Raw genomic sequence first — 70947 nt, forward strand, 5'->3', positions numbered from 1 at the left:
TCGAGATCAAGACGGGTCTTATTACAATGGTGCAGGCCAGCCCTTTCTGTGGCAAGGCCAATGAGGATGCCAGCGCTCATCTCCAGCAGTTCCTGGAGCTCTGCAGTACTTTTGTTATCAAGGGTGTATCGCAAGATGCAATTCGGCTCCGTCTATTTCCATTCTCTCTCCTGGGTAGAGCGAAGCAATGGTTTTATGCTAACAAGGACGCTGTGGATACTTGGGACAAATGTGCCAAGGCGTTCCTCTCGAAGTTCTTCCCGACGGGCAAAACCAATGCTCTTCGTGGTCGGATTTCGAACTTCCAACAGGCATCAAATGAGTCAATTCCTGAAGCTTGGCAGAGACTTCAGGAGTACATTCTGGCATGTCCGCACCACGGAATGGACAATTGGCTCATTCTACAGAACTTCTACAATGGGTTGACACAGTCATCCCGTGATCATGTGGATGTCGCTGCGGGTGGAGCTTTCTTCTCGCTGACCATTGAAAAAGCTACATTATTGATCGAGATGATGGTTTCCAACCAAGGTTAGAGCGATGATCGCCTCCAACCACGCCAGCGAGGTATGCACTCTGTCAAGAAGGCCGAATGCTCGCTATGAAGATTGATCTCCTCCTCAAGAAATTTGAGGATTATTCCCAAGATAAGGCTCAAATGCAAACACTCCAAGCCTTGGAAACTCGCATGACGTGCGAGGTCTGCAGGAATATTGGACATTCGGACAACAATTGCCCAGAAACCCAAGAGGAAGCTCTATTCTTCAATGGCAACAACGGGTTTCATCCACACGGAGGTCAGGGGTGGAATCAACCACGCCCAAACTACCAAGGAGGTAATGGAAATTCAAATTCTTTCAATCCTAACCAGCCTACCCTGAGAGATCTTGTCTACGGCCAAGTGAAGATCAATGAGTCCCTTCAGAAGAAGTTGGCCGCTATAGACAAATCTATGGAGACCATCCATGCCAAGATGGACAGATTCTCCACGGCTATGAAGAACCAGCTGAGTTTCAATAAGGCACTAGAAACTCAATTGGCACAACTAGCTGCTGCTACACCTACTGCTAAATTAGGGAAGATTCCGGGGCAACCCGAATCAACTCTAGAGAGCGTAAATGTCATCAATGTTATGTGGAAAGAGCCACTTAGCAGGACACCTCTCAGCTATGCAGAGAAGCTCACATTCCCAAGAAGAGGTGCATGGGGCGAGTTAGCAGCTACAATAAGAGAAGATCCCAGAACCCCAGTGATCAGCTGCTCAATCTTTGATTATAAATTTGATCATGCCCTTTGTGACCATGGAGCCAGCGTCAACATCATGCCCAAGGTAACTTTCGAGAAGCTAGGCTATCCATCAATTTCCCCTACCACTATGTGTGTTCAGCTGGCGGACTCCACGATAAGATATCCATAAGGAGTCGTGGAAAGGTTAATGGTAAAAGTCAAGAATACCTACATATTAGTGGACTTCGTAGTCCTTGATATGGAAGGAGATCTTGGAATCCCGCTCATACTTGGGCGACCATTCCTCAAGAATACAAATGCCAGAATTGATGTAGGGACAGGAAGAATCAGCCTCCGTATCATGGAAAAGACCATGAAGTTCAAATTCCAAAACAAGAGGGAGGTATTCCTGATTCATGAGGATGGTGAGAAACAAGGGCTATGGGTAGAGCCCGGTTGGGATGATTAAGACTATCACCCCCTTCCAACCCAGCTTGGGAGGATTGGGAAATTCATACTCCACCCACCGAGCCAGTGGAAGACGACCAGAAGATCCCTGACTTCACCACCAATACAGTACGGGAAGATCTGGAAATCGTCTATCCAACATCCGAGGATCCTGTTCCTGTGCCAACTACGCCATCAAAGAAGACCAAAAAGGTATGGCGTAAGAAGAACAAGACGTCCTCGACCGCTACTGCTTCTCCAGGTACGGACGAAACGACCTCAACCTGATCAAGTATGGAGAAAGGTCCTACTTTTCGGACCTGTTGGCGCTCCTTAAGTACCCATTTTATCCCTTGTTTATCCTTGATAATGGCATGAATTCAATATCAAAATCACTAACCGTCGTAACCCCGGCCTAATTATTGGTCATTTTCACACTTGCACATATATTTTGGAGGAACTTCGTTTTTGCAGGTTTTTGGCCTATTTTGAAGCATGAAATAACGAGGCCCGTGATCGAGCGCTAACACGAAGAAAGATGAAGGCCAAAGCCCAAAGGGATGACCAAAGCCTATGTTGATTCGAAGCCCATTCATGCACATCCATCCTCCAAAAGCCCAAAGGACCAAGCCCACGAAGATGAGATCAAGATACTTCGGGATTAAGCAAAGCAAATGAAGATTTAAGGAAGGATTCCCTATCCAATCCTTTCCTCGAAGATATCTCCAAGATAACAACGTCCAAAGGGGTGCAATCGTGAAGGACAGAAACTCTAGAAGATACGAGGAGTCTACACGCCAAAAATGAGACCGAGGCGAGCCCGAAAAGGGGTAGGCCGGCCTGCCTAGGCCCATGGGGCCGGCCGGCCCAGCCCTTTTCTGAGGCGGTTTGCCTTCCCCTTCGACCGGTGGCTTCCTCGGCTTATAAATAGCTCGCACCTTATTCAACTCGAAGCATCCATCCAACCAGAACTTGATGAAAACCTAGGGCCAAGACCGGAGGGAGACGACGGCCGCCGCAAGTCTTCGAAGTTGTTTAGGAGATGGCTTAGGTCATCCCTAGCCACCATGGCCTCCCTGCGTGGTTGTGTCATGGAGGAGTTCATGAGCTAGTTGGAGTCGTCAATGGTGTATACGCGGTGGTGGCGATCCAAATGAATCTATTATGTGAGTAATGTCTTCATGTCATCCGATCTATTTAGCGATTATGTCTCTCCTCTTTCGATTTCGTTCTTGCTTTGGGTGCGCTTATTCCTAGATCTATTCTCGAGATAGATTGCATGGGGTGTTATTGTAGCTATGGTGGCTAGGAGTTCATACCGGATCTACCCAAAGGGGGTTCGACTTGCTTCAGGGTATCCCGTTGAAAAGGGGGGCATCGTGACAGGCCGTCTCCACAGAGTAGGTTGGGTATCGAGGGATCGGATTGGAGGTTTTGATTTAAAGAGGCTTTGGATGAGATGCATGTTGAGCTTACTCGTTTAGCTAGAACTACAACTAGAATGCGTGTGATAGGTTTAGTCATGCCTTCGGTCATGCTTTATCCTTACCGATGTTCATGGATGAGATCAACCTTCGTACATCACTCATATTTATCAAAGGTTCACCTTTTATATGCAATTAATGCTTCATGTTAGGATAGATCCGTTAGATTAGATGGAAAACCCTAGTAAGTTCATTGTCGATCCACGGATTGATAAACCTTGGGGGAATACTCTAAGGGAAAAGCTACCACGAACCGTGCGCTTGCGGTATACAAATCGGGGGCGTTAGTGAACATCAACAAGCTTTTCTGGCGCCATTGCCGGGGAATCGGCAACTCGAACCCTAGGGCGATCTATCTAGTTTTTTTGGACTAACCCTAATTTTTATTATTGCATATACCCTTGTTTTCTTGTTTGTGTCCTTGAAAGCAGGTGGAAAAAGCTAGACACCAAACTTGGATTTCGAGAAGTCCATAATCCACTTCGAAAAATTTCAACAATCGGCAACAAGATGATCGAGGAGCCTCGACATGGAACATCGACAACATCCACATCGACATGACGGCAACAACATCAAGATTCACTCTTTAGTGGTAGGTGCTAACTTTTGTTAGTGGCCCAGCATCCGCTATCGAGTCCCCACTCCCTAAAGAAAAATATGATAAATAAGGTATGCCGCCGTGTCAATTAATTTTAAAGACTAATGTTTTTGGGAAGAATTGTTTGTTCAAGCAATAGGTATGAAGCATGCCCGCGAAGAAAATCGTGCGATCATCATCATCTATGAAGTGTTACTGATGTGATGAGTTTTTCGTCCAAGATCAGAGAAGTACCATGAGCAAATAATAGATTATTTTGAAGCTCCATCAAGTCTTCTTTCCAACGGATCAAGAACCATCAGCTTTGGAGATCGGTGTGAAAAGTTATGGTAAAATCTTTCAACGCTACGCGTTCTGAAATCCCTCTGGACAGATTGCAGCGCCGTAATAAAACGAGCATAACTTCTTCATCCGGAATCCGTTTGGGATCAATGACCACTCGTTGAAAAGGTAATTTCATAAGGCTTTCCATAGAGTAGAATTTTGGTACATGTTCTGTGTAGGATGATCAAGGAATTCAATGAAGAAGAGGCAGCAACAAACAATGGAGAAAGTGATGACGATGTCGCAAGATGTTTGGAGAACCTTGTGCACAAAAGTTGATGATTTGAAGTTGACCAACGCTAGAGGAAACAATATTAGAGGATCCATGATGCCACCCATCTTCTCCATGGGATGCTCGAGAAGCTTCTAGTCGAGTGCAATCAAAGAAAGAGACTGCTTTGATCATCGACACAAAGCATGGGAGCCTCCTTCGATCCCGACACCTTAGGCAAAGCAAGAACCATGGAGATAGACCATTGGAGCCATGCTACTCGCTGGTGAATCAATGGTGACGACCTTGAAGCCAAGGACGCACGACAAGACGCTCCAAAGACCACATGATTGAGATCATTGACATCTTCGGATGAACTCACAAGAAGATACTGTTCTCATCAATATTCTGCTCAACCTCAGAAGCAAATAGCAGCATATTTTTGGATATTCAAAAGATCCACGAAGTTCCCGTCCCAATGAATCAAGAACCAAGTCAATCGGAGATTCCTACAAGCGGGTATGACCAAAACATTGAAGGTTGTGCACTCTGAAAATTTCTGGACAGCGCGCCGCGCCAAAAGTGAAACGGGCATAACTCTCTCGTTTGGACTCCGTTTAAAGCGAATGACCACTCGTTGGAAAGGTAATTTCATAAACTTTTCAATAGAGCTATATTTTGGTATATGTTATGTTGAGTATACAGGAGAGATTCCACAAAGAAGAGGCAGGAGCAACGCGATGAGAACAAGATAGAAAAGATGACGATGACAACAATGAAGAGGAGCTTGGGCGATGCTTTCATCAAGCGTACATGATAAAATTCAGAAGCTTGGAGTAGAGGAAGAACCCCAATGACATTGGCAAATGAAGACACAAGTGGTCAACTTTCGACAAACGAAGATGTTGCAAACAAACCACGACGGGTTACAAGAGCGCAACAATCAACACATGGAGATGTGAGAAGCAAACCACGAAGAGTGCATCAAGATGACATCTCGCACAAAGCACCACAACTCCATTGTGTATGAAAAAGATCCGAGGCTAAGGTATAAACTGAATTCTCAAGCTTCTATTGGTTTTGTTGATAATCTTTAAAAATCTCATGCTCGAACCGATAGTCGGAATGAAAGTTTAAATTCTATGCCTTGTTCTTTTCATGATGATAGGCTAGAGTTTCTTGAGAATATTGATTTCATGCTTAAAGAACCTCTGCCTAATAATGAGCGCCGCGCTATGCAAGAAACACTTGCCGCATTTAATTACACCATGCCTTGTTGATGAAATTTAATTTAGGATGTGATTATGTTGCATATGTTTATAAATAATTGCAAATCTCGATCTTGCTTTGCGCTTGGTCAAGCTCATGACCCTAAAAGAGCACATGTCGGGAGAAGCCCCGAATTTCACTAACCATGCAGGACATGAAACTCAAATGATGAGGAGGGAAATTGTGCCCAAAATTTTGAACACCATCATCAACATCTTCAAGTTTCAAGAACGGACGTCGCTAAGCCTCATCAATTTTATGCACAAGTCCAAAGATTTACAATGCAAGAAAGTTGAATATTCAGGATCTCCATCAAGACCTCGGTTCAACCCATCCATGATCGATACAATTGAAGACACACGAGAGGAGCTATGTCTCAAACATCGGAGATGCACGTGCTGAAATCAGCACGGGGCAGATTGCAGTGACGGGGAAAAAGGGGCATAACTCCCTCAATTGGAATGCATTTTGGGCAAATGAAGACTTGTTGGAAAGAAGATTTTGTGCACCTTGCATTGGAGGAGAAGTTTGTCGCAATTCCCAATCTGGACAGAGAAGAAAATCCGTGAAAAGAAAGGTAGCGACGAAGGACAACAAAGAAGGAGGTGACCATGATGTGAGAGACGATTGGGCAAGTTTTCCATTAAACGTGATTGATCATGTCCAACATGGAAAGTGGAATAATAGCTGCATGGAACACCTTCACCTCTTGCATGAAGGACCATGGCTTCGCATCAATGAGAAGGTATGTAAGAAAATCGAGCTCTATGACTCTAAATGAAGCGCTTTGCGGGAGGCAACCCGATCTTTTATTTTATATATATTAATATGACCGTCTACATTGCACTCTTTAATCGGAATATCAAGTAACATTGTTACCATTGCTCTAATAAAAACCACAACTTCATGTTGTTCATTCTAAATGTTATTGAGGGAGCACTTCGTTATTTGATCTTGGGAAACTTGTAGACCTTTTTGTGTGCCTATTAGTGTTTAGAGTCTTTTTCTTTGTGTCCCTTTTAGAGAGATTTATGAAGCATTGTTCCACCCTTTGATTCTAAACTTGTGGCTAGTTAACTTAGGCTAACTTTTTGTTTTGTTTTAGACCACCTCATCATGTCATATCATTTTGTTCACCCACCCCGTGTTGCATTGCATACCATGTTGTTCGTCTCACCCTTGCATTGCATTGCATGTTGCATTTTAAAAAAAACATTTTCTAAAAACATTGACTAGCCTCGCTTTTGAGATCCTAAAACTCTTAGGAAAACCACTCATAGAGCAATCCTAAAACCATAGGGTATGTTTTTCATTCAAAAAAATCTAACTTTTGTTTCTCTCTAGTTTTTTTGAAACCACCTTAGATAGAATTTTATACCCAACACTCTCTCTCTTCAAAATTTTTGTTTTAAGCCAAAAATATAGGAAACCCATAAACCTACTTCTAAAACCTTGTTAGCTCGGTTGCTTGATCCTTTTTCGATAAATAACCTTTTCATTGACAAAAGCCTCACTTCTTATGAAGTGCCGCGAAGGCTTTTTGTCACTCTTAGCAATTGTTTTTGAATAAGCTAGTTGCGGAACAACATCGAAAGGTCCTTTCAACCCTGTTAACACTTGTTTTTGCTAACTTTGCATTTGCACTTTGCGTCCATTCCATTGTTCATGCACTCATTTTGCTAGCTTGGTCTCAACTTTATTGATGAAAGCTTTCATATCCATGTTAATGCTTCACATGAGCATTTTCCTTTTTGCAATCTTGTATAAACATGGAGTTTAGACATGATTGAAGACCATCATCATTTAGTTACCAAGATATGAGGTTGCATTTGGTTGGTTTATAAGCTTTGCAATGCGTTTTATTTTTTCTTGTGCTATGAAGGCCTATTGATCTTGGGATAGACATGGTGTTTTGACCTTGGTTAAATAAGTCCTTTTGGCTATTGAGAAGTTCGGCAACCTAGTTGTAAACATGGTGTTTAGAACTAGGTGTAAACATTGTCTTTGTTTATATACCTTCCTCTCATTTGCATTTACACTAGCACACACGTACACTCACTAGTTTCGCTAAGCTAGCTTTGCCACAATTTGAGATTTTAGGAATGGTAGGTTTGTTGGCATTTGTTTCTACTCCCGACCGTCACCCCGGGGGTAGTGTGTGTTTAAAATGTTTTGCAGGCATGAAGAAGCGCTCCCATGAGTTCAAGACCAAAAGAATTTCAATCAAGATCGCCAACATCGTCGAAACCCGAGAAGGACGCAGCTGTTTTCATCAATTTGAGAACATGTTCAGAGCTGTACAAGAAGCAAAAAGTTGACATTCAGAAGATCCATCAAATTCTCATTCCAACGCATTCAAGATCAATGAATTTGAAGACCCGTACAAGGAGACATTGGACGTTGCGCGTTCTGAAATTCGTCGTGACAGATTGCAGCGCTGGGATAAAATGGACATAACTCTCTTGTTCGGAATCAGTTTTGGGCGAATAAGGACTCGTTGGAAAGGAAAATTCGTGCACTTCGCAATGGAGCAATGTTTTAGTACAGGTTCTGTTCTGGAAATTGAAAGAAAAATTCGTGAAGATGCGGCAGCAATGAGACAACAAGGAATTGAAGGTGGCGACGATGACGTGAAGCAATGATTGGGACCATGACTTAGTACAAGAAGAAGTTGAAGGAAATTGAGGCAACAAAGGTGAAGACACATTGAAGATGATATTCATACACATGAGGGAAGGACTTCAAGAATTTCAAGATGGTCCATCTTCTCCTTCCACGCCTAGCATCATGCTAAGCATGGGGGAGGATTTCGTGGACAAGGAAGAAAGATCTCATGGAGTAAGATAATCACGGTTGCCACAAGATGCTCATGATTCTTCTTCCATGCTTAGCACAATGCTTAAGTATGGGGGAGGCCACGCTACACTTCATTACGAGCATCGAGAAGGACGGTAATTCTTCCTCAACTTTCTCTTTTTCTAAATGCTTGTACATATATGCCTTCAACCATAGATGCAACCTTTGTATATATCTCTCAACCTATCACATGGCTTCTAGGAGGACAACCTAGTTTTGTTTTTGTTTTCAATAAGTGTAGGATCACCATCACTTTGTGCTCACCACATTGATACATTTTGGCAATGCCTTATGCTTATGGAAAAATGATGAAAGTTGCTGCTTTGTTTTACCTACGCTATGTTGTATATGACTTGACCATTTGCTCTCAATTAAATGGAATTAAAACGATTAAATACCGGCTCTTTTATTTGTGGAAGTTAAATGACTAAATTCTAAACCCACATATTCTATGTTGCTCTTTGATTTAAGTCTACCGATGACCTTACACCTTGTGTTGTTTTATTTGAAAACTTAATTCCTATGCTATTTAAATTTGTGAATCTCTTGCAAAGTTCTACCTACCAAAGCCTATACACACATATTCTTTCATGATGAAACCTTTAGATTGCAAACATATATTTTGATGAGTTGGATTAAAATTGATTTCTTTGGTATGAGACTAAGAAGCTGGTCATTCCGTTCTTTTTGTGTAACCTTCTTTTTGCTAGCCTATTTATCCATGCATTGTGAGTTTCTACTTCGGGAATTTTGCAAACCTCGCTGGATATCCACCCTAAACCAAAAATATCTTTTTGTGATTACCTCCTTGACCACAACCCAATTTGAGTATGGATTATCATTTCGATGGAATCAAAAGAATCAAGGGCACCATATAAAGAAAAGTTTTGGGAGACAAGGCTCTCCGGAGATTCAAGCGGTTCTACGAAGAAGAAGGTGAATTTGAGATACTTACCCTAGCTAGTTGGTTCTCCCACTATTCATACTCGAGGACGAGCATTCGTTTAAGCATGGGGGGATGGCTGGGTAAGCATTCTATGTTATCAAAAGTTCTAAGGAGCAAAAAGAAAGAAAAAAAAGAAAAATGAAAAAAAGGGGAGAAAAGAAAAGAAAAAAAAAGAGAAGAATAAAATGCTCCTTAGTTCTTTTTGGTTTCATTAATTTTCCAAGTTACTTTGAAGAATTATTCCATACTCAAATCTTCCAACCATGTGCAATCCGATAACGAGAACTTCATTTGTGTCTCGGGATCATCCATTTGCCACTTGCACATGTCCACCTATCCAAATGTGTGTGTTTCATCTTTCTTCCTCTCCAACATTACTTTCCAATGGCCTTTTTGACTAGTCTCAGTAAATCCAATAGATCTCTCTCTTAGTTTGACAATATTTCAGATATAATGTTTTGCTAGGATTGTTTTTACCTACCAAGCTCCACATAATCCTTCCACTTTTACATATGAGTAGAATAGGTTGAAGACAATCTAATGTAGGCTTGAGCGACTTGATGAGATGAGTAGTTCCATGATCTTTTGCAAGAGAACCTCACTTATGTTTGATATGCATTCTTTTGAAAAATCTACACGATGAAACAAGGTAAAGGTTTGAAGTTCGCTTAAGTTTGAGAGCATTGCATTTATCTATTATTGTGGCTTGTTCTTTGATTGCTAGTCTATCTTCCATAATGAAAAAGTAGCCGGTCAAAACATGAACTTAAATGCTAAATACTTGAGAGAGCAATATGTCTTGTTATGTATGACTAAGTGCAGAGAGGACATTGAGGGGCAACGTTGATTTCTTTATAAGCAAAGCTCCTGGACTTACTCGAGGACGAGCAAGGTTTAAGCATGGGGGGAATGTTGGCGCTCCTTAAGTACCCATTTTATCCCTTGTTTATCCTTGATAATGGCATGAATTCAATATCAAAATCACTAACCGTCCTAACCCCGGCCTAATTATTGGTCATTTTCACACTTGCACATATATTTTGGAGGAACTTCGTTTTTGCAGGTTTTTGGCCTATTTTGAAGCATGAAATGACGAGGCCTGTGATCGAGCGCTAACACGAAGAAAGACGAAGGCCAAAGCCCAAAGGGAGGACCAAAGCCTATGTTGATTTGAAGCCCATTCATGCACATCCATCCTCCAAAAGAGCCCAAAGGACCAAGCCCACGAAGATGAGATCAAGATACTTCAGGATTAAGCAAAGCAAATGAAGATTTAAGGAAGGATTCCCTATCCTATCCTTTCCTCGAAGATATCTCCAAGATAACAACGTCCAAAGGGGTGCAATCGTGAAGGACAGAAACTCTAGAAGATGCGAGGAGTCTACACGCCAAAAATGAGACCGAGGCGAGCCCGAAAAGGGGTAGGCCGGCCGGCCTAGGCCCATGGGGCCGGCCGGCCCAGCCCTTTTCTGAGGTGGTTTGCCTTCCCCTTCGACCGGTGGCTTCCTCGGCTTATAAATAGCTCGCACCTTATTCAACTCGAAGCATCCAACCAACCAGAACTCGACGAAAACCTAGGGCCAAGACCGGAGGGAGACGACGGCCGCCGCAAGTCTTCAAAGTTGTTTAGGAGATGGCTTAGGCCATCCCTAGCCACCATGGCCTCCCTGCGTGGTTGTGTCATGGAGGAGTTCATGAGCTAGTTGGAGTCGTCAATGGTGTATACGCGGTGGTGGTGATCCAAATGAATCTATTATGTGAGTAATGTCTTCATGCCATTCGATCTATTTAGCAATCATGTCTCTCCTCTTTCGATTTCGTTCTTACTTTGGGTGCGCTTATTCCTAGATCTATTCTCGAGATAGATTGCATGGGGTGTCCTTGTAGCTATGGTGGCTAGGAGTTCATACCGGATCTACCCAAAGGGGGTTCGACTTGCTTCAGGGTATCCCGTTGAAAAGGGGGGCATCGTGACAGGCCGTCTCCACAGAGTAGGTTGGGTATCGAGGGATTGGATTGAAGGTTTTGATTTAAAGAGGCTTTGGATGAGATGCATGTTGAGCTTACTCGTTTAGCTAGAACTACAACTAGAATGCGTGTGATAGGTTTAGTCATGCCTTCGGTCATGCTTTATCCTTACCGATGTTCATGGATGAGATCAACCTTCGTACATCACTCATATCTATCAAAGGTTCACCTTTTATATGCAATTAATGCTTCATGTTAGGATAGATCCGTTAGATTAGATGGAAAACCCTAGTAAGTTCATTGTCGATCCACGGATTGATAAACCTTGGGGGAATACTCTAAGGGAAAAGCTACCACGAACCGTGCGCTTGCGGTATACAAATCGGGGGCGTTAGTGAACGTCAACAGGACCCTAAACCAAGAGCTAGCTTGGGGGAGGTTCCCTCCCCTAATTCAACTGTATCCCTTTACTTGCTTTCAATAAAATTTGATAAAAGACTTCCAAAAACAAAATAAAAATGTACTGTTTTATTTCCATTTTTTATCATGCGCGGTAAGAATATTTTAACTCCTTATGATAAGTTGAAAGGATGAGTTTTGCTTTGCTCTATCATGTCTGTTGTGCCTAGTTTGAAAATGAGAGTTCTCTTGAGTTTAAATCTGTTGGTTATGCAAATATCTTGCCAATGAACCTGAAAGTTCTATGGGTTGCGTATGCTTGATCCGAGTCTGAGTTGTTGTGAGTATAAATATGGTAAATAAGGTTGTGCAAGTTTGTTCTAGTGATGCTTAAAGTCTGGAGTTGTTTTCAAAAATTTAAAAAGGCAAGTTTTCCAGTGATATGCAATGTCCTACCAGAGCCATATGTCATATTCCACGAAAAACCTTACACATATGCTGCTTGATGTTCTATTGAGTTTTGTCAAATTTTGTGACCCTAGTGAGATGCTTTTCATGCTTTCTCGATCATAAGCACGTACACGGGTCCATTTGCTACATTCCAACACTAGGAATTAGCACCACCATCCATCCATTCCACATTAATAAATGCTCCATGTCTTGGTGATCTCTCTCGTAGAACATCCCTAAAATAAAATAAAGTCAGATTATGGTTGCCCCAAAAAAGAGAAAAGATGGCATGCCAAAGAAGCATGACCCAAAAAAAAAGAGGGAGAAAAAAGGGTAACCATGTCTCAAAAAAAAAGAGATAGGGATGACTCAAGAGAGAAAGCCATTACCTCAAGGAGTAAGCCACATCTATCCATCCATCCATCCATCCACTCATACACTTGCACCTTTGATCGAGATTACATGACTTGTTTCTTCATGGATCATCTCTTTGACTTTACAACATATAGAATACAAGTGTGCCCGTTCTTATCCTACCTTGAGCTCCACAAAGGCTTGTAGTAGTAGAAAAGATCAAAGGCAGTTACTGCCCTAGTAAGGAAATACAAGTTGATTGCCTCGAGAGAGTATCCTGGGAACTTTGCCATATTTTCAAAAATCTTTCAAAAAGTATCTCCAGATGGAATGCGGATCTATGAGCAAGTAAGTACTACTTTATACACCATTCTGACTCTCAACAGCCCAAGACGATGAGACAGCTAAAAAGCCCCATGAAGGAGTAAGGTAATTGTGCAAAGGTATGGTAGCCAACTTATTTAAGCTTATAGATGAATCTCTTTGCTTCAGACTATGACATGACAGGTAAGGTACAAGTCAAAGTGATTTTCTGATCAACAACCTGATTTGTCCTACTTTGCTCGGGATGAGCAAAGGACAGCTTGGGGGATCTTGTTGACGCTCACTGACGATCATTTTCAGGCATCAACTTGATCAGAAAATCATAAGAGTTTGCATTTCTTACACGAATTCTTATTCAATAAAGTTCCTAAACCACATTTTACCTTCTAGAAAATGCAAGTTGTGTTTTGAAGCTAATATGCAGGTTGCAAGCACATTTTGGCCTGACATAAAATCACATAAATTATCGGAGCACCGATTCAGGTTCAGATGGACCAAAAGTGATGCAAGAACCCAATTCAGATAAGCCAAGACAGGCCATGACCAACATGGACCAGACAAGGAGGCCCAAGACAGCCTGCTCGAAGAAGATGGGGGCAGTTGGCGCCACTGGCAGGCCGACAGACCTACAGGTCGGCCGACCTGGCCCGTGTGCCCCACCGCCTTAGCCAAGCCACGTGTCATCTCCTGGTTGGTCCCTTAGGTCGGTTTGGAGAGTCTCACCCCATGGCTCTCCGCTATAAATACAAAGGGGGGTAGAGATTAGAACACACACACACACATCTCACACCTCTCCTCTCTTGCTCATCTTGCATAGTCTTTAGGCTTAGTGGAATTTAGGAGAAGTCTAGGAGTCATCGAGTCGCCGGAGTTGCTCGAGAGTTCAGGCATGGGTTCATCTCTAGCTCTCTCTTGCAATATTTGGTCGTTTGTAATAGAAATAGACTATGGTTACCGATATCTGCTCGAAGTATGTTCTGAGTTATCAGATATATGCTTCTTGTCATTGTTGCGTTATTATTCAATGCTTGCATTGCATGATCGCCCTGTGCTAGAGATAGTTAGTCTTTTGTTCTTAGAACTCTATCAACTGCTCCAGTATTCGTATGATTGCTCTAGTGTGATGTCTGTCCATCCGGAGGGTGGGGGCTCCGTGTGGGATGCTAGAGTATCCCTTACTAGTGCAGACATGGTGTCTAGATTAGCTGAGAGTTGCTAGATGTCAACTATGCCCACGGTTTGTAGAGGTAGCCGGCAGGTGGTGACAGCCCTATCCGAGCCCGAGTAATCCTCCACGTTCGGTATGGGGGGTAGGAGATACATAAAGTCGCCGGGGTGTACAGGCTCCTCCCGTTGCTTCGATAGTGATCTCCCTGTTGTGTAGTTTAATCTCTGACGAGCTAACTAATGAGAAAGTATAGATATAGCTAGCCTAGCACAGTTGACTTGAGCTCTAACTTCTGCCTTGCTCCCGGCCTAGAGCATCTTTTATCTTTCTTTTATTTATTTATCCAAGAGGGTAGTTTGTGTGTGTGTGTGTGTCACACTTCCTCCTACCATGTTATTATCTTACCCCTGTTTATGCATGAGAATATCCAATCTAGATAATGTTTATCAACTACTCTGTATCTCTTCACTCACCGCCTTCCCTGCGGAAATATAAATGGCACCCCGGTATACTCCCGGATAAAATGCTATAGCGGTATTCCGTACGCTTGCGGATTTATTCGTGGTTCATGGAATACCTGCCACCCCAATTGGCGCCTGCGGGCATTATCACTGTTTCCCGGTGGTGATGTTGGTAGGCGCCAACACAGAGCCTGGGTTCTTTCTCTCCCGAGTATTTGGTTAGGGTGGCAGGCTGCCAAAAGTGTGGGGGAAAATGGAGCAACGCGGATTTCCCGGTTAAACACACGGGAGCCCGGAGGCTCTGGTGATGGGCTCCTATCCTCCTTGCTGTCGTAGCGACCGCCACATCGAGGGTGGTAGCCGTGAACGGCACCGTCCTTCTTCTTCTGGTCCAGGATGTTACGGGCGTCGCCGTCGTGGGCGTTGTCGCACGTGTCCCGGCGATGATCCTTTGTAGGAGTCAGCTTGACACGGTCGTGCACCATGGGCGCCTTTGCCCCGCTCGCCGCTGGAGTGTGCACTGAGGCCTCGCGGTCTTGCTGTGCAGCCCCACCAGCCTTCACCGAGCGCATACGAGACACAAAACTTTCAGCCTGCTGTACCGCAGCATCCTCAAGGAGGGTTTGTGCTTCCTTGCGCAGGTTGCAACCCTCAGGCGTAGAGGGCTCGGGCATAGCGCGGATTAGAATGGCCGCAGTGGTGATCTTTTAGCTGTCCCTGTTCAAGGCCGGGGGCCTTTCTTTGCCACCATCCTCCATGATCCGCTCCCAGGCAATGCGTCCTACCTCCCGAGCTCCCATACCATGGCCGGTACATCCCTGCTCGAGTGCAATGCATAGCTTCTGCGTTTGCCGGTGCTCCTCCTCGAGCTTAGCCTCAAGTTCTTGGAGTTGCATCAGTTGTGCTTGTTGTAGTCATGTGTTTGCCGGGGCGGACGGTCCAGGCGCCGCAGTCGCTCCTGCCGCGACTGCTGCGGCATGTGTCGCTTCTGCCGTGTCGTCGTCATCGTCGGGTCCCCCTAGCTCAGCGACGAAGCATTCTCGAGTTGGGTCATAGTCCCCCTCGCCGGAGTCGTCGGAACAGGTGAGGCAATAGTCTGTCGTAACCTGAAACGACAGAAAGGCTCCAAGGTCACGGATCCCGGAGTAGTCCCACCCCGGGGTCACACGATTGTGCACGGGGGCGGATTCCTCATTCGAGGAGTTGGGGTATGAGCTGTCAGGTGTTGACGCGATGAGGTTGCAAATCGAGAGCAAATGATGCCCGGGCAAGTCCTAGTACGCGCTCATGTTGGTGCTGATAGATGACGTGTAGGTCATGGCAGAAGCTCGCATCCCGTAAGAGTAGAGCGGTGGCCTAGACGCGTCCCCCTCTGTCAGCGTCGCGGTTGCCTTTGGTGCTGAAGAGGTGGCGTCCTCCACCTTGGCGCCAGGTTGTGACACGCTAGCTTCGACCCATGTGGGAGAGCTAAGGAGATCCTCCCTGCGACGTTCCATACGTGCTTGTCGCGCGCGCTGGCCCGAGCGCTGGAGCGTCGGGGTTGGTTCTGGGAGGGAGGAGCTCTAGGTCGTAATCGTTGCCGGTTGCCCTAAACTCGAGACTCCCGAACCAGATCACCATGCCTGCCGAGTGCAGGCGCAACTCGTCCATCATCTAGATATCCGACGGGAACGGAGGATGGTTGTCACACAGCCTGCTACCTGGCGCGCCCTCGTGGTCTAGCACCAACCAGTAATGATGTTGCATGCACTAGTCCCTAGATGGTTGATGCAAAAAGAAACACAATGACACCGGATTTATCCTGGTTCCAGCCGATGAGGCCATACGTCCAGCAGGGAGGGAAGCACTATATTATCTTGCACCAGGGTGCTTGTAGTAGGGGGTACAAACTTGAGCGAGAGAGGGAGAGAAGCTCCCAAGTCTCTAGACGTACTAGAGCTGATTGAGGCAAGTGCCAATATGAGGAGAAGTGAGTGAGTGTGTCCGTCTGAGCCTGTCCTGCTCGTATGCTCCTCCCTCCTTTTATAGACTCAAGGAGGGACGGGTTACATGCGCGGGATATCACTGAAGTCGTCCCATCCTCCCCGGATCGGGGGAGAACAATCGATGGTTCCTATTGCCGAGCACTGTGGGGCATGGCGCCGGGTGTGGTCGTCGTCCTTGGGAGCCCCTTGACCGTGCTCGAGATGTGTCCTTGTCCTGTGGCACCAGTCGACGGCGTGGTAGTGGCTGTAGGGCGTACTGTGCTCCGCGTTTGATAAGGCGGGGCGCCGATGGTGCTACCGATAGCGGCCTCGTCCCAGTCAATGGCCATACTACTTTCGAGGGTCGTTACCCGTGCACACCAAGGGTCCTGCAGAGGAAAGAGTACAAAGATTAGTAGTATAGTGGAGGTGCAGTGTCAGGCATGTCCGCAGAGCGCGCCATGGGTCCGCACAGGGGTCGCGCGGTGTCAGACACGTCCGCACAGTGCGTCGCAGGTCCACTTAGTGCCGGGAATAGTGGCACAGTGACCAGAGCAGGCAGATGGGCCTCCGGTCATGTCTGCTGTGCGACGTGGCTGCTGACGCCGTCTGGCTCCCACTCCATCCCGCGGAGTGGTTAGCAATAAATGCGCCCGTCCCATCAAGTGGTTGGGTCACAACTCCAGTTCATCGAGGGAGATTTCGAACGAGGCAGAGTTCCCCCTGCGCCGAGGCCCCGCGGAGGGCTCGGCCGAGGGGGCCTCGAGCGAGGCGGAGTTCTCCTACACTCCGAGGGTGACCCCTCACCCTCGAGGGAGGCGGAGACGTGGCGCGCCGCCTGAGGCCTCGGTGCGGAGACCTCAAGCGAGTCGAAGGTTGCTCTGCGGCGGGTGAGGCCACGGAAGAGCTGTACTGTGGCGTTGGGCCGTGGGCCGAGTGTGCATTTGGGCTTTTTACACCTGGAGAGGATTTTAGGATCCAAGCATAGATGATGGCACTGCTCCAGGGGAAGATTTGGCCCGAGTGCTTGATTGCATTTGCGTGTTTGAGAGCGTTTTAGTCCCTAGGTTAGGGTGCCCCTAATTATGGTACCCGACATGTCCCTTAGTCTTATCTCACGCCCAAAAAAGGAGGCTGCAACGCATGCGCAAGCAGGAGTCAATGGAGCAACAAGAACAGGTCGAGCCGAAGAGATCGATAAAGAAACTATGGCGGTCAAATCAAGTTGTTTCGTCATCAGTTTGAAGTAAAGCATGTCATGGCCGATAACTTTTATCGCCCTTAGCACAAATATATGGCCGATGTAGTGTTGATCATCGCCCTTAGACAATTTTGGTCCAGTAGAATATTTTTTAGCACGCAAGCTTTGCCAAAGAATAGGAGGGCATATGTTGACAATTAGAATTGTTAGCAATCTGAAGAGATCGGTCTGACTGGATCTCTAAGGCGGTCTGACCAGTAGAGGCGTCTATAGCCGGTCTGGCACGACCGACCGGTCTGACTGGTCCACCTAGGAGTCCGAGTGCAATTATAGATTTTTATAGATTTAGATTTGTAAAAAGATTTCATGCGGGGCAAGACCTCCCCATCCTATAAATATAAAGAGCCACGACCGAGTGAGGGCATCCAATCAATAAAAAAAAATATATCAATACATTACTTTATATTACATTTTGTATTCTCCAACCTATAGTTTTTTCACCTTATCTGCTGTTCTTCTTTCGTCTCCGCGACGTCTGAAGATATTCTAGGTGTCCTGCCGACCCTAGAACACCCATGCGTGCGCCTGCCCTGACGGGGTCCCTCCAGGACGAGCATTCCTGCCCTAACGGGGTCCTTCCAGGACGAGCGTTCGTCAGATTCGCTAGTTTATTCCGGCGAACCGGTCTTCCCGGTTACCCTAGCCGGTCTGTACAGGAGGTGATGCATTGAGTTTCTCCTCGCCGCAGGGGCTAGTGCGACCATTTGTTGGCCTGGATTGTGCGCCAACACTGCTCCAGTAGAATATGGAGTTAATTCTTTTTTTATCTTCGCCTCGTACTCCGTGTAGAACAAAAACAAATCGAATTGCTGATCCACGAAGTTGAGAGTTAATCTTGGTGGCGGCACGATGATGAGGTCATTACAGATAGCCATCAAACTTGGTGATATTGAACCACACGGCATGTCGGCGTGCTATCTCCCGCGCGATGGCCATCACAAACGACGCACGTTGCATCCAGCGGCGCTTGATCGGAGAGGATTCACTCCGTGACAAATAGGAAGTCTTCATATTCTCGGACGACACGCATAGCACCAAGCAGCGCTCGACAGAGGAGATCGATGCCATGCAGATTTAGAAAGAGAAAAGAAAAAAATTGTGAATCGTCAGCGAGATTGATCTAGTAACAATACTTGGAGCGACTCGCTCAGTTGATGATTATTGCCATCGAGTTTTTCTGATGATCGTCAGCGAAATCTCCTTCCTGCCGCGCCAGCTGTCGGTATTTAACCGCCAAGTTCTCTGTGGGATACCCCGAGGAGATTGATTGTAGGAAGAGATACGCCGAGATTAGAACGCGATCGTGCAATGAAACAAAAATTTAGACAGGTTCGGGTCGTCAGAGCGTAATACCCTATGTCCTGTGTAGTGGTTTGTATTGCCTTAGATGAGGATGTATGTTTTGGAGGGGTTCCTACCTGCCTTTATATAGTCTAGGGGACAATGTTAGATGAAAAGTCTTAGCCGAGTAGTTGAGTCATACTCCATCATGATCGGGTAGCTTTCTTATACATCAACTAGTTCTACTTCTGTACGAGTAGTTACAAGAGAGATAAAATATATTCTATGTGCTATCCTTTATTCTAGAATATTTCATACCTTGTGAGCAGTTCCACTGTCCCGGGACTGACAGGTATGCGTAGCAATCTGAAAGAATATACAAAATAAATAAAACTTGATTTTGGAGAAATGAATAAAACTTTTTGGTACTGGTTGAAAAGACCAATCGATACCAAAGAGGTTGCTCCCTTACATCAACTAGATGCAAGAAGCTTTCTTTGATTTGGGGAAACGAAAAGAGAGAGCATGAATGTGGTTCTTTGCCAAAACTCGATGCCGTTTTGCTTGGCTATAGAGAAGCCGTTTTGCATGGATATGATTTTTCAGAATAGTTGTGCTTTAATTTCCAATTGTGTGCCCGTAACAACTCACGGGTTATCATCCATTTATCTCGCAAAAATCTATATCCGATCTCGAGTGAGTCGATAACATCTCAGCTGAACCAAACAGAAAAGTAAGAGCAACTCCAGCATGACTTCTATTTGGTGACTAAACTCACATTTTAGTTATTTTGTTCAAATTTTCATCTCTAGCAAGGCCTCTACATGGGTGACTAAAATAAAGGAGTGACTAAATTTGCTCTCCCACCCTTTCAATTTGATCACCCTCTACTTAGGCTATTAAAAGTAGGGCCCACCATCTTTTTCTTTTTCTCTTCTTTTTTCTCTCTCTCTACTCGCACTGCACAGAGATCGGTGATGAGCCGGCCGAGCCCACCGCCGCCATGGCCTCGCGCCCTCCGCCGCTCAGCCCCGCGCCCGCCGCAGCCGCTCGGCCGCCGCCACGGCAGCCCCACCCTGCACCTGCCACTCCCACTACTAATTTGGAGCTTCTCGAATCTGCTGTCGACATCGTGGACGAGCTCCTCCGGTCTGCCGCGCCAAAGGAGCGTCGGGCGCTGCCGCCACCGCCGTCCTAGGCCCTGTCCCCGCGCGCACGCCGCGGCCCCGCGCCTCCCGCCACTAGCTTGGGCCCGCCTCCGCCGCGCGCATGCCACCGCCCGCACCTGCTGCCGCCACCTCGGGCCAGCCCCTGCGCGCAAGCCACTGCCCACCCTGCCGCTAGTGCTTGCATGCCGGCGCCCACCCCGCTAGCCGGCAGCGAAATGTGGTGGTCGATTTGGTGAAGAAGATGCTCGGTCGATGGGTAGAAGAAGCTGTTTGGTGAAAAGATACTCAGGTCAATGACAAGTAGGGCCCACGTGCTAGGAAAAATATAGAAGTCTATTTAGTCGGTGGATGACTAAACTTGGAAAGTAGGTGACTAAAATGAGTTTTAATCACTCAAATTTAGTCACTTCACTGGAATTGCTCTAATGCTATCTGTACTGGGAACCCATTAGGGAGGGGAAAAAAGCCAAACCAAATACATCTAAAAAATAAAGCAACTTCTAGTAGCACTTGGCTGATTTGGATCCTTGGAGTGGTACTTAAAAAACCAGAAGTTGTGTAATGGTGTAGATCTAATCGATCCATGCATAAATAGTAAAACACATGCAAATTTACCCGCATAATATGTTTAAAAATTGGTAATGACTTAACAATGGCCGGCCGTGCGGAAGCGCTCTCGTACGGCACCCACGTGGCCCTCACACACCGCACGCGCCCGTGAGTGGTCCACCAATGCCCAACCTTATCTCTTTCCTGCCCTTGTCCTCCTCCCCGCACCGCGGCAGCACACGAACGGCCACCGCCACCCATTCTTCCCCACCGCCCACGAGCCCGGGACGCCGCACCCATGACCGCGTCCTGCGCCGCCGCGTACCGCGTGTGCTCCCGCTTCGCGAGCCGGCACTGGAGCCCCGACGATGACCCGCACGCCCTTCCTCAGCACCATGGCCGCATAACGCGCGTGCTGCCGCTCCGCTTGCTTTATTGGAGCCCCGATGGCGACCTCCGCACACCACTCTTCAGCCTCGTACCGCGCCACGACGCCATCGAGCTGCCTCACGGTCTCCGCCAATAGCACCCAGACTCAAGGTACGCATGGGATGGGGGATGCAGGGGCAGCTCGGCGCGGTGGGCGGGTGCTCCTCCAGGTAGCTGGATTCATGGAGGCGGGCGATGTTTCCATAGCGTTCAGGGCAAATCTCCACGATGCCCCGTAAGGCCATAACCATTCATTTCAATGCCATCCATTTCTCATTTTCATGTTCTTCCCCCCTTTCTCTATCTAGGGTTAGCCTCTCCCTCCTCTATCTCGCTGGTTCCCTCATCGATTCATCATTGTTGCCCTCAGATCTGGCAATTTCATGCAGTGGAAACTATAGATCGGGGATGGTGATGTAAGGGGCAAGCTCGGAGGTGAATCATTGCGCTGTTGTTTCCATGGATTTCATTGATTGTTTTCTCTTCTCATTGCGAAGCGAACTGATTTTGGGCGAATTTTTTCTGGTCAATTTTAAGGTGCTGATGCGGGTGAATTCAATTGTTGGAGGTGGAGCTGATGCACACAAAGGTGAGAAATCGTTTGTATAGGAGTCCTTGGTTTTTTCATTTGGAAATGATTTGATTTTGGGTGCTCATTTTCCTGGGCTGTATTTGTAGAGGGAGAAGCCCAAATTGAGTAGGACGGAGGAGGAGGAGCTCCGCACATAATGGTGAGTCTTGATTCGAGCGTGGTGTGACTGCTAATCGAATGGTACTAACGCAGTGCGGCTGCTTCTATGAATTGTAGAAATTAAAGGTGTGCTGATGATGGTGCAAATTAAAGGTGTGCTGATGATGGTGCGGCTGCAGTAGGCGAGCCGGAGAGGGCGCTAGACAAGTCTGATGCCTTGGCTCCGATTCCAAGGTCAGCATTCCCCTTTGAATAGGGATCACTTGATTTACTAGATAAGAATTGTGCTTGTTTTTTCAACCTGTTTCTGGGAGTTGGATGAAATTATTGCAGGTTGTGGACTTGGGAATTCAAGTATGTATTAAGTTGTTGGACTAGATACAGTAGCCTTAAGGACTGAACTCTATAGAGCTAATGGAGGATACAGTGTGTGTGTACACGTGCATTTGCTCATAAGTTCGATCACTCGCAAAATGAATCCGTGCTAATTCTTTTGGGGAGTACCATATACTGAACTCGGTAGGAGCAAACAAGGAAAGCCAATTTAGTGGGTGTGGACTCTCCTCAATTCCACAGTAAAAATGGGGCGGATTAGCCTCCTCTCCCTCTTTTCACTATGCTCCCTCTATGTCCTAATCGAAGCCTCCCTCCATTATATTTGCTGATGCTTTTAGGTTTTGTTGATTTTTTTTGTTAGTGCGTTGATCAGTGAGCGGCGGGAGAAGGTCCCCTGCACATTGGCATCCTGTGCATGGTGCGCCGAAACGCGAGCAGGTTAAGATGAGCTTTCTCTCCATCTTCTCTGCCCGCGGCACATCCAAAATTGTGCTCACCTGTGTGTCCAATCAAGGTTTTGATTTGGGGATTTTTGTGTGGTGTTTGCTTTTTGGAGATGGTCATGGAGTAGAATACTCGTGTGCTCATCCTCGGTTTGATTTTTTGTAGTCATCAGCAGAGTATGCGCTTGGATCATTTTGAGTAAACATTGCTGTTCCTAATCGCTGGTGAGCTACCCTCATTGCTGGGATCATTTTTGAAATATGTTCCACACTTCATTCTAAGCAACTTTTCTATTTGACACAAACATTAATATGATCATAAATAAGTAATAATATTCTATTAATTAGGCAAACTACCATTTATGTGTTGGCTAGTTTATGGGCATTTCTGATGTGTTTGTTTGCTCCTATTTGATATGTTTACATATCAATTTGTGTAGATTACGCAATATGCTTCACAAACCTTTATCTCAGTTTTGGCTCAACAAATCAGCAGCTTAGCGTTTCCGCTTGAATTGTCTTTTTAGGCCGGCATCATTGATCCATCCTATCTAAGTGCCTGAGTGCCTGAGTGCAATACAAAAGATTTGCATCTTGATCATCTATAGGAAATCATGATCAAATTCTTGCTTTTTGCTTTTTTTTCTATTTTTTCGAACTGCATAACAACAAATCTGATTTTTTTTAGACAACAGTAACATATATGCATCAAAGCAATATAAGTCATTTTAATAGGCAATAATGTGTTCTAAATAGGCATATAAGTGTTTCTTAGTCAGGCAATTATGAATTTTCTTTTCTTCTAGATTTTTTGCTTAACCAACATCAAAGCAATATAAGTCAATTTAACGGGCAATAATGTGTTCCAAAATTGTGCATATCAGTGTTTCTTGGTCAGCCAATTACGCATTTTCTTTCCTTCCAGATTTCTTGCTTAACCAGCATCAAAGCAATATAAGTCATTTTAAGAGGCAATAATGTGTTTCTAAACCGGCAGATCAATATTTCTTGGTCAGGCAATTATGCATTTTTGTTTCTTCCAAATTTCTTGCTTAATCAGCATCGAAATCGCTAATCAATGTTTTTTACAATTTAATCAGGTCTACAACAGTACATGGGGATGGAGGGCAACAAGCTGTATCTACCAAATCAGTTCAGAAACATCAACGCACAGTTTAGTTTTGTCTGTCAAAAACAACTTTTTCAGCATCACAAAACAGATGTGTGTCCTGGAGAGATGTGATTATCCTGGGAGCATATGCTTCTTTTGTAGTTGCTTCGTTGTAATTGATTGATTATATATTTTTACCAAAAAAAGGAAAGATATATGTACATAATTTGTCTTTTTCCTTGGAGCAGTCTCTGTTGTTGTAGTTGCTTCGTTGTAATTGATTGATTATATATTTTTACCAAAAAAGAAAAGATATTTGTACATAATTTGTCTTTTTTCAAAAAAAAGAAAGGGTCGTACGGCCGGCTTAATTTACGGCCGGACGTACGTTAGCCAGGTCCTTAAAAATTTACCTACTTAAAACAAAACTAACATTTCCTTCCGCTACAAGTTTCATACCTACACGAGCCCTTACCTCCTTGGTGCATTCAGCCGGCCCCACTTTCCAGTCACAGATAAAGATAGGCTCGGTATAACACCGTGCAACAGCCACCCACCCCCTCACCACGCCGCCGCTCAATTTCAAAACTCGACCGTTGCTTCTCCATCTCCCCTCCTCACCCACCCCCCGCGCCGCTCCCAACTGGCTGCCCCATCGCCACGCCGGAGAGGGAGAGGGATGGCGGCGAGAGACGCGACGGACAGCCCCAGATCCGCGCCGCGTCGCCCCGGGGCGGCAGCAGCGGCAGCGGCAGCGGCGCCCAAGGACGGCTCCGGGCTGCTCAGCCCACGCTTCCGGTCGGCCGCCGCGATGGCAGGGTGGGACGAGGAATCCGTCCTCCTCGCGGCGCTCGTCGTCGAGGACACCCCCGTCCGCGAGTCCCGCCGCAAGAGGCGGGCCTCCACCTCCTCCTCCGCCGGCGGCAGCGCCGGATCCAGCACCAGGTGCGTACTCATCCATTACATGGCGTAGTTCCCCTCTCCTTGAGCCCATCCGACTGGCGCGTTCTTGTAGGAAGAGGAGGTCCCGTAGGCAGTCTCCGAGCAGGATCCCGGCCGTTGTTCTCGCGCTCGACGACGACGACGACGACAAGCCGAGCGCTGCGGCAGGTATGTTCCTTAGATTGATTTAATTTAGTTTCTTCGGCAAATTCGTGGCATATATTCTTTTGGCCTTCTCGATCTGGCGTTGATTCGGGAGTCTCTAGATGGCAAGTCGAAAGTGAAGGATGCAAAGGAAGAAGAAGTGAAGGCTGTCGTTGTGGGTGAGAAGGAGGCGTCCGGATCTGGTGAGAAGGCAGCGGCGACCGGCGACCTGCCGTGTATGGATCGGCTCCGGGAGGAGCTCTCTTGTGCGGTAAGGGCGGTTCTCTGGTTGAGGTTCGATCGCCCGACCTGTAATTGCATGCTTTATGGACTTGGAGAATAATTTGGGAGGTGCATTTTGTGCAGATTTGCCTGGAGATCTGCTTCGAGCCCAGCACCACGCCTTGTGGCCACAGGTAATTTGAAACTGTGCTTTCGGAAAAGTGGCTGCTTGAATTCTTAAAACATGTATACAAAAGAGGACGAAGCAACCTTGTTTAGTTCATTTTGTTTGCTGCTTGCATTTGGGAAGGAATCTACAATAGAAAGATTATGGAAAGTGCAGTTCCACGAATTATCAGGAAACTTTGTAAATCTGTGCAGATTAATGTAGGATGAGTCTCCCTTCAAAAAAAATGTAGGATGAGTCTATTAATTACATGCGTAAATTGACCACAAATGCTAATTTGGGATGTACATGCACATTTTACTGCATTCCCAATTCCTTGTTTTTCTGACTTTTTGTATATACAAGACTGGAGTACTGTGTTTCCATCGCTAAGTTAATTGTGCTTCGTGAAAAAAAAAATATATCCCTGAATTCATAAATGTGTATGAAAAAAGGGAATTAGAAAGAACTACTATATAGTTCATACTGGAACAATTACCGATGCAATGCTTTCTGAAGATGCTTAGTTAATTTTGTTTGCTGCTTGCTTTCGAGAAGGAATCTATAATAGAAATGTTTTTCTGTTATGGAAAGTGCAGTTCCACGAATTATCAGGAAATTTTGTACATCTGTGCAGATTAATGTAGGACTAGTCTGTTAATTACATGAGCAAATAGACCACAAAAGCTTATTTGCAATGTAGATGTGCATTTTACTGAATTCCAATTCCTTGTTTTTATGATTTTGTGTATACAGAGGATTGGAATACTGTGATTTTCATCTCTAATTTGATTGTGCTTAGAGAAAGAAAAGGTTACCTGAATTCAGAAATATGTATCCGAAAGGAGAATGTAGAAAGAACTACTATATAGTTCATTTGGTTGCAGTAAGCATACAATGTAATTGGTTTCTGAATGTCCTTACTCCATTTTATTTGCTGCCTTCTAAGGAAATGACAATAGGTGATTGCTTGAAGTTCAGTTTCACGAATTTACATGTAACTATGTACATTCTTGCTGATCTAAGTAGGATTAGTCTGTTAATTAAAAACATTTATTTATAATGAAAATGGTCAGTTTTAGTATTCACAAATCTTTCTTTTTCTGTTTCCATATTTACGAAAGTCTGGAGTACTCATATTTTCATTATTGTCAGGACTGTAAAAGAACGTATTCTTATACATTTTTTTCCATGAATCCTGGGTTTATCATTTCTAATTAGACTTACTCATCTTAATTTACTTACTGCTATGGTCATCTGTTTGTACATTGTTCCTCAATATAAAATCTGCACATTGTTCCAGTTTTACCTGAAAATATTTTTTGTTGAATGTCGCTTCCATATGATTATGTAATGACAACTTAGAGTGACATGTAGATTGAAAATTTGAAATGATTTTTGTGGCTATTCTGTATGCTTTCTGAAATTCATACTCATGTTATTGTTACCCTTCTATTTAACAGCTTCTGCATGAAATGCTTAAAACATGCTGCAGCCAAGTGTGGAAAACGGTGTCCTAAATGCAGGCAATTAATCAGGTAAACCTTCCTCCACGGATCTGTAGTTCTCAGAAAAGGTCTAAAAATAAACTTTATAGACTTGACTAATGTTTATAACTCTGCAGCAATTCAAGATCTTGCACCATCAATACTGTACTCTGGAACACCATTCAGCTCTTGTTTCCCAGTGAAATTGAGGCAAGGACTTTGGTCGCATCACCTTCATCATGCAACGAGGATGTGAACCATAGCACACCAGGAAGTAATAATTTTTCACAAGGTAGCCATGGCATGAGAACAAGGAGCAGAAGTGGTAGTTTAATCACAGAAGGCAGGACAAGAAGAAGCTACATGACTTTCGTGACACCTGCGAGCACAAGAACCAGTAACACCAGCGGGAATTTCATTAGCGCACATGGCAGCACAAGAAGCAGGCACAGCAGGACAGCCTTTGTCCCAGCTTCACAACTGGTCAATACAAGGACTGCTGTAAGATCAGATCAATCTGAAGATGCCGCTTTGGCTTACAGGCTGCAGCAGGAGGAGTTCATGAATGCCTTTGAGGAGCCTGAGCAGGAGAGGCAGCCATGGAACACCGTGTCCACAGCCCGAGATAATTTGAGAGCAATGGCCTCTCGGGCCATTCGCCTTCGTGCTCGAGGCTGGCCTGTTTAGTGTTCTTTTGCTTGCTGCTTGTCTTTGGTTCATTGATAGCTCTCCCTTCTTCTAGTTAACTTTGCAGGAATCTCTTGTTTGTTATTGTATTGAGTGGCATGATCAAATTTCCACTCAATAATGATTATCCATTGTATTGTGGTTGTGGGTCACAATAATTCATTGGCGCTCAAAATATTCGCTCCAGTACAATACTGGTCTGACTTGTATCAGGTGGCTTGTTCAACAGATACACGTTTCTTGTGCTGCATATATGGCATTAGCTTTTCTTGTGCTGCATATGGGTTATGGCATTCCTAACTAGCTGCTGACATCATTAAATTCACAGTTTTACGGGTCGTCAGTCGATATGATTTGCACATTATTGTACTAGCTTCCATTTACATTGTGTTTGTAGAAGACAGTTGTTAATCGTGACTTTAGGCTTCTCGAGTTCAAACATGGCATTCCTAGCAAATTCAGTCATGTATCCAAGTTTTAGTGTGAACTTGCAATGATATATTTTCTTTTTCTGATACCAGGAGAACTGTTAATATGTTATGTTTGCAATCACTACGGGACTGTGCGTGTTTGCCGTGTGCCCTGGGCACACGGCAAAGGCCGGTTTACACTCGGCAAAAGTGTTTGCCAAGTGTAACACACGGCAAACAGCTCACGGCATACAACGGCCGGCAAAGAGCTTGTTTGCCATGTGCTACATTTCGGGCACACGGCAAAATAAAGTGCAGTGTTTACACAACGGCAGAATAATCGGCCGTTGCTCGAGCGGTATAGGTCGGTTCGGGAGACGAGCGGGGCCTCGCATGGTCGTCCTCCTCACTAGAGGCCTCCTCCTCCTGGTCCTCCTCCTGGTCCTGCCCGTCCTCCTGGTCCTCCTCCTGGTCCTCCTCCTGCTGCTGCGGCTCCTCCTCCTCAGGCGAGGGTGACCTCGCGCGAGGCCCCCTCGTTCTCCTGCTCCTCCTCCTCGTCATCCATGACGTGCCAGCGTCCTTAGCTGGTGGAGGCACCGACAAACTTGCCTCACCCCTCCTCCTCGTCATCCTCTCTCCAGCCGTTTGGGAGGACTCACCTGTCCCAGCAACTCTGCGCAGCACGGCCTCCAACGACTGCATCATAATTCCGCCACGCCCCACCGTCTATCACCTGAAATTAAAAGGGGCAAACCAATCAGAACATGTATTAGAAATTAATTAATGCAAGTAGTAAAAAAATAAACATAATCTGAACATGTATTACAAATTAATTGTTGCAAGTAGTAAAAAACAAACATAATTGAAATGCCGCACCCCACCATCTAGTGTATAACGTTGCCTGATCCACTCTGGCCTTAACATTATCTTTTTTCTTATCTGAAATGTCCATGATTGTTCCGAACAATGCCTCACCGACATTCTTTTCGGAGTGCATCATATCAATGTTATGTGGAAGAAAGAATGTCAGCCATATAGGGGAGCCTCCACAAGCCCGACTTCTGCGCCCAAGCATGTTGTTCACCATATCCCATAAAACCCCCACCTTCAGCATTGATCACGAGACCATCTAATTGAGCACGAATGTCGGCACCCGTCATCATCTGCGGTGGATGGTCTTTAACTTCAACACCTTTTGTAAAGTTCTTCTTATCTCGTCTGAATGGATGGTCAAGAGGTAGGAATTGTCGATGTTTGTCGAACGAAGAATACTTGCCATCCTTCTGCAACCAAATAAACATCAATGCTGCCTTGCATACTGGACAAGGGAACTTCCCGTGGACACACCAGCCACAGAATATCCCATACGCCGCAGGTCATGCAGGGAATAGTGGTACCAAACATACATTCTGAAGTTTGTCTTTGTAGCCCGATCGCATGTCCAAACCCCATCGTCCCAAGCACGGAGCAAATCGTCAATCAGGGGCTCCATGTACACACTCATATTATTTCAAGGGTGTCCAGGAATTATCAATGACAAGAATATGTTCTGTCATTGAAAAATAACGCCAGGTGGGAGATTCAGTGGGATAACGAACACGGGCCACCAAGTGTAAGGGGTAGCTGACATTCCATAGGGATTGAAGACATCTGTCGCCAGCGCAGCACGTACATTATGAGCCTCCAAAGCTTTGTGATGGTGAATCCCATTGAAATGGGTCCATGATTGAGCATCGGATGGATGTACAAGCTTATCAGGATTGTAACGACTTCCCATTTTGTGCCATGTCATCTGCTTCGCGGATTCCTCGGTCATGAAAAGACGTTGGATCCTTGGTATGGGCAGTAGGTACCGTAGGACTTTCACGGGGATCGCGAGCTACCTCTTCTGACCATCACTAGAGTCTACCTCCATGAACTTAGAGGATTCGCACTTTGGACAGTACTTTGCTTCAGCGTGTTCTTTCCTAAATAAGATGCATCCCTTGGGACAGGCTTGTATCTGCTCGTATGGCATCTTCAGTGCACGAAGTAGTTTTTGTGCCTCATACATGCTCTTTGGAAGAATATGACCTTTCAAAAGCAGGTTGCCTATAACTGTCAACATAACATCAAAGGCGTCTTGACTCAGGGTAAACTAAGATTTCATGGCCATTAGGCAGCCAATGGCATCCAGTTGTGAAACTTTGGTATGCCCGTGAAGGGGTTGTTGTGTTGCAGCCAACATGTCGTAGTACGTCTTCGCGCTTGCCTCTGGCTCCTCCCCCATACGTTCTTCGTCGAAGTGTGCTTCATGAAAATCATCTAACATGTCTCCTACCCCGGCACCATAATCATGATCCCCGATGTGTTGTCTAACGGCATCGTCTCTCATCGGATTGCATTCACCATGGTAGGTCCATTGGGTATAGTCTCTCGTAAATCCATAATTGCAAAGATAGTTTGTCATGTCCTCCCTTGTTTGTCGATGTGTGTTTCCACATCTGTTGCACGGACACCAAGTGATTCTACTTCCTTTGACCTTTGCAAATACTTCATTCAAGAAAGCCTCAGTCTTCTCAATCCCCACGTTTCCAACCCATGTACATCCATGAACGATCACCCATTCTCTATCATATTCGCGAGTAATATAATATAAAAGATTATCCTTGCATGTACACGATGTCTAAATTGTCTAATAGGTTAAGATAGGTCCTAATCCCACCCGAGGATGCATACATGGGGTTGGTTTCCATGATCTACTCCGATCCGAGACGGAATTTCGGCAGCACCTCCTCTCGTTGTTCTCCAAATACACGTCCCGGAAGGGAGGTTGTGTATCCGGAGAACAACGAAGAGATGATGCCAAGACTCTATCTCGAATGGGCATAGACCATAGAAACTAACCCCATGTACGCATCCTCAGGCTGTCCAAAAAATTTGGACAATTCGAAACAGATACGATCATAGATATGCAAAGACCTGCATATTTCCAACCGCATCTCTTTCGAACGGGAGACGCCTAACTAAGTTACGTATACACGAACATGAGATGGAAAGAGGATGCTTTTATGCCTCACCTTGCTACCCTGCAAACTGACGAGCCGAAGAGGGTGGCGGAAGTGCTCCGGTGGCGGGGGCCGTCGTCAAGAAACTAGATGGCGAAGGCCGGCTCCTGCAAAAAAAAAAAAATTAACATGTCTCATTGTAAAATCATAGACGTTGCATCAACGACAAAATATTAAATTAGTGAGTTGCATCATCTTCTACGAACATGAGACGGAGCGATAGATTTTTTGCACGTGCTCACCGAGGGGTCGTTGACGGCCAAGACGGTGACGCGCGTGGCGGCCGGGATCGGGACGCGGCACCGCAGCACGGTCCGGCGTCGCGCGCGGCGGAGCGTCGGGTGGCCGCCGGGCCTGGGGCGTCGAGGCGGGCGCCGGGCGGTCCTGCAACGGGGCGGGGCCGGGGCTGTGGTGCCGTGGCATGGCGCGATGGGGTGGGGGGGGGGGCGCGGGCCGCCGCGGCACGGCCCGACATCAGTGGCGGAGGACTACCGAAAATTTAGGTGTGGCGGTGTATTTATAGACTATAGTCATATATTATACGGAAATAAAAGTTCATAACAAGAACATCGTTCAGAAGTACCTTAAATAAAGAAAAATATGTAGAGTACTCATCAAATCAACAATTGGACCAAAATAAGCTGTGAAACAATGAGAAAATATCAATTAGTAGTGAAACATTAGAGTAAAAATATTAAATATAATACGAGATATACAATTAGAGTATAGAGTTATACCGATAAATTTATTAGTTGCGTCTAGGATACTTTGGCAATTTCATATTCCTATCTTTCTTCTTTTGAAATGACTTTTTGATAGATTCAATATCAATTCCTTTAAATATCTCCCTCTCAATATACACAACCATTAAGTCATTAAGCCAATCATTAGACATCTTGTACTTATTATTAGACATGATCTGATGAAAAGATAAGATGAAAAAGAGTAGTTAGATAAGATGATGCCATCCTAACTAAAGCTGGTCCACAAAGCTTTACCACACTAAATGGTGGATTGCGATGTGTGAATTGGTATATTTGTATAACTCATGCCAGCATGACAGACACTGAGTTACCAATGCATAGTTGTGGAGTTGTGGTCAAATCAAAGACCAATGTCTAGAGCTTTATTATATACTCTCACCATAATACCAAACATGTTCTGAGTTTTTGCTTGGAAGCTAACCAGCATTTCTATACATGGTTTCTGTCAGAAATCGAAATATCAAGTATTTAAACAGGCCAAGTAATACTAGAGTTGCATACTATGGAGCAATATGTTCCAACAATCCAACAGGCAAGGCTGTAACAACTATTTTACTTCCATGATTTGGCCAAGAAGTAAGTGTAACCAGCAATGGTGTACTTTTGCCGTTTGAATGCTTAAAAGCAGTACAAGAACTGAAGTATTTAGAACATTGGAGTTTTTGAGTGATGTGAAGTGAACTTATTTGAAGTACTTAGAGCCCACAAAGAGTTAATGGTACAAATTGAACTGAATTGGCAGAGGACCGAATTCAGATACTTCAGATATGACTTGATTCTGATCATACGGGTTGCAGTTGGATTAATTGGCTACTTTCAAAGTAACAACAATCTGATTGTACCTGCAAGAGGTCCCCAACGTTGATTACAAACGTACCGGGCACAGGCTTCACATCCACCCAGTAGCTCGTCTCGTCGTCATCGGTTTGCTACTTTGCTTCACCTGCAGGCCACCCGCACAATCCTGCGCGAGGACGGTGAGCACGCCGGGGTCTGTGTGCGAAACGAGGCCCATGGTGCGCTCGGGCTCGGGGCACACCGGGTAGTAGTGGCAGTCCCTGACCTTACCCTCGAGGCACGAAGCCTCCTCCAGCCTTGTGGGCCCGAGCCCAAGCCCCTCGGAGAGGAGCCCCAGCAAGGCGCGCCCCACGGCGGTGGCGTGCGCATCCCACTCGATGGCCTCGTCGCGGCAGACGGCTGGGATGCGCGCCGGCCGCCGGGTCGGGCCTCTCGGGCCCGAACGCTATCTGGATGGTGTCGCGCCAGCTCACGGCGGGGCCCGAAACAGGTCGACGTTGGAGGAGTAGGAGACCCCGCCGGGCATGGCGCGGCGCGCTCGGCGGCGGGGAGCTCGTTGAAGGCGCGCACGGCGGCGAGCGCCAGCGCGGGGTGCTCCTCAGGGACGCCGAGGGCCCGGTGGTGGTTGACCAGGTGGAAGAAGCCCCAGCTGCGGGCGGCCTCGGCGGCCGCGAGGGGCGCGGGGAGGGAGAGGTCGACGACGGGAATGGAGACCCCGGGGCGCGGAGGCGTAGGGGTCCGGCCGCGGCGCAGAGGCGGCTGTGGGGCGGGCGGCGGGCGGAACGTAGCGGGTGGAGAAAAAAAAATTGGGCCTGGGCTTAGGTATGGCGCTCGCCATACTGGGCCATAACAGGCCCTCCGCCCCTGCCCGACATTGCACGTGGCGGTGCGGTGAGGCGGGCGCCGGGGCCGGGGCAGCGAGGCGGGCGACGGGGCGCCCAGGCGACGGGACGGTGAAGAGGCAGTGCGGGGGGCTCCGGGGCGAGCATCGGGGCAGAGGCAGGGGCGAGCTACGGGCCCGGCGGCGTCCAGGCATGGCGGCGGCACGGCGGGGCGCCGGCTCGGCGTGGTGGCTAGGGTGGTTTGCGCGCGGCGGCTCGGCAAGGTGGGCGAGGTGGCGAGGGCAGCGGAGGGCGTGCGCGGCGGCACGGCGGGGTGGGTGTGGGGCGTGCGCGGCGGCTCGGCAGGGTGGCGAGCTGGCGATGTGTGTGTGTGTGTGCGTGTGTGGTGGGGGGGCGGACGCAACGGCTAAGTGTGTGGGCGGGGGTCTTTGCCGAGAGCCTAGATCTAAGGCACACGGCAAATACAGTGTTTGCCGTGTGCCCCTGTTCTAGGCACACGGCAAATAAATTTTATGTTAAAACATATTTTCAGTGAACTAATTCAATTTCAAAAAAAGTTTCATGAAATTTTATCGAATGAGCTTTGAAAATACATTGCCAAAGACACTAAACAACTCACGTTTTATGATTCAAACCAAAAAATTCTATTATTTCATGTGTTTCAAATTGTATCAACCAAATCATTTTCAATTGTGTGTTTAACCAAATTTGATTTAACAAACTTTAGTGTCTATTTGGCCAAAGTGCATAAACATTACATGTTGTGTGATTCTTTCCCAAAAAACATTATTTCATGTGGTTACAACTCGATTTTAATGTATACTAAGATGATATGATTTAACCGCAAAATAAAATTTAAAATTAATAAGTGGATCCGAAAAACGACCAAATTTTTGCATTAAGGAATCTAAGTAGGATATTGCATATAGAACAATTTTAAAATTGAAAACCCCATTCGACCATCACTTTGACTTGCAATACGTACGATTCAGTCTTAACCACTATGAATCTTCTCTGGATATGCTTGGGTTAGTAAGGAGTGCACGTCAAACAAGCGAGAAACCGACTCAATTTTTTACTATAACCATATGACATGAAATTATTGTATCATGAGAATTTTTAGGATTTTTGCACTTCATATGCTATTTATAAAATTTTAAAATGATTCGGCCTCATGTTACCATTTATGGTTCGGGATAAGGGTAGTCCATATTGCCTCTGAATTCATACACACGGCTTCAGTTTACACTCAACAACATGAATTTGATTTTTAGATGAATTTTACTACAATGTTCAAATCACTAGCAGTACAAATTAGACTTAAATCTAAGAAATGTGGTTAATCAATTTAAATGATTAAATATAGCAAAGGCAATTAGAAAAATACCAGATGTTAACATCAAGGCCAATATACTACATGTGTATTTCTGAAAAATTTAGGGCTGCTAATTTAACTTTTTGACCAGGGAGTTTGCCGTGTGCATGGGCCGAGACTCACGGCAAAATTGAAAAACACACGGCAAAAGGTTCTGTTTGCCGAGTGTCCATGCTGGGCACACGGCAAAACATTTTCCCGTTGTGGGTTTCAAAACATTTGCCGTGTGCTTTGGGTTTGCCGTGGGTTTCATCAGTACGTACACGGCAAAGTCAACAATTTGCCAAGCGGCTTATGTTTGCCATGCGTTGTTGTCACAGGCACACGGCAAATAAATTGTTTGCCGTGTGCCTCTGTTTTGCCATGCGTCTAATCTTTGGCACAGAGCGAAGACCACGTTTGCCGTGTGCCCAATATAAGGCTCACGGCAAAGTTTATGACTCACGGCAATCGTGGCCTTTCCCGTAGTGGTGTCATGTTTGTATACAATAAATAAATGCTGACAATATTGTTTCAGTAGTATTCTGCATTTAATCAACCTTGTCTGTCTGATGGGCTCTGAAATGAAGGGACAAGTGGATGGAAGTGTGCAGAGCTGTCCACAAATTCAGAGTTAAGATCTTTATTCTTTGATTTTTGCACTCGTTTTTTATCGCACTGTAACCACTGGAACATCCATGGTTGGTACTGTTGAGAATGAAGAGGGTGATCTCACCCGTTGTTCAAATACATAAAAGGCAAAACCGTTCCCGCCTACTAGCTCACAGTCAAGCTCCACGTTCGTTGTAGGACGTGGGCAACGAGCCACGAACTGGAGTTCGTGCGTCGTGGTAAAGTTGAGCGGGAAAAGAGAGTTTAAACTCCAGTTGTAATCTATAAATACCTCCCTAATGATCAATAAAATGGCTGCCCAATTCCACTATTTTCTGTCTCAAATCTGTGTTCATTTACAATCATACACAATTCTCAACAGGTACGACATCAAAGGGGATCAGTAGGCTTTATCATTTAACGTTTGCAGCAGGACGGTGGCATAAGCAAATGAAACCGTAAGGTAGAGGACAAGTGTGTGGTTTCTCGGCCAGTACCACTCTTCAAAGTAAGTGAATTTCCTCCACCGATCAAAAAAGGTTCTATCGTGCATCGGCATCGCATCCAGATGTGTGATCATATCAGATCAATAAGAAATCAACTCGATGCAATGGTAACAGGCCCTTTATCTGAACAGGTTAGATGAAATTTTCAAGAGCAGGTTCCACGACTTTTCTAGTCTGATGGTGCTAGAAAGCATAGCGAACTCATCTTGGAAATCGAGCATTTCCTCATCGATTTAAGGAGATGCCGCATGCAACCCATTCTTTGACCATGGTATATGTGTGTGGGAGCATCATAAAGATAAAAGATTCCGTTAAAGAGACTCGTTCAAGAAGCCAGCTGCGGTGAAGATAGATCTTAAGGTCAGTTTGGTAGAGCTTTACCTAATTCTGATTCTCTATAAGAATGGATTCACTAGCTGAATATAAAAAATATATCCAATACGAGGAGTGAATCAGAAAAAGTTAATTTTTCAGCTTCCAACTTCTTAGTTCATTTCAAATAATCGCTCCATAGAATCAATAATAAAATTACTTTTTTTAGAAAAATTATTTAGCAGATCTTTTTCTGGATTCAGCCTGGTAGATCTGCCAAACTAAACCTTAGATGTAGCAGGTAAGCCTCACCTGGGTTCCGTGAGCAACTCAGAGATGCAGCGAAAGTGCAAGAGTATACCCGACGAACAGTATGACAGAACTGGCCTATCATTCGTACAGATCCAACCACACACTACCCATGTAAGCGGGTCAACGAGCATGGACACCACGCAGAAGATTAGTGGCAACCACTTCACACCTGTCTAATCATATATAAAGGGACCAGTCACTGACGATATCGCCGCAAGAAAAACTCCAGTGCAGGTAGAGGTGGCAGTCATACGACCCATTTTGATTGTGACTTGAGCAAAACCAAAATTAAGGGCAACCAAAAGAGCCGTCGTTTCAACTGAGGTCTGAGGAGACTGAAAGCTAAAGATAGTGGTTTCAATAAGCAAAGCCTAAAAATGAATCTAGAAAAGCTAATATAACTAATAATTTGGGACCAAGGAGTATAAGATAAGACCAAGGTACTATTAATGTTTTGGGATTTTGGCGCTTATGAATTCAGCTTACGTCAAAAACACAGTATTCAAATAAACATAATTATTTAATTTGAGGAAAATTTGTCTAGAGGAGATCCAAATATAGAGTGCACCTTTGTCTCTAGAGTGCAGGTACATCTGTTTTTAGCAGTAGGAAACAATATAAATATGTAGTTTTCTCTAGGACACTAGAGAAGGGGAACAGACCAGTATGCCCTCAGCTGTACACCTCCTGAATTCTCCAAGCAGAAAGCCAGAAACTATACCCCGTCCTGAAACTTTATACAATGATGCCGTGTTGTATGCCCATGCCACGCATGTGGGTCTTGTTTTAGATTTTCGTGGGAATTTACAAAATAATGAAGCCGGGCCATAGTGGTCTTCTCCTTCCCTTCCAGCGCCTGTAAACGAAACAAAAGATTCATAGTGTTCGAAAGCAAAAATCGAATAGAAAGCTGTTTTAGAGGCAAACTACAATAACCTAGTGTCCAAGAGACAAATATCCCTTTTCATTAACAGTGAATCTGGATGCGTGTTTGAACAACTTATTTTCTATTGGCTAGCCTAATGCCCGCTAGGATCAACACCAACTACCTTAGGCCTTGTTTGGTAAATATGTAGAATTCCTAGAACACACAAGCTGAGAAGAGAATCTCACGTTGCATGAAGTACTAATAAAGTATATTTGCAAAATCTCTTCAAGGATATGTGTAACTTTTCGTGACGAATCTAATGAGCCCTGTTTAGTTCCCAAATAATTTTATACAATATCTGTCACATTAAATGTTCGGACACATGCATGGAGCATTAAATGCAGTTGAAAAAAATAACTAATTATACAGTCTAACTAATTAGAACGAGATGAATCTTTTAAGCCTAATTAGTCCATGATTGGGCATTATTTGTCAAGTAACAACAAAATGTGCTATAGTACCAAAATCACCAACTTTTCACCAACTAAACAGGGCCTGAATATCAAAACTGAAATTTTATTTTTGCCTAGTGCAATTACAGAATGTATTCTCTTTAAAGCATGACCAAGTCAACAACTTAAAAACTACCATGTAACTTACCAAAATATGATGTACATGGCAGGACGAGTAACGTTGTCGCCTTCAGACAATAGTGTCACCCTCTTTTTTCTCTATTACACATTGCAACTAAGATACTCTCAACACAATCACACTCACCCTATGAACACATGGATGCAAACCCTACTCATATGAGCACTTTTGAATACTGAGCCGATAAATCTTTGAAATTGTCGAAATCACCATAGGTGTCTCGCTGTCGATGTTTGCTGTCACACCCCAAAATTTTAATTTTGGGTTGTGAATATCTGTCACACCCCAAAATTTCAATTTTGGGTTGTGAATATCTTTCTGAATAAAATTTTCGATCTTCTACATATTTTGAGAATTTTTCGGAATTTTGTGGCATTTATTCTCATTTTTCCCGGAGCTAAGTCTGTTTAGTGGAAAGTTCTGCTATTCTTTTCACGAGCTCCAAATATTTTATTTGAGCTTTTTGTGTCCTAAATATTCTGTGTGAATTTTTCCCCAAATTGTTGGGGTAAAATTAACACGACTTATTTATTTTTCCTGGATGAAGAAAAGAATTAACTTTCTTTTCTTTATAATTTCCTTTTCTTTCTCTCGCCATCCTTTCTTTACTCCCTTTATTTTTTTTCCTCCGCCGGCCCAATCTTCCTTTTCAATTCTTTTGTTTTGGGTTGCCTCTCCATGGGCCCCACCCACAGCCCGTGAGGCCAACATGCCTTCGTGGCCTTTGCGTGCAGCATGCGAGCGCCGCCACGGCCATCTTGCGTGCGCGCTTACAGCGTCGAGGGAACTATTTAGAGACTGATATATTAGTGGTGCTTACGGTCAAAAGCGGTTCGGACCCTCACATATCTACTTAATAAAAATTATTGATTAATTTCAGATATTTTATTGTTCCAAATTATTTGTTTATTCAGATATTTACTTTTTTCCATAAATATGGGTTGGTTCATACATGATTAATAATTAGTGTTAATGCTCAACTGTTATTTAAAATGCTTACCGCTTTATTTAGCCAGCCTTTATCCTTGCTTTAAGCTTTGCATGTCATTTATTTCCAATATACATGCTGAGTACGACATGTGCTCGCCCTTGCTATACCAACACTGCTTAGAGAAAAAAGTTGCAATGAAGCTGAAGATGCTGTTGAGTTCTAGGCGTATGCAACCCCCGGTCGATAGCCGGTGAAGTGTGGATCCTTCATTTCCAGGAGAAACTGTGTATCTCTGATGGTCTCTTAGTCGATGTAAGTTTCTTTTACGTGATATTGTTGCTCATTATTCTATTATGACGTCACTATATGTATGAAACTTGATCCTGGCATACATATAGTTATGCATTCGGTTTTCTTTTTGAAAACCGGGTGTGATATTTGTCTACCACTGAAAGCACAACGTTATTAAATCTTAGAATTATTAAATTCTAGAATATTCACACCTACGAGAAGTCAAACCCAGGACCTAATGTGCTAGTAAGGCTCTTGTAACTACTAAACTACATGTCTTTTTTGCTGATACCGCCACTTCTGGTGCTCCACAGTCCATGGGGAGGATATTATTTAAATTTTCACAAACAAAACTATATTCTGGTTACGGTGGATCTTCTAATAGGTTTTCATCAAATCAAACTATACTTTTCTTGCCTTTACTAACATTACTGGTGACGGTGGATCTTCTAATGTTGACCCATAGCTATTATATTTAGTGGTTTCTTTGATGCAGCACCTTAGATATATTTTCTAGCCTTCAAATTTTGTCCCAAAAATATTGTTTGTTTAGATTGTAGTAAAATTCATTTAACTAGAGCAATATCAAATCTAAGAAATAATTGCATAGAGAAGGGCATGGAACAATCAAAATGCTTAAGTATTGTTACTTTTCTTGTTTCAATGCTTAAGTCGCAAGTTGCGTGATTTTTTGCGCAAATATGCGCGCGTGCGATTTTTTCCGGCGTTATCAGGATTCGAACCCAGAACCTCAGCCCTACCACTGGGCTACATCATCACATATGACCAACAATGAGATATTTTTATTTTATCATCACTTTCTAATATCTTATATAACTTGTTTCACAGCTATAACAATCTTAATGAAAAACTTTTCAACTACAAAGTTGTAGATCTGGTGGCGAGCTACAACTTTCGTATATACTTTTTTTTCATCTGATGTCATTTGAAAATTTTAAAATTTGAAATTCCAAATTTAAACTAATATTTGGGTGCCAAAACAACCTCAACTGAAAAAATTTTAAACTACAAAGTTGTAGATCTGGTTGAGGCTACAATTTTGTATAGACCATTTTTTGATTTGAGACAATTTGAATTTTTCAAAAATCTCATGTTCAAATATTAATAAAGCCACAAAGATGATTCGCCTTGATGTTGCACATCACCTATGTCATCACAAAGGTGACGCGCTTTGATGTTGCCCGTCACCTTTTACTTATCAAAGTCCATCACCTATATTAATATTATAGGTGACGTAATTTAATGTTGCCCGTCACCTATATCAAATTTATAGGTGACGGGCCATAAATGTGGCCCGTCACCTATAACAAAGGTGACGTGATTTGATGTTGCATGCCACCTATGTCATTACAAAGGTGACGGGCAACATTTTAGAGAGGCCACCAAGAGTTAAAAAGTGACGTGCATCATCTTCGCGCGTCACTCAGATAACAAAGATGACGTACAACAATAACATGTCATCTTTATTCACGTCACTATAGGTCATTTTTTACGTAGTGAACTAAAATTTTCTTAACGACCCATCTTTATGGAACCGATGATCTCGATCATGCTTTGGGGGTGGCCTCACCAATTTCTTTATAAGCTCATTAAAGATCCTGCTTTACCCCACCTTCTCTCCTTCTCTTATGGCTTTAAGTGTGGGTCCCACGCAAAAAGAAGAAAAGAGTGACTTATAAGTTTTAAGAAGGGGTGGATCAACTTATGGCTTATAAGTTCCATGACTTAATAAGTTACTGCTGTTTGATAAAATAAGTCACTTATTTCACTTTTCAGCTTACAAGTAGGTGACTTAAGAGAAATCAATCAGGGCCTTAAGTGGTTCTATGGATCCATATGTGATTGTGGTTTTTGTCTATGCCATGCTTAGTTCTGTGTGTCCCCTTTTCGATCACTAGCCTATGGGAAACGAGTACTGGTGCGGTGGAGAAGACAACTTTTTCAAATTTGGTTGTAATTTTGTGGCATGGCATATATTTTCTATACTAGTTCATTTTTGAAACATAAATTAGGAAAAATAAGATGCCTAGAGTGTATATTCTGTAGAAAGAAAGAAATGGTCTTTATTATTGCCCACCAGGTCACCAACCAACCGAAGTGTTACAATAGAAATTGTTTTACAAGCAAGGTTCCTTGTTGTATTGGTCGTCCCTTGCCTGCTACGTGACCACGACTACTCTCATGTACTCTACAAAAGGTTAATGGCGACCACTCCCAAGACATGACACTTGTTTGCACAATTGCACTAATTAATAAGAACAAAGACCTGAACCATTAAAATAATAATTAATCTTAAACCTCGTTGAGCTCCTCCCCCTTAAACTCGTACCCCTCGCGCTTCCTGACGACCACGACCAGCGGCTCCTTCTTCCTGGTGGCGAGGCCGAAGGCCTCGTCGAGGTTGACGTCCTCGGCGCGCACGCCGGCCGGCAGCGCCCACTCGAAGTGGTACAGCAGGCTGGCCAGCGACACCTGCACAGTGGCGAGCGCGAAGGTGTAGCCAGGGCAGCCCCTCCGGCCGCCGCCGAACGGGAGCAGCTTGAAGTCCGGGTCCTTGAGGTCGATCTCGCCGCCGCCATTCTCGAAGCGCTCCGGCGAGTACTCGAGCGGGTTCTCCCAGATCTCCGGGTCCCGGCCCATGGCGAAGGTGTTGATGAAGACGCGGGTCTTGGCCGGGATGTCGTAGCCGCCGAGCGTGCAGGGGGCCACGGACTCCCGCGGCACCAGCAGCGGGACGGCCGGGTGGAGCCGGAACGTCTCCTTGATGATGGCGCGCATGTAGTGGAGCTCGCCGAGGTCCGCCTCCTCCACGCGGCCCTTGCCGCCGACGACGCGCCGCACCTCGTCCTGCGCCTTCTTGAGGATGCGGGGGTGCCGGACCAGCTCCGTCATCACCCACTCCAGCGTCGCGAACGTCGTGTCCGTGCCGGCGACGAACATGTCCTGCAGATTAATGGAAGGCCACAGGCATGTGTTTAGTGATGCTGATAGGAGATGAATGCAAAATGATTGAAGATTAAATTCTCAAAATTTGTTGTATGTAATATAAATATACGTTGATTTGTATACGGGTCAGTGTCAGATGTGTACTATGAAAAAGAAACTGCACTGCACATGAATAAGCTACTAGAAGAGAGGCGGGCGTACCAGGACGAGGGCCTTGAGGTTGTCATCGGTGAGTGGGACCTCGAGGTCGGGGGACTTCTGGACTCGGAGGAGGACGTCGACGAAGTCCTCGTCGCGGTCGCCGGGGATGTGCGGGCGCTTGCCGCTGAGGTGCTCGTCGACGATCTCGTCGCAGACCTCGCGGAGGTCGGCCAGGCAGCTCTTGAGCCGGCGGCGGAGGCCGGTGACGGTGCTGGCGACGGGCTCGAGCTCCGGGAAGAAGTCTCCGATGGTGAAGCCGGCGAAAAGGTCCTGCGCCTCGGCGAGCACGGCGCCGAGCTTGTCCCCCTTGCCGTGCGGGAAGCGGCGGCCGAAGGCGACGCGGCAGAGCACGTCGTTGGCCAGGTTGAGGAAGCACTCGCTGAGGTCCAGGGGCCGGTCCGGGGAGGTGTTCTTGGTGAGGTGCGCGAGGAGGCGGCGGAGCTCCTTGACCCGGACGGCGCCGTACGTCGCCACCCGGCGCGCCGAGAGGAGCTCGGAGACGACCACCCGGCGCGCCATGCGGTGGTAGGCGCCCGCGGGCGCGAACGTGACGTCGGAGCAGCCGAAGGACAGGAACTGGCCCGACAGCAGGTGCGGCCGCGACGCGAGCGCGGCGTCGTTGGTGGTGAGCGCGGCGCGGGCCAGGTCCGGCTTGCAGATCACCACGGCGCGCACGCTGCCCATGCGCAGCCCGAGCAGCGGCGCGCGCATGGCCCGCGCCAGGTCGGTCATGACGTGGTGCGGCATCCCGCCGGACAGCAGGTGCAGGTGCCCGATCACCGGCCACCCCGGCGGGGACGGCGGCAGCCGCTGCGGCGACCGGCTCCGCGTCGTGCAGTAGACGTAGGCGGCGGAGAGCGCGAGGAGGAGGAGCGACCCCCACGACACGAGGTTGAGCTCCATGGCGGGCGCGTCGCCGATCAACAAGGATTGTTGCTTTGTGTGTGCGCCGCTAGCAGATAGTATACAGCTCTTGGCTCTGCTTTGTGTGTGCGCCGCTAGCAGATAGTATACAACCTATGGCGAGCGCGGGGTGTTTATATATATGCAAATCTGATCGATCTACACGGTTGACGTGGTGGTGGTAGGTGAGGAGTTGAGAATGAGATCAATAGACGGGGTGCGAGACAAGAGTTGCGTGGTGATGCGGTTTTTCTACTTGATCCGCTCGAGAAACAAGGTGTCTGAAACCATTGGGCTCTCTGAACAGTTGGCAAGAGAGATCGAGTTGAAAAATTACACACACTAGTAGTCAACGGTCATTGCTACAAAAATAATTTGTAGAAACGTCTCGATTTTTCTTTAGAGACGAACTAAAATTTTAACCGTTCCTACAAATAGTGCTCGATTACTGTAGTAACTGACCCACCTTTAAAATGCATTTGTAGGGGCGGGTCACCCCTCACCCGCTCCTAAATTTAGTGGCGGGTGATGTGATGACCCACCCCTATAAATGACATTTGGATCATTGTTCTCTATATATTTCAAGCTAGTGATCCAATGATAAAAAAAAGTTTAGCACTACTCCCTCCATTAGAGTTTGTTTGTTTGAGCTGCAATTTTTGAGCTTTTCTGAAAACTGCTTTTTTTTCTAAAAATTCAATACTAGCTCTTAGAAGATGTGTTTAGCTTTATGTGATACAAAAGCTACGAATAGCGCATAAAACTGAGACTTCTAGCTTTCCATATAAACTCAGTTTTTCTGAGATTTTTCAGCTTTCCAGAAGGTACGAAAAGTATGTTGTTTGAGCTTCATTGAGCCAAAGCTCAAGCATATGACCTTGTTTGGTTGGCACTAGAGGTTCCTAATGCACACAAGCCGAGAAAGGAATCTTGCATGCATGGAGTGCTAAATGAAGTCTATTTGTGAAATTTTTTCAGGGATGGGTATAACTTTTCGCGACGAATCTAATGCCAGTAATTAATCAATGATTGGCTACAGTGATGCTATAGTAACCATCCTCTTATCACGCGGTCAAAGGCCTTATTAGATTCTTCAGGATTTTTAGTGCAGGAGTTCTGGAGTTGATTTTGGCAACTGGCTTTGTTTGACATCGTAATTAGCGGTCAAAATTTTCTAGTACTCCCCGGTGCAGGGAACTAAACAGGGCCATACAGGCCCTAAATAGTACAAAAAATCGTTTTTCAAACATACAGGAGTCAGAATATAAGCCCCCACCAATTACTTAACAATTGAATGCAGCTGTACTCAACGCCACTTCACGCACATGCGGAGATGCTGAGAGAGCACGGTGTCCTCGTGCATCTGACCCCAATATATGAATTTAAGTTCTCCTCCTTAAATGATTTGGCAGTGTTTCTGCCGGTGTTTAAAAAAAATATATGAATTTAAGATAACTCCTTTCTGTTCAGCATTAAGCTTGTGCTAAGAATGTGTTTGTACTTCATGATGTAGCAGTATACTACCCGATTATTAATATATAAATTTTTAGATCTACTGTATTTAGAGATCTACAAATATAATAGAAACAAGGACTGGAGCAGTTAAGATCCCCACGCATTTGTTCTACCCATGTTACTCCTACGTGCTATCACTACTCCAGCGCCCCCATCACCGTCTGTTCATAATGAGTATCACCAACGGTTCGGGAGGCGTTGGATTTATGTCGTTGGTGATGAGAGGGGCTATCACTGCCGGTTCTAGAACCGGCGGTGATGGGGGGCGCATCACCGCCGGTTCAAAAACCGTTGTTTAGAACCGGCGGTGATGACTATTTTTCCACTAAAAAAATATATTCAAATATCAATATTACAATATTTGTATAGCATATATAATATATAATTATTGTAGCAAAATTGAACCATAAGATATTATACATTGTCCGTGAACACACCCTTAGGAAGCTTGATCCACTGGCACCGAAAAAGAGGGATTTTTAGTGGTCCGTACTCTAGCTCCCATATCTCTTCTATGAACCCATAATATGTCTCCAATTGACGATTGTCGTTGTAAGCATCGATACGGACACCACTATTTTGGTTGGTGCTTTTCTCATCTGGTTTTCTAGTGTAAAATGTGTATGCATTTATCTCATATCCTTGGAACTTTAGGACCGTACTAGATGGACCGATGGCCAAAAGATCTAGTTGAGCATTGCCGGTATCGACACCAGATAATTTAAGTAGTAACCAGCTTCCAAACTCCTCTTTATGTTGTTTTGTGAGCCATGCTTCTGACCTACCGCGATATTTACCTTGTAGTTCTCTCTTGTGCATTTCAATATAAGGTGAGACTACAGATGACTGCTGCAGAACGGTGAAATGTTCCTGATTAAAAGTAGCCAGGTCATCGATACGAACTGATTGCTCACCAATCATACCTCTGCCCCCCGCCTTCCCTCATGACGAGATACTGGAACTCCAATTCTATTAAGATCCAGGTAGTATGTGCAGAACTCAACTGCCTCCTCTGTAGACCATCCATTAACCATGCACCCTTCTGGACGATATCTATTCCGAACATATTTTCTTAGAACACTCATCAACCTCTCGAAAGGAAACATCTAATGCAAGAAGATTGGACCAAGAGCTTTTATCTGGGCAACAAGGTGAGTGATAAGATGCACCGATATATCAAAGAAAGTTGGTGGAAAATGCATCTCGAGCCGATTAATTGTGTGAATCAGGTCTGCTTGCAGCTTGTCAAGTGTGTTTGGGTCTATGACCTTGTGTGAGATTGCGTTGAAGAATGAGCACAACTTTATGTTCAGATCTCTGACCTTCACGGGAAGCACGCCCCTCAGAGCAACTGGGAGCAACTGTGTCATAATGACATGGCAGCCATGGGCCTTCATGCAGCTCATGTTGAACTTTAACTCCTTCATGTTCGCAAGCCTTCTGATGTTTGATGAGTAGCCCGTTGGCACTTTGAGTTCGTGGAAGAAGCTACAAATTTTCCTTTTCTCAATTTTATCCAAGGTCCAAGATGCAACCGGAAGCTTCGTCTTCCCATCATGTTGAGTAATTGGATGCAGCTCACTTCTGACATTCATATCTTGCAGGTCCTGTCGAGTTTCAAGTGAGTCTTTTCCTTTACCTTTCATGGCCATTAATGTTCCGAGCGTGCTCTCGGTAACATTTTTAGTTAGATGCATGCCATCAAGTGTGTGACGAACAATCAAGTCCTGCCAATAAGGGAGTCTCCAGAATAAGGAATTTCTTTTCCACAACGAATCAGCTGGAGCCGGTACACTTCCTTTGCCCTTTCCTAGTACAACTCTTAGTTTACTAACCTTCTTGTATATCTCCTTCCCATCTAGAAACTTGAGAGGTAAACGTTCATCCCTTGTACCATCAAAGGATTTCTTGTTCCGGCAATATGGGTGAGCCTTTGGAAGGAACCTACGATGACCCATGTAAACCATTTTGTTGCTATTCTTCAACCATCTTGCGTCGGTATCATCCAAACAAACCACACATCCCTTGTAACCCTTCGTTACTTGGCCTGCTAAGCTACCAAGGCCGGGAAGGTATGTGATTGTTACAAACAACATTGCCTTCAAAGTGAAGTGTTCTCGCTTGTACTCATCCCACACCTTAACACCATCGTTCCACAACTTCATTAGATCATCCACCAGTGGTTCCAAATACACATCGATATCATTTCCAGGTTGTTTTGGCCCTTGGATTAGTAATGGCATCATGATGTAGGTCCGCTTCATACACAACCAAGGAGGAATGTTATATATGCAAAGGGTTACAGGCCACGTACTGTGTTTGCTGCTCACCATGTTAAAAGGACACATCCCATCCGTACTCAAACTGAATCTTATGTTTCTTATTTCCTTTGCAAACCGATTCTTGTATTTGTAGTTGATAGCTCACAACTGTGAACCATCTGCAGGGTGTCTGAGATTCCCATCAACGAGTCGATCTTCGGCATGCCACCTCATCAGCTTGGCAGTCTTCGCGTTTGCAAACAACCGTTTCAAACGAGGAATGATAGGAAAATACCAGACGACCTTGGCAGGTGGTCGTTTGTTGCGGTCACCTTTCATTGACAATGCCGATTCAGGACATTTTTACTGTGAAGCTGAGCACACTGGACAAGCATCCAAGTCTTCATATTTGCCGTGATACAAGATGCAATCCTTAGGGCATGCATGGATCTTTTGTACCTCCAGTCCCATTGGGCAAATCATTTGCTTCGTCTGGTATGTGTTTTCAGGCAACACGTTAGGGCTTGGCAGCAACTTCTGCAATAAGCTTAACAAATCATCAAATCCCTTGTCTGACAAACTATTACTAGACTTCATCTCCAATAGCATCAGGTTTGCTTCAAATTTAGACACGCTGCAACTTGGGTAAAGTGGTGTTCTTGCATCTATCCTCATCTGCTCCAACTTCTTCAGATTCTTTTCGTCAAGAAAATCCGGTTCCCCATCACGTATCATCTGGTTTAGTGCATCCACAACATCATCAGCAACTAATGTTTCCTGCATGGTTTCATTTACGCTTTCATGTCCAGTTTCCTCTACTATTTCTGGGTTAGTTGTTTCCTCCACTGTTTCATGCCTGTCCTCATGGACGGAGTGCATTGAGACTTGGGTAGGTTCGTTCTTACCATCCTCACCGTGTTTGTTCCAAACTTGATAGTTGGGCATAAAACCCCTAAACAACAAATGGAAGCGGATCTGCTCAACATTGCCAAATTGCTTCTGATTTTTGCAATCAATGCATGGACAATACACGTAGCCATCATCTCTAAGGTTTTTGTATGCCTTGGCGGTCCGCACAAACGAGTCAACACCATCGACAAATTCCAAATTTCCAGCCTTCATACCGTACATCCATCCTCGATTCATCTATGCACGAAAAACATGTAATAATATCAATTTAATAAAAATATTATCACAATTAAAAATACCCTCTAAAGTGAAGAAAAAGAGACTCTTGATGATCAATTCATCACAAAATTCACAATCCTAAGATAAATGGTATGAATCTAATGGATTGCTTACCACTAAATTATTGCATTCAAACAACCAAAAAGAGAAACCCTCATGATGAGCGTTCAAGAAAAAAGATACTATCCATGATCAATTCATCAAAAAATGTAAGGTTAATCCTAAGATAAAAGAGCTAGCCACGAATCATGATGAGTCTTGTACAATGGATTGCTAGCCACTAACCTAGCACAAGTTGGTGCACTTACACAACAAAAAAAGGAGCCCCCATGATGACAAATGGTTCTAAAATGGAGAAAAAAGCTCTCCATGATTAATTCATCACGAAATGCAAGAGTAATAAAAAAATGGGTACAAAGCCAATGAGTTGATGACTACTAACCTCAGAACAAGTTGGTAGAGTCAATACATCAAGAATGGCAAGGTTTCTTGAGAATTTTGGCAAAATCCGGCCGCAACAATGGAAGAGAGAGGTGTGGCCGTCGGGTTGGAGAAGAAGACTGGTGGGAGGAAGAAGGGGTTGGAGTTTTATACTGTACAGACTCATCACTGCCTGTTGGTAATACGAGCCGGCGGTGATGACCATCATCACCGCCGGCTCGTGTTACCAACCGGCGGTGATGGTCGGCGACATCATCACCGCCGGTTCGTGTAACCAACCGGCGGTGATGACTGACATCACCGCCGGTTCCAACGGCCACTACGGCCACCAACTTTGGACCCGGCGGTGATGAGGCATCACCAACGGTTTGGAATGAACCAGCGGTGATAGCCCGTTTGCTATGGCCAGTTCTGTAGTAGTGTATACATAGAGTTTACTATAGCACACGTCTCCTAAAATGGTTTCTATCAAATCTTCTTAGAAGAAAAATCACCACCAATAATGCAAAAATTTATTCAAATAAATTTTTAAAAACTTGTTCGTTGAAACTGCTTTTAAGAGGAAATATCGCAAGGAACTTATTTGAGGAAGTTTTGAAGCAAGACTTCATTGACGTTCACGGGAAAGCTCTAGCTGACGTTCATTTGAAAGTTGTCCGCAGTCAACAATCGAACCCGGCCTCTCCACTGATAAGGCCTAGAGGACTCATCAGACGATTTTTTTTTTTACCAGCAAATAGGCATGAAAGCATCAAATTGAGTTTGCCCTATGTTGTTGCTCAAACGATACTACTCCCTCCACTCCAAATTATAGGTCATTTTAGCAAATCTAGATATATAGTTTTGCTATGTATCTACACATAGAGTATATCTAGATGCATATATATAATAAAAATTGAGCACTTTTACGGTGCACAATATGACCATATACTACTGTCTGAGAAGGTTGAGATTTATCTATATCGCTAAAATATTGATCCGTAGTATGGGGTAGTATATCTAAGTAGTCTCGTTCATTTCTTCTCTATCCCGTTCCCCTATCTCACGAGCTCGGCGCCTAGGGTTTCATGGCCGGCGACTCTTCGCTCCGCACCATGGAGGCGCCCCTCGGAGGAGGGCGGGCAGTGGCTCACCCCCAGGGCTGACGCTAGCCGCCGAGTAGGGATCCGTGGCGGCGGATCGGCCCCAGAGGTGCTTCTCGCACCCGACACAAGGTCCATGGGAGTAGGGCGGACATCGGCTCGCCACCGCTGGGGAGTCGGCCTGCGGACCCGTCGTTGCTCGCCACTAGGCAATCGGCTCGGTCCCCTGCTCGGTCGCAGCAAGGACAGACGGCGGCCTAGAAGGGGAATGCACGAGGGCGAGTGGGGGGGGGGTCCTCGACCGCTGAAGGAGCCCTCGGACGGCGGTGATGAGGAGAGGCGACGGCCTGGACCCTCAGCCAGTGGCGACGAGAAGGGAATGCAGGAGGGGGAGAGGAGGGGGGTTGGGGGGGGGGTTGCTACGCTCGAATGGACTGCACGAGGGGGAGGTTGGGCTAAAATGCAAAAAAAATCTAAAAGTTATATTTAATTAATATTAAGCTACTAATGACTATTCTTACCTTTTTTAATGGACGGTTAGATCTCATCTATAGTACATACTACCAAGTAGTAGTATTGTACACTGTAAAAGATCTCTAAGAATTATATCCAAAATGACCTATAATTTGGAACAGTGGGAGTATGAATTGTGAGAGCTCGCCCAAATACTATCAACCAATTTAAGTCGATGTATGAGCATCGTTTTAAATCATATTCCTATTAGTCGCGCCAATATTTCCTTGAATAGAAGCTGATCCTTGGAGCGAGCACTATATCCGAGAATGAAAATTCTGACATGCTTCTATGTGGGGAAATATTCAAGTGACGTAGCACCCATGCATAGAAAAGAACTGTCAACGGTAACAAACTCATTACGTGCGGCTATACGTCATGCATGCTGGATTCCTATAGCTTTTGTCTGTTTTTGAACAAATCATATGCATTCCGGTCTTGAAATCCTTGGTCGTCCTTTCAGCGATATGTCGGCTGCTACAGACGTCGTGTCTTAATTCCTTATTACCTCTGATGATCTGATCCGGTCATCATATCAAAACATTACGTTTTGGAGAAGTGATGCACCTGTTGAAGAGAAACACACTTTTGCAACATTTGTACGGAATGCAGACGAAGCTACGTGAATGGATTTCTGGGAAGACGTGGACCCCAGCTCAGGAATGGTACCGAGAAGTGGGTATGCTGGGGATCCGGTCCCAACATAGTATGTCTACAGGTGATGACAAACTCCCATGGAAAATTTTTCAACGGAAAGAAACACACAAGGAGTTGGAACAAATTAGCAAGCAGCATGCATGCTTCGCGAAAATAAAATCTCCATTATTTGAACTTTTTTCTCGAAATCGCAGGAGAGCTACGTATCATTGTTTTAGGAAGAAGAAAATACGGTGTACCTTACAAGCCATATCATCCTATTTTAGGAAGCAGGGAACAAGTCGCCCAACAAACCCTGTACTTGATTAATTCGTTATGGGTAACTATTAACTAAGCATAAAGCGACCAGGTCGATACGACGAAAAGCGTAGTTATAGCTTACCCCAGAGCCGGGGGTTTTGTGTTGCGCTGATGAGCCAACAAATATAATGCAAATTAGAAAGCATGCAGGCCGGCCGGTTAAGGAGCATCCTAGCTAGCTAGAAATGGAGATTCTGCATGGCGAGACAAATGGGAATTGATGAATGATATTCTCAAATAATATACTATATATTGTTCTCTCTACGCGGCACCGATCTCCTTTTTCTGTATGTGTTGGTGAAGGCGCAACGACTTATCCGCTTATACTGTATTGGCAAAAGTAGCTAGGCTTTACTTTAATTTGTTTGTATTCCCCTGTTTGGGGCGCATGGCTTGGGACGCCTCGGCGTCGTGTCCCATGAGCAGGGGCAGGGTTGCGACTTGCAAGCGCCGCCGGTTTACCAGCTTGCTTACTTGTCCGCGCGGAACGGCGTCGCCGTCGCGCCGGTTTACCAGCTGGCCTGGTCTGCCAACGGGAGTGGCGCAAACACATGCATGTCGGTTGCCGGCGCGCGCAGCGGATCGTTGATCTCGTCTCGTAGTACAGCGCCCGACTTGACCAGGCGTCTCGCGCTCTTCTCGATCGGTTCTGTTCCGCGCCACGCCCGCGACCTGGTGATGGACTGATGGGGATGACCGGCCGGCGTCGTGCCGCGCATTGCGACGAACCGATGCCTTTCCCACGGCCAGTCCACACTACCGGCCGGCCTGGCCTCGATCTGTCAGGCTACGGTTCGCACGGGTAGCAACTACATATATACTATAGCAGTTTTACTCTCTTTTCCTGAGCCTGATGAAGTTTATACTCTATTAATTACTGTCAGTTATATTTTTATATTACACGCAGTACAGGTGCAGGGTCAGGGTGACCGGCGCGCTGCCGGTCAGCTCCGGCACGTTGCATGCATGTGCGACGTTAATGGGTTGACAGCCACATGCCGGGCATCTATTTTTTTTTTTGCGAGTAACACATGCCGGGCATCTATGATCTATCTAGTGTTGGATTGGAGCCCACCGTTTTTTTGATACAACAATAACCAGACTCCGTAACTCTACCTAGTTTGTGCTCGTGCCTCGTGGTGTCAGAGAGGCCGGCAGAGGTAAAAAAAATTAATATCGTCTTACATAACCTTGAATATAATCAATATATTTCATAGTAAATTTAATAAAACCAATTTGATGTTGTAGATTTTTTTAATTAAGGGACACAACTCCGGTCTTGAACATTCACAGGTGAATGTCTACGACCACAAAAGAATACATCTGGCCACGAAGCCAGAAACTTACATGCGTACTTAGACTCCAAGTCTCCAACCATGAAACACAAAAGACAAGAAAGGAAGACATAAAAAAAAGACTAAGCTTTGAACACCTTCTACATCCTTCCTTCAACCTTGCTTTGGTCCTCATGTCTACAAGAATCCCGCATCAATTGTCTTATTAGAAACTCTTGATATATGGATCGTCGACATTTCTGTGTCTTCCGGTCACCTTGTGTCGGGTACCATAACTATGGGGCACCCCAACCCTGGGCTAAAACACCCTCAACACGCGCAAAACATAATCCGGCACCCTGGCCAGATCCTTCCCGAACTCGGACGCCTGAAGCCTCTTTAGGTACGGAAAGCCCAAGATGCGCTTGGCCCACAGCCCAGCACCACGATACGGCCCCCCTAAGGCCTCGCTGACCGTGGATGAAATCTCCGCCTCGCTCGAGGGCCCCTGCCGAGGATCCTCGAAGCAAAGGCAATCTCTGACTCGATCAAGGGTCGCCCATTGGGGCCTCTCAATGCGAGGACGGACTCCGCCTCGCTTGAGGCTCCCTTAGTCGAGCCCTCTACGGGGCCTCGGCGCAGGAGCAATCTCCGCCTCGTTCGAGACCGCCCTCGGCGGACTGGAGCGACGGCCCAACCACCCGAAGGGTCGCCAACTACTCCATAGCACGGGCGGGAATCGGGCGGTGTCAGGTGGTGTCAGCTGGCGTCGGCCATCATGCTGCACAGCGGATATGACCGGCGTCTCATCAACCTGCGTCCGCTACTGTGCTGCTGTTCCCAGTACAGGGCAGGTCTGCAGAGCTTTGTGCGGACTTGCCTGACGCCTCCACCACTGTGCTGCCTACTCCTTGTACTTTTTTCCCTTGCAGGACCTTCGGAGGGCATGGGCAACGACCCTCGAACACAGTACGAACCTCGACCAAAGCCAGGCCGGCGCCTTTAACACCCTCGACGCCTCACCTCATCCGACGTGGGGTTCGGCGCACTTCTACAGCTATCACCATGCTGTTGACTGGCGCCACAGGACAAGGACGCGCTCCGGGCATGGGCGGAAGGATTCGCAAGGACGATGACTATGACTTGCGCCATGCCCCAGAGTGCTCGGCGACAGGGAAGACCAACTGTTCTCCCCCGGACTACAGGGGTAGAAGTAGACGACCTCACTGATCCCATGCATGTAACCCTACCTCCTTGAGTCTATAAAAGGAGGAGGGGGGAATGGATCAAACAACGACGGGAACGCACGTACCTGCTCCACTGATATTGGTACTCGCCTCAATCACTCTTAGAACACCAAGAGACCTGGGAGCCTCTCTCCCTCTCTCGCCTCAGCTTGTATCCCCTACTACGAGCACTTCGGTGCAAGCAATACAGTGCACACTCCTCTGCTGGACGTATGGCCTCATCGGCCGGAACCAAGATAAAACCCCGTGTCATTGTGTTTCTTCTTGCATCAACCATCTGGAGACAGGGACACACAACACATTTACTAGTTGGTGCTAGAGAGCGAGGTCCGGACACCGACACCTTGTGATCTAGAAACCGCACTGAGTCGATCTCTACCATGCCAGCAGATCAGACACTGCCATTGCTCCAAGACGACGCCTCAAGAGGAGAGTAACATTACGATGTTGCCGCCGCCCGAACTAGGGAGTCGGTTCTTTGGTTTTCACCTGAATCTGTCCCTGCAGGTTGAGGTCCTCACGGTAATGCCTTCAACAAGAAAAATAATGCCCATGGAACCATCGTCACCGGCACAAGCTAGACTTTCGCCTGAGAACCTGCACACCACGAGGCAATGCACGTCGACAAGCAGTCCTAGGGCGAAGCCTCCGCCACCGTGCACGCATCCAAACTGCTCCGGCCGGCCACTGGCATCACCATGGGCGCTGCCCCCTAGCCAGGGCACTGGATCCAGCCGCTAGGACTGAGCCTCCCTTGTCCCTAACTGGCAGCATGGCCACTACTATGTCTGCCGTATCCTCTCACAGGGAGCGCTGAATCCGGCCACCCAGGTGCCGAATTTTGCCCAGGTTGGCACCGCCGCTGCCACCACGCCGAGGAAGGCGAGGACGGAGGAGACCGCCACCACCACCTCACACCGGAGGAGCTGGCCGGCGCCGCCGCAGCCTAGGAGGGCCCCTGTACGAGCCTGTGGCTCGCCCGAGGCCGCGCCCCCACCGGTCTACTGCCGCCCACGCTGCACAAATCTAGCCCCACGTGAGGCGCCCCCTCTGCGCCGCCTCCCGGCTCCACCTCCGCGCCGCCGTCCTCCATGAGCCCCATCGCACACCGGAGACAGGGCAGAGATGGCAGATCTAGGCGTGGGGATGCCGGATCCAGCTGTCTTCACCGACGCCGTCTCCAGGCAACCACGTTAGGCGCCCACAGCGCCCCGCCGTGCTGTAAGTTGCGGCTCCGACTGGGTATACCCCGGAGCCGGCAGATCCAGCCTTGGGGCGAGTCCATCCGCCGGTGGTCGAGCTGCAGAAACACCACCAAGCCTCGCGGAACTCGGGGGGAATAAGAAAAGGAGGCCTCGCCGCCGCTGTCCCTGCAGCTAAACAGACTTTGCGTAGACCTGCTCGAGCGGCGGCGAGTGCGGGGGCTGAGGGAGGAGGAGGCTTGCGGCGGCGGCGGCAACTCGGGTGCCTCTTGAGTCGCCCGCTAGGAGCAACGCGGGGTCCCTAGTTACTCTCAAGGTTGTTGATGTTGTAGATATTAGTACCTTTTTAAAATTTAATCAAAATTAGACAAGTCTAACTTACAATAAAATTAAAAAATAAATAATTTGAAACAGGTAGCGTAGAGTCGGCCGATGATATATCCCAATAATGGTTTTACAGTCGCCCGCTCGGAAGCGATATCCCGGTCGATTCCAATGCGGACAGAGGTGCATGTGGTGGACTCCACATCAAGCAGCAGCTCTATCCTTTCCTCCGGTTCTTTCTCTCTTTCTCTTTCATCTTCGCTGTTGCATCCAGCGCCTGCATCGCCTGGCCGGAGCAGCGGCGGTTGGACGGGGCAGCGCGGGGACGGGGCGGCGGCGCGGCTGGGCGGAGCCGTGGAGGCGGCGGGGTCCCGCGGCGGGCTTCCCGAGGCGAGCTCCATGTGCGGCACGACAGCACGCTCGATCCCCGGGCGCCCCGACAGGGCGGCGGCGGAGAGCTCCTCTGGGCACTCGCCCCCAGCTACGGCCAGCTCCACCGCTCTGGCAACAGCGAGCTCCCAAGGTAGCGGCACTTTTTTTTATTTTTTTTATTTTTGGATGTAAAATTATTTTTACAAATCTTTTTCCCCAAACTTTTTTCTGATTTTTGATGGAAAAGTTTTTTACAAAACATTTTCACCCGAAGTTTTTTTGATTTTGGATGAAAAAGTTTTTTCTTCGATTTTTATCTCAAAATATTTCTCTTTCAATTTTTTTGTCACTAATTTTTTTCAGCCTCTCTTCAACCTTTTTTCTTCGGAAAAATTCTCCCAAACATTTTATCAGAAAATGATAAAAAAGTTACTATAAATGAAAAAAAACAGTCGGAATATCGACCATGGAGAAGGCTCCCTACCGTCGCCCGTAAAATAGCGTGACCCATGATATATCGACGATGAAATTAAACTACTGCGCTGAAACCACCTTCTTCATGCATGCCATGCATCACCATGGGCCAAAGTGCTCGACGACAACTGATGAGGGATCGGACATTATATTTAATAACGCCACCCCGCACGCAAATACGAGTCGCTACGCACAGCCGCCGGCAGCCTAGCACACACAAAACCACGGCGCGCGGCGGCGGCCGCGGCGGTGGCAGGAGCAGTAAAAATGGCGGGAAGTACACCCTTCCTCGATCTCACCACCATAGTATATATGAACCACATGTTCCACAAGGCGTATTTTAGTTGGAAAAGGTCAAGGTAGTTTCATCAAAACTTTAAACCAAATTAATTAAGCCGCGCGTATGCATTAAAATTGCAGGCAGCCGTTGACATAACAGCGCGTCGATCATGCATATAGAACAAACTGAAAAAGATCAAAAGATGCTCTCAAAGACGTGATCGAGGTACGGTGCGCATGAGGCGGCCGATCCAGGCAGAGCTTAATTACCTACTTGGATGGATCTGAGTAGGCACTCCAACATGAAGAGTGCCGGCCGCCCGGCCTCACACGGCGTCGAACAACTTTATTTTCTACCTAGGGTTGTTTAGTTTTCAACCCGTTTACCTCAATGCACGTACGTGCGTGATTGCATGCGTGTGTGTGGATCTAGCTTACTTCTTTTCTAAATTCTAGTGGCATATATATTCTACAGCTTAGGTGTAGGGTTTATAAACTCAGCAATCAAATTACTGACCGAACTGATCAGAAATTACTGAACCGATTTATCGAATTACTGAATCACATTTAGTAAAATGATGTTCAGTAATCGAGTATTACTAAAACTTTATTTAGTAATTAGTTGATTGTACCTACAAAATTAGAACGTGGGTTTGATATATATAATCATCTCGATCTGGATCAGAGCCGGCCGGTCAACCGTTTAGTCTAGCACGAACGGGAATGGCCAGCGCCGTGCACGTGGCATGCATGGGATTTTTTTTATTTTAATCCTTTTTAATCTAATATTTTATAAATAATCCGTACCGATCTAAATTTTTGAAAAGTAGCTCTTTTGGTCGCGCCAAGTTACGTGGCGTGACTCACTGAAGGGTCACGCCACATGCTTTGGCGTGACCAAGCTGCCACGCTGGCACACGCGCGATGCGGCAGATGACGTGGCAAGGCGGAGTCGCACCACATGCTTTGGCGCGACTAAGTCGCGCCATGCGCCGTGGCACAACTCATCTGATTTTGACTCGGCCCACCGAGAAATTCTAGTACAATTCCTCACTTCCCTATCTTCTATCTTGTGTCCAGGAGCACCCGGGGACCCAGCCGACCGACGCCCGCGACCCACCCAGCCGCTCGACACCTGCGGCCGCCGGAGCACTGCAGCAAGCTCCCCTGCCCGTGGCCGGCGTTGCCGCCCGCCCTGCAGCCGCCCCCCACCCGCGGCCTGGCGACCGGCCCCCGGCGCCATACACCCGCGTGCCCCTTGTGGACCGGCCGCCGGGGCCCTGCACGGCCCGCCCCCTACCGCTGCCATTTCGGAGCACCAGCCACCACCGGCCGCCGCCATTGCCGCCTCCGCCAGGGCCATTCGTGCCGCCGGATCCAGATCTGCCCCTGGTTCCCTCCATTACAGAGGTGAGTTAGAGGATTCTAGTTATTCCATCTCAAATTTCCAGTGCTCATGCTTGATTATACCTACTACTTGCTAATAAATTATCAGAATGTTGGTAGTTGCTACTACGGCTAAACCTTATTTTTCTCAATTTTCCATCTCAATTTTCCAGTGCTCATTTTTCCCTCAATGAGTCTAGCCTACTATGCCTAAACCTATTTTTTCCCTGGGCCATTGCTATGCTTTGGAATTTTGAAAGGGCCAGGGTTGAGTCATGAGTGTGAACCTTTGAAACATTCATGAACCATGACTACAACATGCAGCTACATTCATGAACCAATATTCATAGTTCAAGTCTGACGAAACAAAGGGATTGCTTATTATATATTACTTTTTTGTATGTAGATGGCACACCACCCGCGCTACCCTCTCATGGAGATGCATTACAATGAGCGACATCGTGGCAAGATACAAGAAGAGCGTACGCAGGTGAACTTGTGTTCGTTTTTATTTTTGTCAAGTCATTAATTTGACTTTACCTGGTGTTTTTTAAGGACTTTACCTCGATCACCCTTAGCTTCCGTTTACTTGTAAACGTGTGTGTCTGGATCGATCGCTTTCATTCGGAATATTATGCGCGAGTTAATTAGGGTCAAGCAGGGCCAACTTGTGCCATATATATTTACTGACTCGAGACCGTCAAGGTGTGATTTGCATTCACAGGTACTAGCTAGCGCTTGAAAAATTGGATCTCTATATGGAATTACCACACAGCTTCATTAGCTAGTGAAAACGATATCTGTGGAGAAATATATATATATGAACTGACCTGCTAGTAATAATATACATCACATATCCGTATTTAACTCTACTAGAAAGTTAATTACCAAGTGCTTGAATTGCTCTATATAAGATCGAATCAATGGAGTCGTAAGCACCGAGAGAGAAAACTCGGTACAAGTATATGCTCCTAATAAAGCGTTGTGTTGATGAAATATGTAAACAATTAGAGTCAAATGGTATATGCCTGCAAGGTCTCTGAATAATTAACAATTAACAAAAGTTAGATCAAGACCTTATAGGCATGGGGAATTAGACATTCACTTCGGACCCAGTCAAGTGCCTTGATGAAAGGACAAGATGATTTCAGGGGGTTTTGACCATAACATGGGAAATTAAGGACAAGATCTGTTTTGCTCCGTCGCACCGAACCCAATCGGCGCACGTAAGGTGCGCTCGGCGTGCCTTTTAGTTTGACCTGCAATTGACAAAAAAGGTAAATATTAAATTATGGGGGCTATCAGCTAGCCATCCGATATCAGTGTCATATGCGGATCGGCTATCGTCCATCCGATTCGTGGGAGAAGCAAGCCACGCCTGTGATGACGCAACCTGCAGACAACACCTAGATCTGACTCCAATCGGCTATGGTCAGGATGACACAAAAAGAGCCGATAGCAAGTAGATCTAGGATGGATAATTTGTGATGTAAATTTAAAACAAACTAGATTAAATGAGCAAATCTAGCAAGATCTAAGCATACATCGAAACTGTTGGTAAAAACAACGACAAGCTAGACTAACGGGTCAATTAATCTAACAAATCGTCAACTTCTACCGATAGCTTGGTGAGAAGACTAAACCCCCGCCAGATGAATTTAGAGAGTTCTATAGCTGGTGAACAGTTAGACCCCGCTGGACGTATCTAACGTGCTCAATAACTTTGAGCGCTATAGACAGAGGAAGAAGCGATGCGCTGTCAACCTGAACCCATCTATGCAACTCTACCCGGAACTTTTCAACGAGCAATGGAACATACCTCCTGAGAAGAAATGGTAAAGGAAAAAAATCTACTACAACTATTGTTTTGGCAAAACCATCGACATGAATGTAGATGTGCTAAAAAAGTAGGGTTTTGTTTGGATGTGGTTGACAAAATTTTCAAATGACGGAGGTCAGCTATTTAAAGCCTAACCCTAGACCCTGTTGACGATACGACGAGATTTGAATTGAAATACAAGAAAACACACTTGCCTAAACAAACTATAACAGGATCTAAAAGATAACTTGCCAACAAGATCTTGTTGGCTCGTTCCTTAGCTTAATTGGCTGCAACGCTCATTCTAGCCCAAAGGCCCAATGCCTTCCTTTCTTCATTCAACCTAGCGTCTGCCCATTCTCCATCGGCTGCTTGCCCATTAGATTGACACATGCCAAAAAATGGTGTCCACAGAGGAATTGGTCGGGGAGGGCGCGACTGCAGCAGATTTGACGAATGAAGCCCTATGGTGGGCTAGCTCACAGGAGAGGAGTTGTGGTGGCCGGTGTGGAGGGGAGGAGCTCTGACGGCCTGCTGCGGCTGGCGTGAGGGGAGGAGCAGTGTGGAGGGGCGTCCGTCTAGCGCAAAGGGGAGGAGTGGCACCAGTCTGGCACGGAGGGGAGAGATTGTGATGGTTTGGCGCGTGTTGGCGCCTACCAACGTCACCACCGGGAAAACAGCGATGACGCCCGTAGACGCCAATTTGTGGTGGCAGTATTTCATGAACCACGAATAAATCCGCAAGTGCACGAAATATCGCTGTAGCATTTTACCTGAGAGTATACCGGGCTGTCATTTATATTTCCGCAGGGAAGGCGGTGAGGGAAGAGATATAGACTAGTTAATGAACTTTATCTAGATTGGATATTCTCATGCATAAATAGGGGTAAGATATATAACATGGTACGATGTAGTGTGACACACACACAAACTACCCTGTGGATAAATAAATAAAAGAAAAGATAAAGGATGCTCTATACTGGGAGCAAGGCAGAAGTTAGAGCTCGAGTCAACTGTGCTAGGCTAGCTATATCTATGCCATCTTATGGTTAGATCATCAGAGATTAAATTACACAACAGGGAGACCGCTATCGAAGCAACGGGAGGAGCCCGTACACCCTGGCGGCTTTATGCACCTCCTACCCCCCATACTGAACGCGGAGGATTACTAGGGCTCAAATAGGGCTGTCACCACCTACCGGCTACCTCTACAAACTATGGGTATAGTTGACATCCAGCAACTCTTAACTAATCTAGACACCATATCTACACTAATAAGCGATACTCTAGCGTCCAGCGCAGAGCCCCCACCCTCCAGATGGACAGACATCACATTAGAGCAAACATACGAATACTGGAGCAGTTGATAGAGTTCTAATGCTGATATGTTAACCATCGCAAGCACAGGGCGATCATGCAATGCATGCATTGAACAATAGCGCAACCATATCAAGAAGCATATATCTGATAACTCAGAACATACTTCAAGCAGATATCGGTAACCATAGTCTAATTCTATTACAAACAACCGAATATTACAAGAGAGAGCTAGAGATGAACCCATACCAGAACTCCCGAGCAAATCCGGCGACTCGATGACTCCTATACTTCTCCTAAACTCTAGTAAGCCAAAAGACTATGCAAGATGAGCAAGAGAGGAGAGGTAATGTGGTGTGTGTCATATTCTCCAACCCCCCCCCCCCTTGTATTTATAGCAGGGAGCCACGGGGTGAAGCTTGTAGAACCGCCTTATGCATTCAACGAGGAGGTGACATGTGGCAAAGTTGAGGCGGTGGGGCCCGTGGGCCAGATCGGCCAACCAGGCTGGTCGGCCGGCCTGCCAGTGGTGCCAACCGCACCCAGCTTCGTCCAGCAGCCTGTCCTGGGCCTCTTTGTCCTAACTCCGTTAGTGTTGGCCTGTCTTAAGTGGTCGAAACTGAGTTCTTGGGCTACACTTGGTCCATTTGATCCTGAATAAGTGCTCTGATAATTTTTGTGATTTTATGTCGGGCCAAAGTGTGCTTGCAACCTATATATTAGCTTAAAAACACAACTTGCATTTTCTAGAAGGTAAAGTGTGGTTTAGGGATTTTATTGGATAAAGATGCGTGTAAGAAATGCAAACTCTCATTCCACTTTTAACAGCTCTGGTGGACCGGTGGAGGCCTGAGACACACACATTCCACCTTCCCAGCGGTGAGATGTCAATTACACTCCAAGATGTGGCAATGCTATTTGGGCTTCGTAGAGATGGTAGAGCCGTAACTGGTAGCATCTGTCCAAAAGGATGGAGAGAAAGAGTGGAGCTGTTGTTTGGAGTGCACCCACGCGAACCACCGGAAGACACGAAGGATAAGAGGCCTACGGGAGTGACCTCAGCTTGGTTGACACAACATTTTGGTACACCACCTGTAGCGGATGCTAATGGCGGGATGGTTGCTAGGTTCGCTCGGGCATGGCTATGGCATTTGATCGCCGGGTTTCTATTTCCTGATTCGAGCGGGAACACAATCTCATGGATGTGGCTAGAACTAATTGGTCAAGACTGGGACAACATTGCCACTTTCAGCTGGGGAATGCAACACTTGGGTGGTTGTACCGTCAGCTGTGTGATGCTTGTAGGCGGAGCAAAGATAGTGCAAATCTTGGTGGTTGTGCTTACCTATTGCAATTGTGGATGTGGGAGCGCCTTCCTGTTGGCCGGCCGGAGCGTTATGCTCATGGAGTAAGTATTTTATTTGTTCATTACTTTTGCATTGTTGTTGTTAGGCTTGAGTAATCTTCAAAATTCGCTAATGTCATTATTTATTGTTATATCTAAGGTTACGCCGTTATATGAGGGAGAGGCTGTGGCTACAGTGGGTTGGTTATGGAACAATATTGGTACCGTGCACGATAATCTAGGAAGGCGGTACATAGACTACAGCAATGCCCTTGATTGCCTAAATGTTATACACGTAAGTCTATAACCACCTCCTCTACCGCAATTCATGTAATATATAGTCCTCAATTTGTTGTAATCATATTGAACATGTCGTATTAGGTTGAATGGCAACCATACAATCGCATGGAGGTGGAAAACATGAATCTTAGTCCGCAATGCATGAGGGATAATAAATACTGGCGCTCAGTTTGCCCTCTTATTTGCTATTACATTGTTGAGTACCACCTTCCAAATCAGGTGATGCGCCAATTTGGAATACTTCAGTCTTGTCCGCCTGAGTATATTAATACTAGCCATGAGTTGCACGGGTATGGTTATTTATTTTCTGCAATCTCATTCTATGGAAAATATTTGCATGTTTTGCAATTACATTAATTCTTGCATACATTATATGTAGAACTGATCGACGGAAGCAGCGGGGTGCCAAAAATTGGGAGGAGAAGCACCTTGCATATGTGAATGCTTGGCATGGTCGAGGCAACAACATTGTTTATGGTGGCCCTGTTCACCATGAGGCCCAGTTCAATATATATATGGACTGGTTGAAGCAAAACACACGGCTAAAGCTCAAGGCTGCATTGGACGATACCCACATCGAGGATCTACCTTCAGACCCCGAAGATGTCTTTGCCAAATATGTGTCCCATCTGTTTCTGGAAGTACCATATCATTGTCGTCTTCACCACCCTCATTTTCTTCCGAGCCCTGAGATATGTCATCATCATCGACCTCCTCATTGTCAAAGTCGTCTTCATCAAAAATATTGTTTACACGGCATGTGTCAAACCCAATTTCATCACCACTGTCATCATCATCTGAGTCATGAGAAAGATCATCACCATAACTTTTATCTTCCTCCTCGGGTGCATCGGAATCATGATCCAGTGAAATGGCTTCTTGAGTTACATGTTCAATGGGGTAATCATCACTATCTTCAGCAGGGGCATCCATACTATGATTGCACACATCAACCACTATCTCTGCACAACCCACTTGCGAACCTCTGACCAACTCTTTGTAAAACAACAAATCATTCTCACAACCAATTGGCATCATCACATAGTGTGACCTTTCCTTTCCAGCATCAAACCTACCACAAAGCCTTAACTCTATACGCTTATTTTCTACTTTGAATAATGAATTTACTCGACATATTATATCATCGAATGAAGGTGCCACATCAAATCTTGCTACTTCTTGCCTCATTCTTGCAAACTCTCCATTTTCTTTAATCGTCCCACCCGAAAATAAACGAACTAAACGATCCATCTACACATATACATATATACAAAATGAAGAAGATAATATAACTATATATCACATTACTTCATTATAAGTACAACACACTTCATTACTTCATACATGATTAAGATAATATAACTCTATATAGCATAACATAAGAATTTTTACCAAAATACACATAAAACAGATTTGCTACTATGATGATTATTCACACTTTATAGCTCTTTGTAATAAAAAAAATCTAAACAACACTATCACCTCCAAATAGATACATGCAGCAATTATTATACGATACAAAAGTGTCACCATCGTTCAATTGCACGATACACCACAACTAATCCTACCCGATTCGTACTCAATCCCCCATTTCAACTCAAACCCTACCTAAACTCTAGCCAACTCAAACCCTAACAAAACCAAGAAATGGAGGAAAACCAATCGGTTAGAGTGGAGGAGCTACCTTCAGGGATCGATTTCCCTTCGTTTCCCATTTGAATCGGGTGGAAGATCGAGTGGATCTAGAGGGAGACAGCGACGGGCGGCGCCATGGAGCTCAGGTCGGGTGGGGAGTGAAGGAAAAAAGAAAGGGAGGTGGAGGAAGAGGCCGTCCAGCGGGTGGGCCTATATTCAGCTGAGTTGCGCCACGGCGCATGGCGCGACTCAGTCGCGCCAAAGTATGTGGCGCGACTCCGCCTTACAACGTCATCCGCCGCATCGCGCGTTTGCCAGCATGGCAGTTTGGTCAAGCCAAAGCATGTGGCATGACCCTTCAGGGAGTCACGCCACGTAACTTGGCGCGACCAAAAGGGCTAGTTTTCAAAAATTTAGATCGGTACGGGTTATTTATAAAATATTAGATTAAAAAGGATTAAAAAAAATTCCATGCATGGTGAGAGTAGTACTGTGCCGTGGGCACATGCGTTTCGGTGTTCTAGAATTTGCCACCCAGCAAGCAAGCAACCATCACGCAGGGATCGGATCTCATCTCACAGGTCCCGCATGGATGAGATCCATCACAGTCATGGATATACATATTTTATTCCCTCAAGCAGCGGCAGCTCATCGATCTACATACAGATCGAGTTACCAGCTCGTAAAAAGTCGGGAGTTTAATTTACTTCGAAGTTCGATCCAAGCAAGCTAGGTCTACTACGCCAAAACGCAAACTGCCAGTAGTTTATTATTATTTATTTACTGCATGCTCATCTCGATCATACACCTGCAGAATTGTATTACCGAGAGTGCCATCCGCCCACGGCGTCGAACAACAACCTGGTGTTTTTTAAGGACTTTACCTCGATCACCCTTGCTTCTGTTTACTTGTAAACGTGTGTGTCTGGATCGATCGCTTTCATTCGGAATATTATGCGCGAGTTAATTAGGGTCAAGCAGGGCCAACTTGTGCCATATATATTTACTGACTCGAGACCGTCAAGGTGTGATTTGCATTCACAGGTACTAGCTAGCGCTTGAAAAATTGGATCTCTATATGGAATTACCACACAGCTTCATTAGCTAGTGAAAACGATATCTGTGGAGAAATATATATATATGAACTGACCTGCTAGTAATAATATACATCACATATCCGTATTTAACTCTACTAGAAAGTTAATTACCAAGTGCTTGAATTGCTCTATATAAGATCGAATCAATGGAGTCGTAAGCACCGAGAGAGAAAACTCGGTACAAGTATATGCTCCTAATAAAGCGTTGTGTTGATGAAATATGTAAACAATTAGAGTCAAATGGTATATGCCTGCAAGGTCTCTGAATAATTAACAATTAACAAAAGTTAGATCAGGACCTTATAGGCATGGGGAATTAGACATTCACTTCGGACCCAGTCAAGTGCCTTGATGAAAGGACAAGATGATTTCAGGGGGTTTTGACCATAACATGGGAAATTAAGGACAAGATCTGCTTTGCTCCATCGCACCGAACCCAATCGGCACACGTAAGGTGCGCTCGGCGTGCCTTTTAGTTTGACCTGCAATTGACAAAAAAGGTAAATATTAAATTCTGGGGGCTATCGGCTAGCCATCCGATATCAGTGGCATACGCGGATCGGCTATCGTCCATCCGATTCGTGGGAGAAGCAAGCCACGCCTGTGATGACGCAACCTACAGACAACACCTAGATCTGACTCCAATCGGCTATGGTCAGGATGACACAAAAAGAGCCGATAGCTAGTAGATCTAGGTTGGATAATTTGTGATGTAAATTTAAAACAAACTAGATTAAATGAGCAAATCTAGCAAGATCTAAGCATACATCGAAACTGTTGGTAAAAGCAACCACAAGCTCGACTAACGGATCAATTAATCTAACAAATCTTCAACTTCTACCGATAACTTGGTGAGCAGACTAAACCCCCGCCAGATGAATTTAGAGAGTTTGATAGCTGGTGAACAGTTAGACCCCGCTGGATGTATCTAACGTGCTCAATAACTTTGAGCGCTATAGACAGAGGAAGAAGCGATGCGCTGTCAACCTGAACCCATCTATGCAACTCTACCCGGAACTTTTCAACAAGCAATGGAACATACCTCCTGAGAAGAATTCGTAAAGGAAAAAATCTACTACAACTATTGTTTTGGCAAAACCATCGACATGAATGTAGATGTGCTAAAAAAGTAGGGTTTTGTTTGGATGTGGTTGACAAAGTTTTCAAATGATGGAGGTCAGCTATTTAAAGCCTAACCCTAGACCCTGTTGACGATACGACGAGATTTGAATTGAAATACAAGAAAACACACTTGCCTAAACAAACTATAACCGGATCTAAAAGATAACTTGCCAACAAGATCTTGTTGGCTCGTTCCTTAGCTTAATTGGCTGCAACGCTCATTCTAGCCCAAAGGCCCAATGCCTTCCTTTCTTCATTCAACCTAGCGTCGGCCCATTCTCCATCGGCTGCTTGCCCATTAGATTGACACATGCCAAAAAAATAGTGTCCAAAGAGGAATTGGTCGGGGAGGGCGCGACTGCAGCAGATTTGACGAACTAAGCCCTATGGTGGGCTAGCTCAGAGGGGAGGAGTTGTGGTGGCCGGTGTGGAGGGGAGGAGCTCTGACGGCCTACAGCAGCTGGCGTGAGGGGAGGAGCAGTGTGGAGTGGCGTCCGTCTAGCGCAAAGGGGAGGAGTGGCATCAGTCTGGCACGGAGGGGAGAGATTGTGATGGTTTGGCGCATGTTGGCGCCTACCAACGTCACCACCGGGAAAGCAGCGATGACGCCCGCAGACGCCAATTTGGGGTGGCAGTATTTGATGAACCACGAATAAATCCGCAAGTGCACGAAATATCGCTGTAGCATTTTACCTGAGAGTATACCAGGGTGTCATTTATATTTCCGCAGGGAAGGCGGTGATGGAAGAGATATAGACTAGTTAATGAACTTTATCAAGATTGGATTTTTTTCTCTCGAACACACAGGAGAGCTGCGTATCATTGTATTAATAGAAGAAGAGAGTCATACATAGATTGGATATTCTCATGCATAAACAGGAGTAAGATATATAACATGGTAGTAGGTAGTGTGACACACGCACAAACTACCCTCTGGCTAAATAAATAAAAGAAAAGATAAAGGATGCTCTAGACCGGGAGCAAGGCAGAAGTTAGAGCTCGAGTCAACTGTGCTAGGCTAGCTATATCTATGCCATCTTATGGTTAGATCGTCAGAGATTAAACTACACAACAGGGAGACCGCTATCGAAGCAACGGGAGGAGCCTGTACACCCTGGCGGCTTTATGCACCACCTACCCCCATACCGAACGTGGAGGATTACTAGGGCTCGAACAGGGCTGTCACCACCTGCCGGCTACCTCTACAAACCGTGGGTATAGTTGACATCCAGTAACTCTTAGCTAATCTGGACACCATGTCTACACTAGTAAGCAATACTCTAGCGTCCCGCGCGGAGCCCCCACCCTCCGGATGGACAGACATCACACTAGAGCAAACATACGAATATTGGAGCAGTTGATAGAGTTCTAAGGCCGATATGTTAACCATCGCAAGCACAGGGTGATCATGCAATGCAATCATTGAACAATAACGCAACCATATCAAGAAGCATATATCCAATAACTCAGAACATACTTCAAGAAGATATCGGTAACCATAGTCTAATTCTATTACAAACAACCGAATATTACAAGAGAGAGCTAGAGATGAACCCATACCAGAACTCCCGAGAAAATCCGGTGACTCGATGACTCCTATACTTCTCCTAAACTCTACTAAGCCTAAAGACTATGTAAGATGAGCAAGAGAGGAGAGGTAATGTGGTGTGTGTCCTATTCTCCAACCCCCCTTGTATTTATAGTAGGGAGCCTCGGGGTGAAGCTTGCAGAACCGCCTTATGCATCCAACGAGGAGGCGACATGTGGCAAAGTTGAGGCGGTGGAGCCCATGGGCCAGATCAGCCAACCAGGCTGGTCGGCCGGCCTGCCAGTGGCGCCAACCGCACCCAGCTTCGTCCAGCAGCCTGTCCTGGGCCTCTTTGTCCTAACTTCGTTGGTCTTGGCCTGTCTTAAGTGGTCGGAACTGAGTTCTTGGGCTACACTTGGTCCATTTGAGCCTGAATCAGTGCTCTGATAATTTCTGTGATTTTATGTCTGGCCAAAGTGTGCTTGCAACCTGTATATTAGCTTAAAAACACAAATTACATTTTCTAGAAGGTAAACTGTGGTTTAGGGACCTTATTGGATAAAGATGCGTGTAATAAATGCAAACTCTCATGATTTTCTGATTAAGTTGATGCCTGGAAATGGTCGTTAGTGAGCGTCAACAAGATCCACCAAGCTGTCCTTTGCTCGTCCCAAGCAAAGTAGGACAAATCAGGTTGTTGATCAGAAAATCACTTTGACTCATGCCTTACCTGTCTTGTCATAGTCTAAAGTAAGGGTGTTCGTCTATAAGCTTAAATAAGTTGGCTATCATACCTTTGCACAATTACCTTACTCCTTCATGGGACTTATTAGCTATCTCCTCGCCTTGGGCTGTTGAGACTTAGAATGGTGCATAGAGTAGTACTTACTTGTTCATAGATCTGCAATCCATCTGGACGGATATTTTGAAAGATTTTTGGAAAAACATGGCAAAGTTCCCAGGACGACTCTCTCGAGGCACTCAACTTTTATTATCCTCACCAGGATAGTATCTGCCTTCGATCTTTCCTACTGCTACAAGCCATTGTGGAGCTCAAGGTAGGATAAGAGCAGGGCATACTTGCAATCCATATATTGTAAAGTCAAAGAGAGGATCCATAGAGAAACAAATCATGTAATCTCGATCAAAAGGTGCAAGTGTATGAGTGGATGGATGGATGGATGTGGTTTACTCCTTGAGGCAATGGTTTTCTCTCTCGAATCATCCCAGCCTTTTTTTGAGACATGGCTACCCCTTTCTTTCTCTCTCTCTCTTTTTTGGGTCATGCTTCTTTGGATGCCATCTTTTCTCTTTTTGGGGGAAACCATAACCTGACTTTATTTCACTTCAGGGATGTTCTAAAGAGAGAGATTACCAAGACATGGAGCATTTATTAATGAGAAATGGATGGATGGTGGTGCTAATTCCCAGTGTAGGAATGTAGCAAATGGATGGGTCGTGTACTGTCTTATGATCGAGGAAGCATGAAAAGCATATCACTAGGGTCACACCATTTGAAAAAACTCAACTAAACATCAAGCAGCATATGTGTAAGATTTTTCATAGAGTATGACATATGGATCTAGTAGGACTTTACTTATCACTGGGGAACTTGCCTTTTTAGATTTTTGAAAACAACTCCAGATTTCAAGCATCACTAGAACAAACTTGCACAACTTTATTTACCATATCTAAACTCACAACAACTTAGACTTGGATCACGCATATGCAACCCATGGAACATTTAGGTTCATTGGCAAGGTATTTTCATAACCAACAGATCTAAACTCAAGAGAACTCTTATTTCCAAACTAAGCACAACAGACATGGTAGAGCAAAGCAAAACTCATCCTTTCAACTTTCATAAGGAGTTAAAACATTCTTACCGCGCATGATGAAAAGGGAAATAAAGCAGTAAATTTTTATTTTGTTTTTGGAGTTTTTATCAAATTTTATTCAAAAGCAAATAAAGGATATAGTTGACTTAGGGGAGGGAACCTCCCCCATGCTAGCTCTTGGTTTAGGGTCCGAAAAGCCGGACCTTTCTCCATACCTAGTTAGGTTGAGGTCGTTTCATCCGTACCTGGAGAAGTAGTAGCGGTCGATGACGTCTTGTTCTTCTTGCGCCATACCTTCTTGGTCTTCTTTGATGGCGTAGGTGACGCAGAAATAGGATCCTCGGATGTGGGGTAGACGATCTCCAGATCTTCCCATACTGTATTGGTGATGAAATCGGGGATCTTCTGGTTATCTTCCACTGGCTCGGTCGGTGGAGTATGAATCTCCCAATCCTCCCAAGCTGGCTTGGAAGGGAAGTGATAATCTTGATCATCCCAACCGGGTTTTGCCCATAACCCCTGTTTCTCACTATCCTCATGGATCAAGAATACTTCCCTCTTATTTTGAAACTTGAATTTCAGGGTCTTTCCCATGATGCGAAGGCTAATTCTTCCTGTACTTACATCAATTCTAGCGTTTGTATCCTTGAGGAACGGGCACCCAAGTATGAGTGGGATCCTAAGATCTCCTTCCATATAGAGGACTACGAAGTCCACTAATATGTAGGTATTCTTGACTTTAACCATAAGCCTTTCCACGTCTCCTTCAGGATATCTTACCGTGGAATCCGCCAGCTGAACACACATAGTAGTAGGGGAAATTGATGGATAGCCTAACTTTTCAAACGTTACCTTGGGCATGATGTTGACGCTGGCTCCAAGGTCACACAGGACGTGATCCAATTCATAATCGAAGATTGAGCAACTGATCATTGGGGTTCCAGGATCTTCTCGTACTGTAGCTGCTAACTCGCCCCACGCACCTCTTCTTGGACGTGTGAGCTTCTTTGCATAGCTGAGGGATGTCCTGCTAAGTGGCTCTTTCAACATATCATTTATGACATTGACGCTCTCTAGAGTTGATTCGGGTTGCCCCAGAATCTTCCCTACTTCCGCAGCAGGTGCGGCAGCAGCTAGCTGAGCCAATTGAGTTTCGAGCGTCTTGTTAAAACTCAGTTGGTTCTTGATAGCGGTGGAGAATCCGTCCATCTTGGCATGGAGGGTCTCCATAGATTTGTCTGTAGCGACCAACTTTTTTTGAAGGGACTCATTGATCTTCGCTTGGTCGTAAACA

The 70947-nt window shown here is 45.8% G+C and overlaps 4 protein-coding genes, 2 long non-coding RNA genes, 1 other non-coding gene and 1 pseudogene across 11 annotated transcripts; 3 read left to right on the forward strand and 5 right to left on the reverse strand.

Moving 5' to 3' along the window:
• Positions 1-278: 278 nt before the first annotated feature.
• LOC120701636 lies at positions 279-385 on the reverse strand. Its single transcript, XR_005686201.1, has one exon. It is a non-coding gene; the product is annotated as a small nucleolar RNA R71 (small nucleolar RNA).
• Positions 386-20928: 20543 nt separating this feature from the next.
• On the forward strand, positions 20929-24043 carry LOC120699230. Of its 5 annotated transcripts, none has more exons than XR_005685324.1 (8): positions 20929-21374; positions 21510-21574; positions 21677-21728; positions 21818-21870; positions 21948-22064; positions 22164-22680; positions 22776-22834; positions 23710-24043. It is a non-coding gene; the product is annotated as an uncharacterized LOC120699230 (long non-coding RNA). The 5 variants fall into 5 exon arrangements; XR_005685323.1 differs by having other exon boundaries at positions 20931-21374; positions 22540-22680; XR_005685326.1 differs by having other exon boundaries at positions 21948-22604.
• A 240-nt stretch (positions 24044-24283) lies between these two features.
• Positions 24284-27596, forward strand: LOC120699232 (putative E3 ubiquitin-protein ligase RING1b). The gene is made up of 6 exons (XM_039983145.1): positions 24284-24665; positions 24736-24830; positions 24929-25077; positions 25173-25222; positions 26658-26732; positions 26819-27596. Exons 1-6 carry the CDS (start codon positions 24400-24402, stop codon positions 27366-27368), a joined length of 1185 nt encoding a protein of 394 aa, XP_039839079.1. The 5' UTR covers positions 24284-24399; the 3' UTR covers positions 27369-27596.
• Positions 27597-31339: 3743 nt separating this feature from the next.
• On the reverse strand, positions 31340-31898 carry LOC120699233. The gene is made up of 2 exons (XR_005685327.1): positions 31563-31898; positions 31340-31466 (listed from the first exon to the last, which is right to left on the reverse strand). It is a non-coding gene; the product is annotated as an uncharacterized LOC120699233 (long non-coding RNA).
• Positions 31899-32126: 228 nt separating this feature from the next.
• On the reverse strand, positions 32127-33423 carry LOC120700931 (annotated as a pseudogene).
• A 7702-nt stretch (positions 33424-41125) lies between these two features.
• Positions 41126-43252, reverse strand: LOC120699234 (tryptamine 5-hydroxylase-like). Its single transcript, XM_039983146.1, has 2 exons — positions 42235-43252; positions 41126-42030 (listed from the first exon to the last, which is right to left on the reverse strand). The coding sequence occupies exons 1-2, from the start codon at positions 43135-43137 to the stop codon at positions 41380-41382; spliced, it is 1554 nt and encodes a 517-aa protein (XP_039839080.1). The 5' UTR covers positions 43138-43252; the 3' UTR covers positions 41126-41379.
• A 9910-nt stretch (positions 43253-53162) lies between these two features.
• Positions 53163-57788, forward strand: LOC120700932 (leucine-rich repeat extensin-like protein 5). The gene is made up of 5 exons (XM_039985128.1): positions 53163-53222; positions 54123-54137; positions 54423-54575; positions 57347-57676; positions 57762-57788. Exons 1-5 carry the CDS (start codon positions 53163-53165, stop codon positions 57786-57788), a joined length of 585 nt encoding a protein of 194 aa, XP_039841062.1.
• A 5194-nt stretch (positions 57789-62982) lies between these two features.
• LOC120700933 (phosphopantothenoylcysteine decarboxylase subunit VHS3-like) lies at positions 62983-63366 on the reverse strand. Its single transcript, XM_039985129.1, has one exon. The coding sequence runs from the start codon at positions 63364-63366 to the stop codon at positions 62983-62985; it is 384 nt and encodes a 127-aa protein (XP_039841063.1).
• Between the last annotated feature and the right edge of the window lie 7581 nt (positions 63367-70947).

Source organism: Panicum virgatum, chromosome 3K (genome assembly GCF_016808335.1).
Source record: "Panicum virgatum strain AP13 chromosome 3K, P.virgatum_v5, whole genome shotgun sequence".
Lineage (NCBI taxonomy): Eukaryota > Viridiplantae > Streptophyta > Magnoliopsida > Poales > Poaceae > Panicum > Panicum virgatum.

Excerpts from the sequence above, each read along its gene's own strand:
- LOC120699232 (XM_039983145.1), top strand. The coding sequence starts at position 24,400 with ATGGCGGCGAGAGACGCGACGGACAGCCCCAGATCCGCGCCGCGTCGC. Across the intron at positions 24,831-24,928 it reads CAAGCCGAGCGCTGCGGCAG|ATGGCAAGTCGAAAGTGAAG; the intron begins GTATGTTCCTTA and ends GGGAGTCTCTAG. Across the intron at positions 25,223-26,657 it reads ACCACGCCTTGTGGCCACAG|CTTCTGCATGAAATGCTTAA; the intron begins GTAATTTGAAAC and ends TCTATTTAACAG.
- LOC120699234 (XM_039983146.1), bottom strand. The coding sequence starts at position 43,137 with ATGGAGCTCAACCTCGTGTCGTGGGGGTCGCTCCTCCTCCTCGCGCTC. Across the intron at positions 42,031-42,234 it reads ACCTCAAGGCCCTCGTCCTG|GACATGTTCGTCGCCGGCAC; the intron begins GTACGCCCGCCT and ends ATTAATCTGCAG.
- LOC120700932 (XM_039985128.1), top strand. The coding sequence starts at position 53,163 with ATGACCGGCGTCTCATCAACCTGCGTCCGCTACTGTGCTGCTGTTCCC. Across the intron at positions 54,576-57,346 it reads CGCAGCCTAGGAGGGCCCCT|GAGCACCCGGGGACCCAGCC; the intron begins GTACGAGCCTGT and ends TCTTGTGTCCAG. Across the intron at positions 57,677-57,761 it reads TGGTTCCCTCCATTACAGAG|AATGTTGGTAGTTGCTACTA; the intron begins GTGAGTTAGAGG and ends ATAAATTATCAG.
- LOC120700933 (XM_039985129.1), bottom strand. The coding sequence starts at position 63,366 with ATGGATGCCCCTGCTGAAGATAGTGATGATTACCCCATTGAACATGTA.